The following is a 72,089-nucleotide window of genomic DNA, read 5'->3' as shown; positions in this document are numbered from 1 at the left end:
TAAGTAAATTCTAAGCCAGTTCAAATTCTTCAACTTCAGTTTTTAGCTTAGCCTTTTTTGGTTAGGCATATCTCTATAGTTATTTTGTTTTTGATCATGCTCTTCTATACACACGTGAAACTGCCAAGAGGCTCAGAGAACAATTTAGAATCATGCAAATCCCTTAACACTATTAAATCCTACTTGATCCATGAAGAATAATTAGCAAGGTCTGGGGAACTTGTGTGGGACTTTACCTATTTACAGTTAGGTCCATCTATGTGTGAACAGCCAGATTAGTTTTAGTCAAGTTCAGATAACCCTTTTGAGGAAGGCTAATAGAACTATGTAATTTTCTAGTTCAAGAGGATGGACAGAACCACATTCACCTCCTCTCCATTCTAAATTCCCATTGAAAGGAAAATGCATATGAAACAAATAAATCCTTGACAGACTTTTAAATAACCCTTTAAAAAATGAGAAGAAAGGGAGTGGCATTAACAAACCAGAAAGTTCAATGACGTCCTTGGAAGACTGCCGCAGTCTGGCTGCAGCAAAATAGCAAAATGGGGGGGGGGGGTGACGAACAACTTGTGTACTTTGATACAGCAGGAGTGGGAGCCGTTTATTGTAGGACAGGAGCGGTATTTATACATTCCACACAGCTTATCTAATTAACACAAACTAGATACAGCAGTCAACCAATAAGAAATCTCTACACTTAATGGCTCGCTGGCCTTACTTCACAAACCACTCCCTCTGGCATTTTGCCAGGCGCCATCCAGATTTGTTTACAGACTCTAATATTCCCCTGGCAAAATGCCAGGCGCCATCCTGACTTGTTTACAGACTCTAACAGAAGACAAGATGCAGATAGGTCTATATTGTTAGATAAACTTTTGTAAAGTAAAGCACAACTCAAAACATAGAAAAACCATGTAGTAGAGGTGGGAACAATTTTCCTTAAAAGGTCCCTGAGTCTCCAACCAGATACAGGCAGAAGTGGCAACAAGGGTCTATAACTGAAAATCCATCCTTAGAATTCTGTCCAAAATAACCCCTTTTCTCCCTCCATTTATAGAGTATTTTGTTTATTTGGCCGTTGTGGTGCCCAACCCTGTTCAAGTACTAGAAATAAAAATCCAGTTTTCATAGAGTTTGCTTTTGACGTCAATCCTGAAGGCAGCCCTTCCACTTGGGATAGTGGCCTTTTGGGTAAAATGGTCCATTTAATCTCAAAGGATGCCCGTACCACCTATCTATACTAATAAATATAGTTCTTTCTGCACAAAAATTAGTGATTGACCAAAGATTACTAAACACTAAAGAGAAACTAAGTATAGAGAGAAAATATGAATAAATATTAAAGCTAAAGAAATAATGTAAGAGATAATGTAAAAGAGAACATCGGAAATGTCTAATCAGTATTCAAATTCAAAAATGTATTGTCTTTGTAATATAAAAAGAGGTTTCTATGTGTTATTAGAAAAAATGAATTTTTATGCATTAAAACTCATAAAATAATGATACACAACATAAGTTCAGAAAGCCCTATATCTCTCTGTATGTGTATATTATATATATGTATATGTATATTATTATAATATTTATTTATATTAGAAGGAAACAATAAAAACAATGAAGGAATCAAAATAATAAAAGAAATAACAAAAGAAAATAGATGAACATTTCTTTCAACTGGAAAAAAATTATTAACCCAATAATTGGCAAACCCCACCAAATATCAAGTGGAAAAACTATGCCCTAAATATAACTTGATAAAATTTAGAACATCAAGCAAGAAGAGAAAAATCACAAAAACTTTTAGAAAGGAAAAAAAAAGCATTATCTAAAAAGAAGTCAGCATCAGATTAACATCAGTTTTTTAATCAACATGTAAAAAAAGTATAAAGAAAAGTTAAACAAAGAATTCTATATTAAGTGCAATTTTAGCTAAATCTTAAGAGAAAATAAAGGCATTAGCCATGAAAGTCATTTCTTGTGACTATTTCTTGTCTCTTTGCTAAGGAAAATATTAGGAGTATATATTCCAGTAATATGAAAAATAATCCAAGAAAGAGGAAGAAAAGGAATCCAACAACAGTTTAGGCTGAGACAGAGCTATAATGAAAGGAGTCTTAAAATGAGCAGTAATCCAGGAAAGCAATGAATACAAATGAGAAGGAAATTAGAAACTTTATGAAAAAAGATTGATTTATGTTGATTGGAGGATGGGAATATACATGAGAATACAGAAGTAAAACAAATTCATGGTGATATGTGAAGCAAAGTAAAATATGATATTATTTTGATCAATTGTTTATATATATGATATAGATATATAATTACCAGTAATAAAGTAAGTAGAGAAAATTTACTAGTATCTGTCTATTCACCATTTTTTGAGCACCTACTATGTGTGTGCTCTGGATCTATAATAATGAATCAGAAAGACCCATGGCCTTATCATGAGAGAGATTACTCTCTGCCCACATAGATAGACATTAAACAAATAGTTACACATAAATTGCTCAATTGTATTAAGTGTTGCAATGGGTAAGTGAGAATAGGTGACAGAACTGAAGTCTAGGCAATCAGGTTCCTTTGGGAGAAAAAGCAAGTTTAATTAAGTTAAACTTCTTGGTACTAAGGTTATAGCCACTGGACACTGGGGAATACCCAGTAAGAGACAGTTGTTCAAGGCAACTAATCCAGCTCCCACTAAGCAAAGTTCTGCCCCTTATTCTTTATAACTCAAGTCATAAATAAAAGCATTTATAGATTTTCATGGTTTTGAGTTTTCTGAACTTGAGAAATTTCCCCCCAGAAATGAATCAAGTCACTTAAATTTTAAAAAATTAATAATATATTGAAAGCTGGCAATTTGGCAATCTGCTCTAAGGCTAGGGAAAGATCAATCCACTTTAACATTTGAAAAAAAAAGTATAGTATTTCCAGAACTGTCAAGAACATCAAGTTTTGAAGAAAGTAATTGGATCTCCCGCACTTAAAATCTATTTACTTACCCATTTTCATCAGCATTCACTCACAGAAACCAAGTGTGAGGAGCCAAAAGCAAATTTTTATTCAACCTGTATCCAACCTTGATAAGGATAGGGTATGGGAGAACAGACAGTCCTATAGCATGAGCAGAAGGCTGGCCAGGCAGGGAAACCTAAGAGGAAGAGAAGTTTCAGAGGGCATGTACACAAGGTAATACACTAAATAGGAGCTCGTTTATCGCTTAATGAAAACGTCATTTCTGATCCTCCAAACAGTGGGAACTTCAGGCTAGACAAGCCAGGACCAATGTGGTAAATCTAACAATAGACTGCAGGACTCCAGAATGGGCTACCTCAACTCCAGAGAGCCTGAACTCTTCCTTACATCTACCTGGCTCTTAGCTTCATATAATCTGCACACCTACTCTCTGACTTTCATACCCATTTTTGGTGCTTCCGGTTTGGCAACCTGTGAAACAACCATTTGGTCAAACCAGGAGAGCAGATTGGAACACATTGTCACTGTTTGTTCCTTTGGAGAGTATCATTTAAGGTCGATCCCAAGCTAAAAGATCCATACAAAGCAGATGCACTGAGCAGCTTACACAGAACAAGTTCATTCTTGTGTAACCCAAGTGAAGTCAACCAAGCAAGAAGTTTTCTTTCCCACAAATAAGAAAGTTGTATTTCAGCCTACTATTGTCTTTAAATGACAGATGTAATAACAGATGCATCTAGGTCTTTTAACATTAAAAAAAATGAACAGATACTAAGTTGCTGACTGTCTCTATGTACTTTCCAATCACACAAATTTTTCCAACCCCCTAAAAAAACAAAGACAAGACAATTATTTCAAGGAGAGTTCATTATAGATTGACAGAAAGCAGAATTCTCTCCTCCATGTTTTGAGCTTATTTTTTCTTTGGGGGGCTAGAGGGCACTTTGTTTTTATGAAATCATTTTTGGTCTCCTGTTCATGCTCATAGTTTCTGTTTTGAAAAATACCTGCTATTATACACACACACATACACACACACACACACGGATCCAGGATCATGTTAGAAACCTGTACACGGTATGTACTACATGCCAGGCCACTGTTAAGGTGCTTTACAAGTGTTAACACATGCCATCCTCATAGAGCCCCAGAAGGTTGGTATTCAGAAAGGTTATGCAACCTGTCCAAAATCAGCCAACTAGGTGGCGGGGCCAAGCAATCCACATCCAAGAGCTCTGATGTGTAAAGCCTGCTTGTAAGTAAATGTCATATTTTTGCTTGACTTTCATTCTTGTTTCATCTACGTTTATCTTGAGACTTGTGATCCTCAAGTGCCAGTGATTCCTCTAGCACTTGAACATTCCCTCCCTTTCCCTTGGCTCCCTCTACCTGTGTTTCTGGCCTGCCTGTCAAATAGTTAATGATCTGTATACAAACACTTACATGAACTAGTGGAGCTCAGCCTTTAAAAGAATCCTAGGGGAATTCTTTAAAGACTCTTTTACAATATGAATAATCATGACTTAATTTATTCATCTGTAAGTTTTGGGTTTCATTTAGTAGATTTTCTTCAGGCAGGATCAATTACATTGCATTTTTTTTTTAGCTCATCTCAGATGTGTCAACTTTGCTTTGCCATTTTTTGATCCCAAAGCCCAATTTTTAATGTCCACAACATTCTTTTTTTTTCAACTTTATAAAAGTAAAAGATATGTGGAATGAAAACTCTTTATTAGGGACTATTTCTTATGAAATGGAAATTTTAGCCTCTTTTACTAACTTGGAATGCTTATTTGTTCAGACACAAGACAATGGAAACAAACCTCAAGTGTCCAGAATATTGTTTCTATCCATTTTAATTTTGTTAGGCCAGACTCAGTTTCCATAACAGATCAGATTAAATTTTAGTATCAACTCCCTTCTCACTTTCTTTTCAAGAAAATTTGCTGTTCTATACCCTTAGATTTTTCTAGCAAATATCAGCTTGACCTGACTGCTGCAGTCCCCTCTTTGGCTGACCTACCTGCTCTAACAGATCCACCTAGCAGTTTAGTTTTCTAAGATTAGGAACAAAAACCAGACTGAACCATATTTTTAAGTACTGTGAGGAAAAAATAAAGAGTTCGAATAAGGCCAGACATTCCCTAGTTGTCACCAAGTCATATGATGATGTGAATGTTTAATGTTTTGTCTCAATTGCTGAACCCCACATTTTGATTTTGAGTACTTACTCACTTCAAGTTTGAGGTCCAAATTTAGCTCTTCTGTTGTAATATAATAATTTTCCCAATTAGTAGTCAGCGGTGGAAATGAACATTAATGTGGATATCCTCCCGGTCACTTTCCTCTAAGGTCTCTGAAACACATTTTCCAACCCCTTCCATGTGATCCAGATCATGTTATGGATTTGTTAACTTTGCAATACATTCGATTGAAACATCATAATTCTTTCCATGACAACAGTGTCTGATGTTACAGACACACAACCAGCAAGGTCAAGAGTTGACAGATGGAAGTTGGACCCATGCAATTACTTCTCCCAAACCATTAGAAAGAATGTAACTGAAGAAAGGTGGAACCTAGTCTAAAATACACCCAACAGTGTAAGACACAAAAATAATTGCTTCATATTTAATGAATCTTTGATATGACAACCAATCCAAGAATCTTCGAATTTCTTTTCCCTGGTAAAAGTCAAAACATTTTTGAGGCAGTGGCAGTTTATCTAAATTATTGTTTTTCCTCCATCAGTCCTTAGGCTTAATCTCATTTGCTTTTATGGATATGGTAACCCTTTTGAATAGCTTTTAACCTTTTAAAAGTCTCCTTGACCTGAAGAGCCTAAAAATGTTTAATACAATATTGAATGATAAAAATTGAACAAGCGAGTGCTTTTCTTACTATCAGTCTGCATGCAGCTTCCCAGGTCCTAGAACAGAGTTTCTCTCTGAATTAAAAAAAAAATTAAAATACCTGTATATAGCTTGCTTCTTGCTTCTACCAGAAACCTTCAGCTCTGACCTCTGTTTCATTGGCTCCATTGTTCCTTGTGCCCCCACAATATCTTGGCTTTCTCTTTTCCAAAGAAAGAATGTGTTTTATCCAGCAGCACCTCAGCTTCAAAAAGCTCTTACTTCAAGTGTCCAGTGCATCATTCCCGGTAAATTTAAGAAATCCTCAGCTTAAGATTGTTTCTTTCAATCACATATAATGTAGATAACTTCATGACTAAATGTAAGAAACCAAGCCTTTTGTTTGCCTGCCCCACCCCGCTTCACCATAGTCTGCGGGACATTATCTATTTTGTGTTTAGTAAGATGTAGGACAAGAAGATGATCCATGAATACAACTCACTTTTTTTTTTTAATCTTTTTTAAGGTTTGTAGAATTTAATTACAAAATTAAAAGGAGTAAAAGCCAGAAGGCTTTTACATTCCCACCAGCCTGGGAGAAGGGATAGGGTCCCTCCAGCAGAAAGCAAGCCTGGATGGGTGGGAGGGTATGTGGGAAGAGCTGGGGAAGAGCTGCCTCACTCCCACAGGGCAGGGATCCACACTCCAGCATCCTGAGCCGAGGAAGACCTATTGTTGGGAATGTCAGTCAGCTGACATTTTGCCTCCTGCTCTCTATATCTTAGAGAGGGATCTGCATTTTCTAAGCCAGTTGGCAGCATGCACCACAAACAGCAACGCACTGCAGGCCCGCGGTATAGACTGTCACCCTGTGATAAGTGTGCCAGCTCAGTGGCGCAAAGGTTTTCAGATACCCTCCCTTGGGCTATCATTCCAGTAAGCAGCGCCTCCTCCTCCTGCTCCTCCCCTCTCCCTTGCACACACTGAGCATCAGGCTCTCAAAGCTCACTTCTCAACATAGTTACAATAACCCAGCCCAACCAGTGATGCTTAAAATTGAACCATGGTTCAGGGGAGCGGTAGGCTCTCCCTGCAAGCACCCTAATGTGTTAAACAGCCATGCCAGGTAGCGCTCTCCCTTCTGAGAAGCAGCTACTTAGAGAGACCATCTGTCAATAGAAGTTCGTTTTTTTGCAAGTCCTCTAACCTAGCGTTTGAAGGATAAACAAACTTGTACTTATATAATTTCCTTTAAGGGCAACGTTTCCCTACATGTCAACTCTCGCTGCCTGCTCTGACTGTAGGACTAGAAACGGAACAGAAGGGCAGGTTTTGGAGCCCTGGTAACTGAGCATGCACCTCCAACATGACTGCGTTTGTACAGCTGAGGCTCAACATGTAGGACTCTTTAGGTGGTTGGAATTATTTCATTTGGCACCACCATTGCCTCAAATAATACATATTTTTAGAGAAGCACTGCAAAAGTAAACTCAAACCAATTGGGACATTTATTCTTCAGGTTTAAAATTAATTTCCTGTATTTCTCTGGCTTAAAAAAAAAATTCCTATTGGAACTGCCACCTTACGAGAAGAAAAATCAGAAACTATTTCTTTTACGCCCAGCCCAGTATCAGATGAAATGGAAAAGTGAGGGCTTCCTTAGCGTTAACCCACTGGAACTTTCCAGCTGAGAACTGAGATCTGCAGACTGTTTTAGGTTAAGACCCTGCTTCATTCCATGTTAGGTAATCAGATGTCATTTGGGCAAAATAAATGGGAAGCACTCAAGGAATCAGAAGAGGTGAAAGAGCAGAATCTGGTTTGGATAAAAGTTTAATTCTTCAGTTCCAAGAGGCACAGCCCTTCGAAGATGCTGAGCACAGTCAGACAGGAGTGGCCGAGTAATGAAGATGGATGCATCTTGTTATCAGCAAGCCGTTTACTAGGGCCTGACGTAACCTTAAACATTGCAGATAGCTCAATGGCACTTGCCACTAAACCCCTAATTAATGAATAGCAGGCCCTAAATTAACAATGTGCATTTACAGATGAATTCTGGGCACTCATTAAATGATGTTCAAATACCAGACAGCAACTGTTGGCTTATTCCTGCTGGAGTGCTCCATCCAGTGTGTGTTTAGGAGGAGTTTCCACAGGGGGCTTTCCTGTCTTCCTGGGCTGAAGACTAGTTATGGAGCAGAAATGGACACTGTCCCCCTGGAATAGGGAGCAAAGAGATGCGAGTGAAGTTCTCAGTAGTGACACCTGTGCCTTCAGTGACACTCGATCAGAAACAATCCCATATTTAGCTGGTGCTCCAATTAAGGTTAATTTTTTAAAAGTTCAAATTCCAACCAGCTCTGCCAAGGATAGAATAAGACTTTTCAGAGCACAGCCCCATGCTGCACCTTCATGTGCTGGCTGGAATGTCCTCCGAGGGTGGGGATGAAGGGCTCAGACAATGTGTAGATTTGTCTGGAAAAATCTTGATTCATAAACAAGGGTTCCTGGTGAGGGAGCTGGGGTCTGGCTGCAGTAGGGCTCCTTCTGACTGTCCTCTCCACTGAATCCAATGACCAGAGCCAACCAAAAATGTGTTCCACCGCCAACAGTAGCCCAGTTAATTGTCGAGCACATTCTATTGGGGGGTTTCCTCTTGATTTCGAGGAATAAAATGGGAAGCTGAGGACTTGTAATGTAACAAGGTGTAGCCGATGTGTGGGAAGGTGTATATGTGGCTATTAAATAAGATTATTGCCTTCAACTCTCACTGAAGTAAAATAAAGTCAGAAGCCAAGTATGAGTAAGACATTGGAAACTAAATTAAGTGGAAAGAAGAATTTTAAACTTCTGTGAGAGGTGGCCATAAGAGAGGTTCTTGCAGCACTAAGGTGAGAAGTAGAAGTGGATTTCAGGGAAGCTGGTGTTCGGAAACATCTCCCTCTGGGTTGTTTCTGCTCTGGCTAAAAGCCCAGGGTAAGCCTTTCTGTTGTGGGAAGAAAGCATCTGAGGCTTTGACCAGTCACTCTCTGGAAGCATCCATGCTAAAGAAAGCACAGCTGCCTGCCTGCCAAGGGCACAGGGCAGAGGCTGGGTACCACCCAGGAGAATTCCCCCTATGGCAGTGCCAAGACCCATGTATGGTCAAAAGCAAAGGCATTGCCTTGTTTCTATGGACCTTTTCCACATTAGGCTTTTCCAACTTGTGTATGTATAAATTCAGGGGAAGGATACTTCCTTAGCTCCACAGAGGCAATATGAGGGCAAACTAGATTGCCAAAGCAGAAATAATAATAATAATAATAATAATAACTCCTGAGGCTGGGGTTGTGGCTCAGTGGTAGAGCGCTTGCCTACCAGGTGTGAGGCCTGTGTTCAATTCTCAGCACCGAATATAAATAAATGAATAAAATATAGATCCATCAACAACTGAAAATATTTATAATTTAAAAAAAAAAAACCTCTCAATTTTAAAATACCCAGGGTACTTGTGCTGGGGTGGGGGTGGGGGTTGGGATGGGGGGAGGGTGTTATGCTCTTGATGTCTATCACCCAAATATCCCTGAGGAATTATTTGGGAGGAATTGAACAGAGTGGGGGAAAACAGGTGTTTCCCTTTTCCCAAGGGCATTTCTCATTTATCATATATCTAGTCAAAAGTTTCTTTTTGAGCAGACTTTATCACATACCGATAGACAGAGGCTGTGTGGAAAAAAAAAAAAAAAGCACCCTGAGCAATCATTTTAAGAGCTGCCCTCATTCCACATTGTGTGACTGAATACAAATCCTTTATTCTTCCCAGTTTGAAGATGAGATGGGGATTTAACCTCTGCTTGCCATCATTATCAGTTCACTGAGTCTCTGAGTATAAACCACAAAGCTCCCGAAAATGTAAGTTACTGGATGTTTGCCCTTGCCCCATCCCCCCCCACATCCAAAGCAATCCAAATACAGAGCTTACTGGGAGGGGAGAAGATCAATAGAAATGAGTTTCTTATTACAGCATTCCCCTGGAGTTCTCAGAACTCCATCCGTGGTTTCTCTAGTCCCAGTGGTCATACAATTAGAGAGGGGGAAAAAAAAAAAAAGGTGGACTTCAGACAATGAAAGAGAATGAGCAAAGGACAGACGCAAATCACAGTATCTTTTTCTGCCTGCATTATAAGCTGCGTAACCCAGCTCATCATAGCATACGTATGGGCTGCATTTCCTCAGGTTTCAAAAGCCTGATGCTTCAGTCAGAAATGTGTGTCATAAGAAAGCAACAAAAGAGCTGTCCCTTCTGTAAAACCCTCACTGGCAAAAATCTCAAGAATCCCTGGCCCTTAGCTCTCTGATTCAAGGGGTCCCTGGGGGATGGCTCACATGTGTCCCGAATCACTGCAAGTGTCCTCTGCTCCCACCTCGTGGCATTTTCTCTACTTTCTCTGTCATTCCTGACTCCCAGAATGACTCTCCAGATGTTAAAATTGACATCAATCCTCTAGTCAGATATTTTCACCCTGACATTGTCTCTTTTAAGAGTCTGACCTTGGCCTAGAGAAGCTTTCTTGGACCTACATAAAAGAAACCCATTCTTTCTCCATCTAACATATTATTTAGGAAGTTAAAGGCCAGACATTTATTCTTGGAGGGTCTTCTCTTTGGGGGGAAAAGTCTTCTTCCCCAACCTAATAGCTATGAATTCTCCCCTCTGTCCAAAGAGTGGGACCAGCTCATTCCACCAGCCCAGATAGACATATCAGGTCCACCCAAGTTGACTGACCCAGGACCCTCACTCGGAGAAGTCAAATAGACATGATAAGGTACAATAATTTTTGCCAGCAGTGTCACTACTATGTATAGGATTATATACTGATTATATAATCAAGTTAGCCTTATTCTAACACCAGTGCTTATATTGGACTATCTCTTGTATTAACTTAATCCTCTCTACCATAGTAAACATGCATAAGTGGATCAGATACAATAGAAGTTTATTTCTCCTATTTAAAAAAAGGAATAAAGGAAAAAAAAGAAAAAGCCAACTCCACACGGATGCTCTCTAAGTAACAATCTGAGGTTCCTCCATCTTGTAGTACACTATCTTCAACATTCCTTAGCCTCTTTAACTTGCATTAACATACTACTTACAAAGCACTGGTAAAAACCAGCTGCATGAACCCCTAGATATAAGGAGTAGGGAGCTAAAATATAGTCCATGGATAGGAAATCATTCCCCTGCAACTCTACACTCTGGAAGAGGCAGCCCAAGTGTTGACGTGAGCCAGGCTTCTTTGACACAGCACTTGACTGATGTGTATCTTAACAAAAGAACTATAGTAGTGTATATTCAATTTCAACTTGCCCTTATTTTGAACTCTTTATGTTTCAGATATAATATCCCATTTAGTTCTTTCCATGAACCTAAAATGAGGCAGGTCAGGTATTATCACTCTACCTTACACAAAGAGAAAGTTAGGCATCTTAAGAAACGTGTTGAAGGATAAACATGACTTAATAGGATGTCATCAGTAGTAATAGCAGAGTAAGGACCTCGAAAAATATGCTCTTTCATAAAAGCAAAAAGAACACTGGCAGAAAGTGTCAAAATCAAAATGTTCATAACTTTGGAAATGAAGCAAGTGGAGTGCAACAAACCAAGTAGTGTTTATTTAAGCAAAAAATAGCTAAATATTCATAAGAAAAGCAAGTTTTCCGATATCACAGTTTGCACTCAGTAGCCTTGAAACCAAACAGCTCCACAATGACTTTGAAATCCAGAATCTTAACAATCACTGTTGAATTCCTAGAGAATTGAATTGTTTGAGCAGTCTCCAGGTGAAAATGTGTCTTTATTCGACCTGATTCGGAGTTTGGTTATATTATGAGGCTTTTCTCTGAGGGGATGTATCAAAACAATCTATGGCAGTTGTGTAACTTTGCAGTTGCCTGGGGCAACCATAACAGTCAGGACAAATAAGCTAACCAAAAATCTTAAAAGAAAAAGCTGGGGAGTGAAATGTCAAGTAGGGCTTTGAAAATCTCTGGCTCTTTCCTGGAAATCCAGAAAGTCATGTGCATATATACGTATAGGGCTATACACATGCCCATGTGAGACTGGAGAAGGCCCTACACTCTCACCTCTCATTAAACCTGGGCCTCAACAGAAGCAAGAAGTGACTCATTACATACAAGAAGACATTGTTCAGAATAATATCTTACTTCTTATCAGAAACCATGGGTGCCAGAAGGCAGTAGAATGACATATTCAAAGAGCTGACAGACTTATTGAGCAAGAATTCTATATCCAGCAAAACTATCCTTCAAAAAATAAAGAAAAAAATTAAAACGTTCTCAGATGAACAAAAACTGAGTTTGTAGTTAACCAACCTGTCCTGAAAAAGCTACTGAAGGGAATCCTTCCTGATGAAACGAAAGCACACTAGAAAGTAAGTCAATTCATTTGAAGAAATGAGAAGCATTGGTCAAGATAATGATATAAGTACATACAAAAGACGGTGTAAACATATCTTCTGTTTGCAATTGTTTCTTTCTGTCAGATTTAAATGACCACTGTTAAGGCAATTATAACTGCTCATAGGCAAATAATGTATAAATACGTCATTCATTAGACAATAATATGAAAAGGAGGGGAGATAATAGGGTTACATTAGCGCAAATTCTATGCACGTTATTGAAATTAAGTTGGTATTAATATAAACTAAATTGTGACAAATTAAATGTTAACAACAGAGAGACAAAATTCATGAAGCAATTTGATTTTATTCTTTCTTATGTCTGAATAATATCCATTGTATGGATATAAAACATTTTGTTTACTATATAATAGAAAAATCTTGAAAACTTACTAAGTAAAAGATGTCAGACCCCAAAAGCCACATACTGTATGACTCCAATTATATTAAATGTCCTGAATAGGCAACTTCATAGCGATAGGAAGTGGGTAAGTGGTTGCAGTGGTTAAAGAGAAGTAGAAATAGGGAGTAATCGCTAACGGGCTTTCTTTGGGGGAAAATGAAAATATTTTGTAATTGGAAGGTGATGATGGATGCCCAAATCCAGTGAATTGTATTCTTTAAAAGGGCAAATTTTGTGATATGAAAATTTATCCTAGTTTTTAAAATTATAATAAATTTAGCTTTATCCATATTTTATACACACACACACACACACACACACACACACACACATATAGCCCAAACTTAGTTAAGAAGTCTACATGTATGTCTGACTCTGAGCCTCTTTTCCCTGTCATTCTTCTTTTCCATGGAGAATAAATTTAAAAAGAGAAGCATTGAAATAGTTTTAAGATTTTTGCAGTTTATTAGCTATTGTAGAAAATATTTATTTTGATTTCACAATATGTTAGAATTCTTTATTGCTGTGTAACAAATTACTATGAATTTAGAGGTTTTAAATAGCCCAAATTTATTATCTCACAGTCCTCTGGGGTCAGGGATCCAAGCACTGGGTAGTTGGAACCACTATTTAGTTCTGGCCAGGCTGAAACTGAGATGTTGTCCAGAGCTGCAGTTCTCATCTGGGGCTCTGAGTCCTCTTATAAGTTCACTGGCTCTTTGTGGACTCCAGTTTCTTAAGGTTACAGGATCACAGACCCCAGCCCCTACTGGCCACCTGCCGTCCCTAACCTTGTGGCCTTTTGTGTCTTCATGGTTAGCAGGACAGCATCTCTGTTGTTCCTTCTGTTTCTGATTTCTGGATTCTCTATTAAATGTTCCACCTAATTAAGTCAGACTTACTCAGGATAATCTTCCTTTTGATTCATTTAAAGACAACTGGTTAGGGACACTGGTCACATCTGAAAAAATCTATTCACCTTTGTCCTTCATGGAACTGAAACAAGAGAGTTAATGTTATGGCATCTTATTCATAGATGAAGCCCACACTCCAGGAGAGAGGACACTCAGGACAGTAGTCAATGGGGTCATTACAGAATTCCACTATCAGAAGTAAGTGGTCCCTATGTGCCAACCAGGTAAGGGCCTTGCTAAGCCAAGAGCATATACAAGCATGGTCACTGTTTGGATGTCATTTGGGGAAATCTGGTCCGGAACTGCACCATAAGAACCAGCCTCTGCTTAAGCACCAGCCCTCAAAGTATTTTCCAAACCTGGTTGTCCAGCAGAATACTGCACTTGAGAATTCCACCCCTTAATTCAATATAAAAGGTACACTGAATTAACCTTATCTATTCTTAACCCCTACAACACACACACACACACACACACACACACACACACACACCTACACAACTTTATGTTGTTGAAAAGTTCCAAATTGGCAGCAGGTTGAGAACCCTTAGCCCCAGACTTTGCAAACCTCAATTATTTGAGAAGAGACAAAATAGCACTGTGAGTAAATTCTATGCTGGCTTGTAAATAATTAAATTTACATCCATATGTAACTAGTTACCTTGTTTAATTTGATCACTAATTCTTCCTCGCTTTTTATTCATAGGGGAAAAGAACTCCAGCACAGAAAAAGAAATCCATGGTTTAAATCACAGACAACTATGAATTCAAATCTCTACCCCATTTGTAAAATCTCTACAGATTACTTAAAATCTGTCTTTGGTTTCTCATCCATAAAGTGGGCTAATAGGACCTGCCCCACCCACCTCTCAGGCTGTGGTGAGATTAAAGAGGACTGCCAAACTTTTCTAAACACATGTCACTGGAGAAGGCAGTCTCGTTTCAGTGGACTCCCTCATTTTTGGACTGCTGTGGTTCCTTGGGTCTGTCTTGTGAGCATCCTGGGACAGCCAGTCCTCCTGCCCCCATATTTTGGGAAAGAGAGGAAGAAGACTACAAGGAAGCTTTCCATTTTTCCCTGGCTGCCTGCCTTCCCAATGTTCAGCCTCCCCTTTGTAGGATCAGCTTGATAGGAAAAAAAAAAAAAAACAAAACATACATCTGTGCACATTAAAGGTTGTCCGTAGGTGGAGGGGAAAAAAATGTTCCCTAGAAAATTTTAATATCCTATAACACTCCTCCCCCACATTGCATTACACATAGATTGGGCACGCGTGGCCAATTACCGCATGAAATACCACTCCCGCACCACCACGCCACACTTCCCTCTGCACCCACCCAGTTCCTGTGATTAGTAACCCTCAGAGGCAGCTCCCTGCCACTGGCTCACCCAGCCTCTTGCACTCAACACTTCCTTTCTCCCACCTGCAGGGAGAGGTTAGGGAAGGCAGCACATGTGGTCTGACATGAAATGGAAAGACAAATACGAAATTCTGCATGAAGACAGTACCAAATTCACCTTTGAGCAGTAGTTTGCTCAAACTTGCAAATAATTAGACCTGTTTTATCTAGTTGAAATGATTGTTTGGAGCATACAGTGAGATAATAGATGTCAAGTGCAGTTTGGAGTCTTTTAAGCACTATATAATGATATGGTTTAAGGGCAAGATCTGAAAAGGGGCTAACTGAAATTAGGAGAGGATAATTCTCATTCTCCCAAAGTGTCTCCTACATACTAGCTGTCATTTTATCATAAATTGGTTCAGAATTGGGGCTTTTAATAAAACAGGAGCCAAACCTGGAGTACAGAGGGGAGCTGCCTATTTGTCTCAAAAGGGTAACCCAGAGCCAGAGCACAATATAGGAAGGGAAGCCCCAGGAGCTAGAAACTTGGCTTGTTTGGTGGACTGCTGTATCCCTGGCACTTTAGAGCACTGCCTAACACATACTAAGCACTCCATAAATATTTGTTGAATAAATGCATGAGTAAATGTTTACCGGCTCAAGTTCAAAAAACTGTAAAATTTTATTTGACAGAGTTAAATGGCAGTCATTTTCATCTCCAGAAGGAGAGCAAGCAGGGCTCACTCAAGGCAAATCTCGGAGTCTGTGGTATGCTCACTCTGCATGCCCTTCTCTTACCCTCTCAGGGTGGCTCTCTGCAGCCTCTCCGCCTCTCTAGAGTTCTCTTGTTTTCTCATTCTGGCACATTCTGTACTGTCCTGTGATTGTTCTACTTGGAATCTACCCCAGGCCTTCTTATTCATGATCCCAAATTGCTTTAACTCTCCAGCTTTTCCCATTCACAAACTTCCCATCAACACATCCTGCCCTGAGAGGTCAGAGTACAAGTTGAGAAATAGTACCCATACCTCAAATAGTGAGTTTGGGTGTTTTTGCATTTTTGTATCCTGTTTCTCCAGTGTCTGCTCTGCCAGGACCCCGACTTCCTCCCCCAAACAACCATAGTATACTCATCACAGACACATGTGGCTTATTGGCCACTAATCTGTTATCTTATTGGAGGATGTTATATCAAGTCAGAATTCTCCAGAGACCAGGAAATTTATCATAAGATACTGGCTCACATGAGCCAATGATGTAGTTCCAGTTTGAAACTGAGCAGGTGTGAGACTCCAGAAGAGCCAATGTTTCAGTTCAGTCTTCTGGAAAAAAAAAAATGTTCCAACTCCAACAGTCAGACAGAAGGGGTTCCCACTTACTCGTGGGGAGGTCAGCCTTCCCCTTCTGGTCAGATCTTTAATTGACTGGATGGAGGCTGTCTTGGCCCATTTTGTGCTGCTATAACAGAATACCTAAAACTAGACAATTTATAAAGAACAGAGACTTATTCCCTATCATTCTGGAGCTTGGGAAGTCCGAGATAGAAAGCTGCTTCTGTTTGAGGTCCTCCTTGCTGCATCAGAACATGGTAGATGGCATCGAATGGAAAAGAGAAGAAGAAGGAACTGAACTCAATTTTATAACAAACCCACTCCCTTGATAATGACACTTATCCATTCCCACAGGACCTAATCACTTCTTCAAAGACTCGTCTGTCTCTCAACACGGTTGCATCAGGGATTAAGTTCCCAGCCTAGGAACCTTGGGACACACATTCAAACCATAGCAAAGCCACCCACATTAGGAAAGAGAAACTGCTTTACCCAGACTGCCAATTTAAATGTTAATTTCATCCAAAAATATTCTCACAGAAACACCCAAAATAATGTTTGACCAAATATCTGAAACCCCCAGCCCAGTCAAGTTGATGCATAAAGTTGACTATCACGGATATCCACCTACCAACCCGAATATAAGCTCCTCTGAAGTCTTCTACTTCCCTTTTAGAAGTAGAAGGATCTGGAATTGAAGGATCCTCCCTCTACCACCACTAAAAAAAAAAAAAAAACCTTAACAAAAGTGAAGGTCAGTGCTCCCAACCTCAACCTTATCCCACTTTCTAAGCCTGAAGCCCCTCAACTCTATAAGAGAGAGCTGCCTCTGCCACATCTTCTCTCTTCTTCTCTGCTCAATCCCCATCCAGTCCTACAAGTGCTGACATCCGCTGTGCCTATAATACAAGCATCCTGTTAGGTAAATTACCGTGGAAGTCTAATGACAAGATGACCATTATGTGTGTTGTTAAATGTATATCAAATAAACATCATTATAATTTTTACTTAATACTAAGACATGGGACAAATAACCAAGGACTAGAGTTTGAACACTAGCATTACCACTTATCAGAAATATGAAAATGGACAAAACCCTAAAATTCGTTGAGCCCTAGTTTTCTGCTCCTTCCCCTTATCTACCTCACAGTATTGTTGTGATAAATGAAATAAGGTCTGATCTTGGAATGGAAGTATGGTAAGGTGCTTTTGTAAAATGTTTTATACTTTGCATTGTTTTTTAGTCTTCACAATTTGTTATCTATATAAGCTACCCCTTATTACTTAAAGATTAAAATTTTAAAATGTCTCTGAAAGACAGGAGCCTCAAACACACTCTGCTGTAGATTCCCAGGAATCAAAAAGAAAAAAATGAGGAAAAGAAACTTAGGATGTGGCAAAAATCAAAGAGCAAGAGTGACCGTAGAATAGCTGCAGCTCACAGGAGCCTTATTGTCCTTGGAGGAGGCGTTTCGTTTGCCGTAGCAGGACAGAGATACTGTACTTTAAGAAAGGCCTTCATTTATCATAAAAATGATACTGGGTATCATGCAGACCAGCTGTGAGGCTCTCCAAGGGTGAAAGAGACAGGACAAATTGTATCCAAGTACCGAGGGAGAGAGGGTCACAACTCTTCCAGTGCAGCTGCGTAGCCCATTGGGCAGTGACAACAAAACCACCCCAACTCAAATGCCAGCAATGCAAAGGTGGGTGGTGTCAGAAGGCACATACAGGGAAAATTCATATCTCTGCTTTATAATGGATGTTCTCTTGTACTCAAAAAGCTTCAGTGAATTATGAAAGACATTTATCAGACATTAGAAAAATTCCAATGTTGGAAAAAATTTACCATCATTTATCAGAGGCTTGAAGCTACAATGTATTTTTCATTATGTGATATGGAAACACATGTGCAATGAGTGGGTGGGTGTCTGGTTCAACACCAAAACCACATTGTCCCACTGGTAATTGGATTCAGCCGAATACAGGCTGGTGCACCCTGGGTCACAGAGCATCTTAAAGCCAGAAATAAAAAATTATTCCAAATGGTACTTCAACCCAACAATGACAACTGAAACCCCCTCACCATGTAACGTAACCTTTGTTATCTCGTGTTGAGAAAAATAGGCTTGAACATAATCCAGTCAAATGCACCCAGTGTTCGATGTTAGACCCAATCGACTCTGTCTTTTTACCTTTTTCTCCATCAAAAGTCAACAAGACTTTTCACTCTTAATCACTCTGCTTCTCCTTGGCCTGGTAAGTCCTTAATTGTACTTAATTGATCTCAATTTGTACCTCTGAATTGGCAAATCATGACTTAATTCAGAAATACAGAGGTGCCGTACGTATCCTTGTCTCCTTCGGTCCCTATCAGCAGTCTGGTGCAGAGTGTCAAGAGAACTACTTTTACTTTTCTCTTACATGAGAAAACGCTAAGTCAAAGAATGGCTACCAAGGTTTGTCCACCACTTATTATCAGAACTGATGGGAGGGCCCAGGCTTCAGGGCCCCCCAGTCCAGGGCTCCTCAAATATGGAAAAGAACGTCTTGGCACTTAAGGTTGTGAGACCCTCACAACGGGCTCCTCTGGGACATCTCGTAATTTCCTCTTCAGGAGCTCCTTAAGAACAGCATAAAGGGATATCCAGCTGGAACCATTTACACAAACTGTACAGCCTGGAGGCAGGGGATGGACTTAATGACCCTGGGCTAATCAATTCCTGCTTCCTAACACAAGGAGTGATTGCAAAGTAATGATCCACCAGCCCCAGACAAACATCACAGTTATACATTAAATGAAGTTTCTGATTCCTCATTCCATGATAAATGTATGGTTAATCCTGATTCCTGATCCATCATAAATTGCTCTTCTCTTCAGGGTCACTAAGTGACATTTGACTGTGAGTTGTAGAGGAAGTTGAGCTGGAGAGCCTCAGCTGGAGTGGGCGCAATATTGTAGGTATTGTAAGTGTTCGCATTAATCTGCTGCCATCTGTCTTTATTTTGCTAACCCACTCAATCGGACACCATAAATGTTAACAGACATAAAAATGCTTTTCTTCGACATTAGGCACACATATCTTCTTGCTTCACCTCCTGAATCTCAGACAGATCTCGATTATCACAAGCAATGCCACGATGAACCCCCAGCTCCCCAAAGTGGCTCTGAACAGTGATGCCATATGAGGCGTTGCTCCAAATCCACAACCAGTATTTGGATTCCATTTAAAAGCTTCAGTGCTCCTGTACTTGGCAGCAAATTTCTTCCCCTTCTTACACAGAAAGATCCAGAATTCAGCCTTTAGCTCATCCTCTAAGAATGTGGATTCAAACTGGGCTAGTGAAGGTTAAGACAATCACTCTCTCTTCTCCTAAGCCGATTGTGATAGAGGTAGCTACATTTCTACCCCTGGCCCCACCGTATTACAGATCAAAAAAAAAAAAAAAAAAAAAAAAAAAAAAAACAGAGCAGCCCCTATGTTCTTACTACTATCTGCTTTATGAAAAAGCCATTCATTTGATGACTTGAGTAGAAAGGTTCCATACAAGAGCCTCACCTTATAATTTCTGAGAAATCTGCCATCTCTCTGGGCCACTGCAGACTCCTTTGAAGCCTTTATCACCTTGAGTTTACTTTGGAAATTCCTGAAGGGACTGTGAAAAACCTTAAGAGTTTTGAATAATCTTAGGATTATGCTGAGACCTTTTATCTACTCTGTAGATAGGCTGAGGTGTGCTGCCCAAATCCACCCTCTGGGACCAGGACTCATTCTCTCAGCTGCCAGAAAGGTTGAACCACCCTGGCTCTTAGCTGAGTTCCTCATAAGATGTTCCCCAGAAATCCACCCAATCTAGGATCACATCCCAGTCACAACCGAGGATTGATCCATGTTTGGGTTTAAAGGTCTAGAGCCCAGCCCCAATTCAAGAGAAGTCTGCAAGGGCCATCCCAACTCTGGAGACTTCCAAGGGATCTTGTGGCCAGGGTCACCCTTTGCTGTGACAGCATTGCTGTTTGACTTCTCCCTGTTCCCACTCGAGTTCTCTTCCCTCCCCTTCCCTGCAAAGACAGGACAATTCTCAACACACCCTCGGAGTTCTCTTCCTGAGGAACCCACCTTCCAACATGGTTACTTGAAAGACAAGGAGTTTATGAACCGGAATCAAATGCACATCAGCGTGTTGGCTTATGTTTATTCTTCTTTTCAATATGACTGATAATTCGTAACTTTGGGCCAGAGGGAGCCTACATTCTAGGAAATGGTTTTCACAGGTGACAAAGAAACATTACAGAGCCAGGTAATATAGAATATATAAGCTCTGCTCCTTCAAACGTAATGAATTTTACAGTATGAAACACTGTATCACTCTGAGCCAACTGCCAATTTTGTATTTGTTGAAATGTAGGTTCTTGTGTGAGAGAGGGTTAAAAAAAAAAAAAAGATTGTTAATATGCCACTCACCTTTCTGAGCTTCCTGTCCCCTTTGCAGGTCAGCATTTGGGTTTCACTCTCGAATTCTCCTTTAAATGTCTTTGGGAAACCATATTCTAACTAATGGAGTCAAATCTTATTATTTGTTTATAGTGATAGAAACAAGAAAGAAAGTCAGTCTATCCCATTTGACAAGCTCAAGAGGAGTTTCTTGTCCCTAGCCTACTGGCTGGCACAGCTATTGTATCAGCCACCAGCCCCACTATAAATGGGTGTGAGCTCAGAGGCTGGTGTTCTCATCCCTGTGTTCCTCCCACCTTTCCAGTTCTTCACGTCTCTAGACCTGTACTTCTTGTTCTGGTTTTGCAATGCCTGAGATTGTCTCCATTTGTCTCAAAGGATATTAGGAAAAACAAAAATGATTGAAATAGAAGGGTTTTAACTTATTCACTGGAAAAACATATATTTCCTCCAAGACCTTTGGAAGGAAGGGAAAGTGATATGAAATCAAGATAAGAGTTACACAACTTTCAAGCTCTTATGAGTCATTTTATGAGTCTGGCCCACAATTACTGTCTGTGTCTATCTGGTTCATTCAGGCATCCAGTGGGAAGAGAGAGAGAGACTGCAAGCCAATTCCAGAGCGGTATACTTTTTTAAATCATTAACTGTATCAATGCCCTTTCCTAGATAAAGTGAGAAATACCCAAACAAAATGGTCACTCTTTCACCAAAATACTTACAGAATACTTACTCTTTGGTGGCCATAGTATGTTACTTCAGTTTCATAAATGGTTACTTCTAAGCCTATAATTTTAATATCCATCCATAATGACAAGGTAAAGCACATAATCTGACATAAATGTTGATCCAAAAGGTAGGAGTGTGGTTGTAAGAGAGAGTGGACGGAGGTATGGGGAAGGTAATCATACCATGGTTTGACGTTCTCTATTTTCCAAAGGCTTTTATTGAAGCATTTCTCTCAGTAATGCTGATTTTGCAATTACATAGCAACAAAGCATTTGAAATAACTTTTTTGACACTCTAAGCATAAAAACTTAAACCTAGGTTAGGGGTTTATGGAAAGCAACTTTCTTCAAGTGTTTTCTGCTCAAGTGTTCCATGCTATTGCAAACAACAGGAAAAGTGTATTCCCAGAATCAGGAGAGGCTATGTCTCCACTGGGAAAGAGTTAAACAAAGGGAACAGATTCCATCCAGTCAGGGACTGAACACTGAAGGAGAGTTTCTTCAGATGATGTAATGCTTGAATCCTGATATCCTTTTGAAAAGGGCTTGTGGTTGAAGTTTCTTTAAACCAGACTGAACTGGAATTTCCTCCCATACCAAAAGTCTTCTCTGCCCTCTACATCATTTTCTTAGGTAGGTTTGTTCAAAGAGAGTATATTTTATTATGTTTGACAAAAAAAAGCACTTTTGAAACTTATTTGCATCTGGATCCTTCAGCTGCTATTCTCCATTGGTCTCTGTGAGCCCCTTTATTCCTTACATGGTCATGACATGGGACTAAGTGCTTAATAGAAAATTCTGAAAGACACCATCTCATCCCAGTCACCCTCTGACTCAGCGTCGGCTCTTTTCGTTTATCTCCTTTCCACAGATCCCCTGAGTGGGGAGGCTTGTAATGAATGAAGACAGAGACCAACACTTTTTCCACTCTGTAGCAAGATGGAAAGTTGGTAGGGCCTGCATGGCAGCTATCACTGCACTGTCCCTGTTGACAACCAAATAAGGGGGACAGTTCCAACCACAGCAAGTCTGGTGAACTCAGGAAACCCAGTCAAGGCAACTCAGAAACTTTGTTCATTCTCTTGAGAGCCTTTGCTGCTCTTGGTCACTGACGGAGGGACTTACACATGGAAAGACAAGGGTGGCATGCTCTGGCCTTTGTTTTAGGCATGCTTTTAACTTAAATCCTGGAGCTATCAAGAATTATATTCAAGAAATGGCAGGAAAGTTGGTGAAGAGCCTCAGGCATGGCCCAAATCAGTACATCTTCCAAATGGGCTAAGAAATACCATTCTTTATGCAAACTGCTTCTAGATTTAGAATAAATTGTTTCTTCTGAAAGAATTAATTTCACCCCATGAAATCAAACCTTAAAATCTTATGGTTAACAATAAAATTTTCCAAATCTTCTGTTTAGAATATACTGAAAAATAGCTATTAGTTTTCAAAAGTAAATGTATGTCCAACATCATGGCACCAAATGAACTAATATTTGTGAATGTTCTTTGGAAACATACAACTGTAAAAACAGACATGGTTATTTTTAAGTCCACCAGCTCTTATTCACCATGTGGTTCACCTTTAGGGCAGGTGGCCTCTGAGAGAATAGAACCTCAATTACTTTGCCCTCTATTTTATCTCTGCCCATTAGCATCTGGAACACTATAATGGCTTGATAAAAATTTGCTAAAATGAATTGAAATTTGAACTCACAGATGTTTATTAAGCACCTAGTATATAAGGCCCAGTCCTGATAGATGACAGCAAAAAAAAAAAAAAAAAGTGCAGAGGTAGTTTCTGCCTCCTCGAAGAGAGGACTCAGTGTAACTAACCCCAGTACCCTGTCAATCCAGATTTCAAGGGAAATGATTACAATCCCAATGCCCTCTGAGTCAGGCAGGCAATGTTAACAAGTGCAAGGAGGCTACTGTTTTAAGATTATAGGGTGTCATGAAGATAGAGGGACACTGCAGAGTGCAATCCTTGCTTAAAATTATAGTTATTTAATTTCAAATATTTTGTAATTACTGTAATAATTACTGTAATAATAAGGAATGAGGTTTTTGGTACATGTTACAACATGGATGGACTTTGAAAAAATTATGCTAAGTGAAAGTAAGCCAGATAGAAAGAACCAATACTTTCATTACTATTATCATTTTTTTTTTTTGGTACCAAGAATTGAACACAGGGGCACTTACATACTACTGTGCCGCGTCCTCAGCCCCTTTTTATATTGTATTTTGAGATAAGGTCTTGCTGAGTTGCTTAGGGCCTTGCTAAGTTGCTAAGGCCAGCTGTGAACTTGTGATCCTCCTGCCTCAGCTTCCTGAGCTGCTGGGATTACAAGCACGCACCACCATGCCCGGCAGAAAAGAACAAATACTTATGATTCCACTTATAGAAAATATCTAGAATAGGCAAATTCATATAATCAGAAAATATATTAGAGGTTATTATTGGGGAATTATTGCTTAATGATTACAGTGTTTCTCTCTTGGAGTGATGAAAAGGTTTTAGAAAGAGTGATGTTGGTTGCACAACACTAAGAATGTAACTAATGCCATTTGGTTGTACACTTACAAGTGGATGAAATGGTAAATTTTATGTCATATAATAATATACAGCAAATTATTTACCATGATAATATTTTTAGCCTGGCACAGTGGCACACACCTGTAATTCCAGCTACTTGGGAAGTTGAGGCAGGAGGATTGCAAGTTCAAGGCCAGTCTCAGCAATTTAGAGAGGCCCTGAGAAACTTAGTGAAACCTTGTCTTAAAATAAAAATAAAAAGGGCTGGGGGTGTGGCTCAGTGGTTAAGCACCCCTAGATTTAATTCCCAATACCAATAATAATAATGGTTTTTTTTTTTTATTTTTAGAAGATTCAACCCAATCTGGCTGGCCACTTGAGGTGTTGAATCCTGGCTTGACACTCTATTCAATAATTCTCTGGCAAATAAAGGAAGACATAGCTTTTCCCACCCCCATGATATTCTAGAGTTTAGTGGAAATGACACAATATTTTAATTCACAGAGCAATGAGCTTCACCATCAGTAATATGGGGAAAAGAATAGGACCTACGTCCTAGGATTATAGTGAAGAATATATAAGATAATTTTTGTAAAGCTCTTTTTATAATGACTGCCATATTATTATTTTATTTAAAATTATTAACATTAGATAGACTAATAAGAATATTATTATGATTATTATTTTAAAAAACTAGAAAAATAATGATTTGCATTTTTGTTGCTAACCTAGTGATTTGTGCACTTACCTGAGGATGGTTGTCGTCTTAGAAAGTACAGGCCCACCAAGGTAGAGTTTATAATGATGTTTTTGACATCAAAACCAGTCTAATGCCATTACCATCTTGCTGAAAATCCTTTCATGATTCCCTGTGGGTTTAGTAAGTCCCAAGTCCTGCAACAAAGGTTTAGCTCTTCAACAATGTGATGGACACTGTGCCCTCCCCATCATCCATTCTGTGCATCCCAGCACTGATGAGTGTTTTGCAATCTCTGTGCTTCCAGGAAAGCTGACTCCTCCTTGGCTTTCCAGAGAGATCATCTGGCCCAGGCCAAGCTAAGCAGGTCATTCCTGCCTCCGCAACACAGTGCATGATATATGACCAGAAATATGACTACCACTCCTCCAATCAGGATGAATCTCAAGCCTCCTATCTAGTTTCTTTCTTTTCTAGGTGGTATGGAAGGTAGGTATAAGGGCCAGAGCTACTACCCGTTCCTTCAAACTTAGGAGACACGAGTCAATGAGTGGGGCAGAATAGGGCCCAGAAAACCAGAGAGGAATAAAGAGCTCTGGTTGAAGTAGTCACTACAGCTGTCCTACCCCTGGATTTTTCTGTTTATTGAGCCAATAAATTATCTTTATTATTGTAACCAAAAGATCTTAGCTGGTTAAAAAAAAAAAAAAAAAAAAAAAGTTAAGTCTCTTCTTGCTGTACTGTCCTCCACCCTGCATTCCAAACTAATCTGCTTTCTGTTTAGAACACCAATGAGCTCCACTGATTGCACGGTTCTCACCAAGCACTCTCCCTCCCTGGACTGTTTTTTGTGGAGCATTTTCCTCCTACCTTTACACTCCTCCGTTGGCCCTGGTTAATTCCCATCCCTAATGGTTCAGCCCAAACATCATTTTTCCAAGAAAGCCTTCATGGATCCGTCAATCTGGGTCAAGTTCTCTTCTTATGGGCACCATAACATTTAATCCTTCTCCATAGATTTGCCACCATGATAATTAGATAACTGTCTAATCAGTTGACTGACATCTGTCTCTCACACTTGTCTACATTGTTCACAGCAGCTCCATTCCCAGTACCTCACACAGATATTATTCATAAACTAAATAGTTAATAAATAAATATTTCCTTGAATAAATATTCCTTTAATTCCCGAGGCTAATTGTAAAAGCTTTGGTGGAGACCCAGGCAAGACCAAAAATCCCTTATAAGCAAACCAGTAGGTGATAAAGGAGGGGTTAAGATAAGAACGAGCTGCTGCTCTCTAGCTGTGGGTGAACCACATGCAACAAATACTGGCTAGGGACCCACTCTGCGCCAAACAGGGACTGAGGTGCAGAAGGCATCAGCCCTGCCCACCAGGGGCTCTTTACTGGACCTTAATTAGCAGGGCCTAGAGAATACTGCTGCTGTGTAGGATTCCAAGTCACATCTTTTACTCATTGCTTTGGTGCTTAGTTCAAGCAGGGTCAAACCTACATTTAGCCTTTGAAAAAAAATCTAACTTTGCCTGTGTCCTAAATAGCAGAAAAAGCATAGCTCTCAAGCCCTCCTTTCTTGCAGTTTCCTTTGACTCTGCCTTTAATCTCTAATGCTTGGAGACAAAGAGTATTGGTTGCCTTCAAGCCAATCCTCTTCAGGTATATGAAAGCATTTTGTAAAACCAACCCTCTGTTCACATTCAAGTTATACTACATCATCACCCAGCAGCAAGAGATGGCAAAGGCCTAAGAATAAGTAAGGATTCTGGGCGGGAAGTCAGGATGATCCAGAAGCCAGAATCAATTTTCGTTCTGAACCACACAGAACAGGATAGCTGAGTGTCTGCCAGCAGAGCCAGACATTGAATTGTTGAGGCCCCCATTCAAACCCAGGCTTTCCCACTTCCTAGCTTGATATGACCTTGTATGTGCTACTATGCTCCCTGAGCCTCAGTTTTCTCATCTACTTGCTTCTTAGGAGGAAATGAGATAAAATATATAAAACACTTTGCACAGATCTGACGCACAGAAACTGCTGGATACATTTTAGCTTATTATTTTTGAATCATTTGGGAGAAAAGAAGAGATTAGTGCCAGGGCTTCTTTCCCCAGCTTTTGTTTTGAGCTCAGGCTGCTTCATCCAGTGATGACCTGTATTGACTCCATGAGCAGATGCTTCCTTGGAGACTTTCACTGTATTTTCCCCCTGGGCCCACTTTACCCTGAAACAGTAGCACGGACGACGGGGAGACAGTTTAATGCCATTGCTTTACCTCCTGATAACAGCGTTGTTGACATGTCAGCCCTCCATGTCAAAATATTATGACAACCATAATAAGCAAAATAAAATTTAAAACATTTATTGATTTTAAGTGTTATCATTTCCCTCTATGATCAGTGACATACGATGTCAAAGGTGATATATTTGAAGTTTATTTTAAGCAAGATAATTAATGAATTGGGTTTAGGAGTTGAGTATTTAACATATTTTATGATGCACTTTGGTGAAAAAGCCCCTTAGGTAGTGACATATCAGCAGAAGCATACAATCCCAGTGACATCCTTCCTACCAGGGCTCCATGCCCACACACACACACATGAGATGAGAGAAGAGATGGATGCTGTTGAAATTGCTCACACCATCCTGATAGAAATCAATAACCAATCCGGCATTCATTAAAAAAAAAAAAAAAAAAAAACTTAGGAGAAGCCAGGCGTGGTGGCACATGCCTGTTATCCTAGCAGCTGGGGAGGCTGAGGCAGGAGGAGGACAAGTTCAAAGCCAGCCATAGCAACTTAGCAAAACCCTAGGCAATTTAGTGAGATCCTGTTTCAAACATAAAAAGGGCCAGGGATTTGGCTCAGTAGTAAAGCACCTCTGAGTCTAATCTCCAGTACCAAAAAAAAAAAAAAAAAAAAAAACCAAAAACTTAGAATTCGACTAAAGGAAATCTGATCTTCATTTTATCCCAGCTCCTCTACCATGACCTGTCTTCTATCAGCTGATGGCTCCCTAGCAGGGATGGAGACGGGGCTGGGGTTGAAGGCAGGTTCAGCCAAGCCACCCTATCGGCTCCATCAGCAGTGAAATAATGTTCCCTTGAGCACAGGACTTATTGGTGACAAAATCCAGGTGCTGAAGTTGAAAGTTCGATGCCATTCCACAGCAGAGAGTGCCCATTGGCATGACAGCAAGGCAGAAAAAGGAGAAAGGAAATGGGGAACAGAGACGTCAATGACAATTAGAGATTTTTCTGACAGAGCCTATGCTAAACGAGTTATAGAGGCAATTACCCTAAAAAATTTGAAGTGGCCATTTGCTCAGTAACCTAGACCGACCTGCCACCCAAGCAGAGATTGCCATAAGCAGGGAATTTATGGTGGTAGAAGGCCGGTTTAGCATAAATTACCTCAGGGAACAGATTTAAACCACTTACGTTTTTAAAAATTATGCAACAACAACAACAACAACAAGATGAGTTTATGCAAACTCGATACCAATTGCAGAACGGGGCCCTCTAAGTCTTTATCTGCAAAGACGAGGCCTTCCTCCTCGCCTGTGTGTTTTCTCCGGCTGGATGAAGATTCACAGCATTAATACATAATAACTGTATCTCACTCCATTACAGGTAGTTCAAGGCCGCTCGGCATAAACGATATGCATGGCTTTGTGTCTTCATCTTTAAAACCACCAAATATGTTGGTCGCAGACATATGTTAGCTTTAATGCATCCCCTGCCATAAAAGTGCTGCTTAAGACTAATGAGCAAACGAATGTTTGTTTAAACCTCTTTGTGAAAATCAAACAAGCTTTCAACAGCTATTCGTGTATTTATCGTCAGATGTGAATCATCACTTAGGTGCTGTGCCCTCAACTATTACCAGCTAATGCTCATAGTTCGGTGGCACTAATTCACTCACTAGAGTTTTTGTTCTGGGTTTTTCTTCTCCCCCCATCCCCCGCCCAACTTCTTCCTGTCAGTAGAAAAGCTCTTTGTGAAAAGTCCCATGTTGTCCCTGGCAGAGCTGACAACACTTGTGCCCATCCTAGCCAGGATACTGTGTTTAGAAGGGTCATGGCCTCAGTAAGTCGGCCAGCACTGTATTTCACCCAGCACCTGTCTGCCTTGGGTCCCGCACTGAGACCCTCCTGAGCAAAGCAGCACAAGCCCAGCACTCGCCCTGCCTCTGCCCCCACCCCTCCTCACAAAGTAGCTGTTTTTTCAGACTAGCAGCACCTGAAAATCTCCCACAAGATTTACCCATTATATTAAATAACAGGTTTTAGAAGCTGGGAACTGTTATTCTAGTGTTGCTGGGTGTCATTAAGGTTGCACGTCTATGCTTGTTTAATTTTTCTTCTGCCATTAAGCAAACTAAATGCTTGGAGGTTTTTTTTTTCTGTCTCAGTGGGGTCCACCCAGAATAGAAAAGAGAATAAGTGTTCCAGGGTTGTGTAACTGGGTTTTTTTGTTGCTTTCATTATGAGGAAGGAATTAAAAATCCCTCCTAGTCAGTACTTAAAATATCAAAGTCATTGTTTAATGCCTTTGAGTCACTGTACAACTAATTCAATTGCACAGTGTAGCGCCGTTTCACGGTGTGTGAAACACAGATAGTACATAGAAGTGATTGCAAAGTTGAATAAACACCAAATTAGTTTTAAAAGTCTGCAACTTCCCGGTGGAGTCTTTCAAACTGAAAGACTATTGTCTGACAAAGTCAATGGTGGCCAAGAGGTTGCACTACCTTCTGCTTATGTCAAGAGTGTTCCCTGACACTGTGGAATCTGAAGGAGATTCTGTTCCCCCGGGAGGCATGGGCACAACTCAACATGAACTTGCCCGCCTGTCACCCAGGAGACATCGTACCACAACATGGCCCAGTGTGGGCAAGCGAGGGAGAAGCCAGGCTGGTGACAAGGAAGGCTGTCCAAATAAGACACCCCAGGATGATTTTTTAAAGTTTGATACAGATAAAATGTTATGATTTGGGAATTAGAAAGTCAAAGTCGGGCCCTCAGCTCTATTGCTTTCTGCTCATGAGCCCATTTTTAATTCATTTAATATTTCTGAGCCTCAATCTCCTTTTCTAAGCCTACCAGTCAATAACAGGCACTGACTAATTCCCATGTATATTTCAGGCACCGTTCAGTCCTGAAATCCTAGGGACACAATATCCAATAGGAAAAGTTGCCCATATCCTCAGTGATATTTAATATCCTATTCTAAACAATCACAGAAATCCAGGAAAAACAATTAAAATGTGCCAGGCACTGCACTATGGACCAGAGGAAAAACTGAACACAAGCTACAGTCATTCACTCATTCACCCAACTAATATACTTGAGGACCTACTATGTACCAAAAATGTAACACATCAAAAATTACATCTTGACTTCATAAAACTTTCATTCTGATGGAGGAAATGTGCAATAAGCCAATAATGGCTTAGTCTCCCACCTTCTTCAAATCCTTGCTCAAATGTCCCTTTCTCAACAAGAGTACATGACTTCAACTGCCCCCCCCCACACACACACTCCCCTTCATCCTGCTGAGAAGCTCAAGGTATGTGTCAACTTGGCTGGACTGCAAGGTGCCCACATATTTTACCCAACATTACTCTGGTGTGTCTGTGGGGGGATTTTTAGTTATGATTAACATTAAATCAGCAGATTGAGTAAGGGTTGCCCTCCTGAGGGCATGACCATCATCCAATCAACTGAAGACCTAAGTAGAAGAGAAAGGTTGACTTGCTATGAGTAGAAGAGAACTCCTTCTGCTCCACCCACCACCTGAGCTGAGACAGCAGCCCTTTCCTGCCTTAGGACTCAAGCTGAAACACTGGCTCCTCTTGGGCCTGGAGCCTGCTGCCTCTGGCACTGTAACCACACCATCAACTCTCCTAGTTCTGAAGCCTTTGAAATTGAACTAGAAATACATCACTGATTCTTCTGGATTTCCTGCTCACCAACTGCAGATCTTGGGACTTCTAAGCCTCCATAATCATGTGAGTCAATTCCTTTTTATTTATATCCTGTTCATTCTGTTTATCTGCAGCAATCTGAGCAGGCACACCCGCTCTGTGTCTTTCCTCCATCACACTTACCCCTCTCCAACACATTAAATAGTTAATCAAGTCTGTGGTTTATTATTTATTTCCTCCACTGGAAAGTAAGTTTCACACATACACACAAACAACAACAACGAAAAAACTTGTTCAGTTCTAGATCTAAAGCCTCGCATCTAAAAAGCCCTCAATAAATGTTGGAAGAATAAACAAAAAAAAATGTAATACACCAAGTGGAAGTAAGTACTATGAAGAAAAATAGAACTAAGTCATGAAGACTCTAGAGGAGAACAAGGGCACCTCTTACATGGAGGGTGGTCAGGCCCCATGGTACAGTGACCATTGTTACTGGAATAGCCATACTATTTGTCTTCCAAACCAGGACATCTGCTTTTAATTAAACTTTTTATTCTGAAAGGCTTGTAGCTTCACGTGGAGTTATAAGAAATAATACAGGAAGATCCCATTTACTCTCTACATGTTCCCCAAACAGTGACATCTTACCAAAAAAAAAAAAAAGTACAGTATCATCAATCACCACCAAGATATAATATTTATATAATTCATAATCTTATTTCTCAATTTAGCTTGTACTCATTTGTGTGATTAGTTTTGTGCAATTATTCACATGTGTAGATTCCTACATGAAGCACCCTGGTCAGGATAATGATAGTTCCCTGACTACAAGGATTCCTTGTGTTTCTTTTGTAAAACCACCTCCACCTCTATGCCCCTCACCTTCACCCTTCCCAACCCTGGAAAACCAGTAATCTGTTCTCTGCCTATATTTTTTGCCAACTTGGACACTTCAGAGAGAAAAGGGGGACACTATTAATAACCATGGCAGCACAACGGACAAATGAGGACTGTCCTTAGCAAAACATGACATGTGGCCTTCTGTTCGTTATAGAACAATAACAACAACAACGTCTAACCGTCTAACCGTTGTGGGATGTTTACAGCCTGCAAGGCACTGCACTGATCCTGGTCCCATTATCACTCTTAAAAGCTGAAAACAAACCTACAAGGACAATACTGTTATTACTCAGATTTTGCAGATAAAGAAACAGAAGCAGAGACATTAAGATGCTTGCTCAGGGTCCCAGAGCATAAAGCTTTCAGAGCCAGGAATCATAACCAGGTCTATCTGGCTCCAAAATTTGCCTTTTTAACTCCTGAATATTAAACAAATAATTACAACAACTAATTTATTAAATAATTACAAGTGAGCAAAGTGTTTTGAAGGAGAAGTAGAAAACTCTACTGGAGCATAAAATGGGAATTGGAAAAATATCTACCTCACACAGAATTGTCGTAAGGATTAAAAAATATTAGTTGGAGTGCTTTGTATACCAAAAAAGCCTTTAAAATTTTCAGCATTGTCAACCTATATACCAGGAGAAATGGCCTTATGTGGACATTCATCATCTTATATTTCCAAAATTTAAGAGCAATCTTCTTAAAAGTGCAGTAGCTTCCCATATATTCTTTGGAATACTGACATAGAACACTGGCTTTTAAATTTTTAAAAATATAGTTTCCAACTGCAGCCCAAAGGAAGCACTCTGTCTGCAAAACCATAAACTGTATAGCAAGTCCACCCCAGAGGCTGGAGGATCCATCACTGAGGGAAAGAGTCTTGAAGATCCACAATCAAGTGGGATGTCCTAAAAGGAGGGTAAAAAGGACCACTGGATGGAGTAGAATGGATCACAAACAATTATGTCAAATTTCATCACAAGTTTCTCAAAAGGAGGAACATTTAGGATCATTTACCTTACCACACATTTAAAAATAAATATTACCTTTAAGTGAATCCTAGATATCTTAATATGGCAGTGAGAAATTAACACAGCCCAGAGTACAGCTCTCGGGCGGGCTAAGTTAGGACATTAAACACAGGATCTCATGATAGAGCTGCCTTTAGCTGTCTAGGTCTAGACTTCTAGATTTACTGAGATCTTCTCCTGTGCTGATCTGACGGTCAGAATGTTGGTGATCATCAGACCATACTTCAGCTGCCCTCAGTAAGGGTGGCAAGAAAAAGGGTGGAGGTGGTGTAAGGGGCCAGTGAACTCAGCATTGAAACAAACATCAGACTTGGGCCAAAAGACTGAGTTTGAGTCCCAGCTCTACGAACACAGCTAGGTGGTCTCAGTATCGTTTCTTTATCTATAAAATAGGAATAAAATTATGTTTTATCAAAATTGTATGAGAAATGAATGAAATAAATTGTTGTCTGTATTAATTTTTTCTAAACCCAGTAAAAGTAAAAAAAAAATCTAAACCTTATAAAAATAAATTGAAAAAATAAAGTTTTTTTTTTTTTTTATTTGAGAAATTGACAAACAGGACACCCCTATCAGGAGAGCTAGAAGACAGAGAAGAGGGTGAAGGATAGAAGGCTGAAACACCCATAGGACTCTGTCTAGGAAGGCCATGCATAGGAGTCTCAGGCCAATAGCAGGTTTTTAGGAGCATCCCAGGACTCTGCCTGGAAGACTATACCCTTAGAAGTCTCTGTGCCCAATTTTTCTCCTCAGCAGGATTTTACCCTATATTACTATACCCATCTCCAGACCAGCTCAGATTGTTTTTTCTGCTTTCACACCAGAAGAAGATAGGCCGTGGGGAAAAGGTGGGTCAATCTCATTGACCAAGCCTCGGCAGACCTCACCTTCCCAGATGGACCTTCATTCATTCTTAATAAATCACACTGACTAAAATGGGGCTTCCTTTCACGCATAGTCGAACTCTCACCCTGCCATTTTTGTCTTCAAGGCTCTTTTCACTCCCTGATGTGATTTTGCATGTTGATTTGTTTCTTCATTACTGCAATGTACGTGCACAGGGCAGAAAGGCCTGATATGTTTTGATCATCGACATATTGCCAATGCCTAGGTATGTGTGGTGCATACCTGGTGCCCAATAAGTATGCTTTAATAAGTGAATGAATGAATTCCATTCCCATCTTTATTCTACTAACATTCCCTCATCTTAGCTGCCATGGGCAACTCTAAAAATTCTGCAATTCTGCGCTCTATTTAAAGCCTTTCTCTATCATTTGAATTTTTTTCCTTATTTTGGGTTTCCCCAAAAGTAGAGCCAGAGACAAGGGCTTCCGTGCCAGTAGTTTATCGGGAATGTGATCCAGGCGTGGAGAGAATGAGACAGGGAAGGGAGAAGAACCAACCAAGAGTGCCCTAGCTAAGTTGCGTTTGTGGACCGGGGGCACTCCGTTCTGTCTGGATTTCCTGAGGGACACATGGTATACCTCCCATAATGCGGAGAACAGGGTATCAATCCATATGCACTGAGTAGTTTGAAAAAAAATAGATTAGTCCTTGACTCTGAGAAAGCTTTACTCTGAATGAAAATGAAAACAAGAAATGCTTATGACCTATTTACTGTACCAAAGGGAATTAAATTTTATGGAGTGCCTAACATGAGCTGGGAACTGTGCTAGATTTTTTTTTTCTTATTTCATTATGACAACAATAGCTGCCAGATTTTGGAGTCCTACCATTTAAGTAGGTTCTTCATAAACATAATCTCACCAATTGTTACAGCTCAGTAAGAAGAGTTTTTGTCCCCACTTAAGAAAAAAAAAATGAGACTCAGGGAGAAGAAATAATTTGCCCTAGGTCACACCACTAATACATACCAAGTCCTCTGACTCCATCTTTGTTCTGCAGAGAAACAGCTATATGAAAAATTCAGGGCTGTATACATTTGAGTGAATTACTACCTGACACAGACAAGAAAAGCTATAAGAACTCAAAGAAGAGAATGCACGGCTTCAGAACTGTAGCTAATAATATTGTATTGTACTGGGAGTTTCCTAAGAGGGTAGATTTTAGGAACTCTTACTAAAGTCAGAGAGGGGACAGTGAATATTTTCATTTTCAGAACTATGATAATCACTTCACTATGTATGTATTTATCAAAGAAATCACCTTCAAAGAAGGGAATGATTTTCACGGACTAGATGTAGTTTTAACAAGATTTCATTAATAAGATGGATCTTAAGTTTTTAAAAAGTTGTAAAAGTAAAAAGAAGAGAGTGGAGGAAAGAAGAGAAAGGACTCCTAGCCAAGAGAAGAGCTGAATGAAAGGGATGCACATGGGCAACGGGCTTCACTGAGCCTGAATCCTTTCCCTTCCATGAACTCACCCAATATTCTCTTCCATGAGTAGGTAGTGTGCCATGGAATCACAAACATGAAAGATACAGATTTAGAACATGATCTGGGCTAAACAAAAAAGAAAAAAAGAATTTAAAAAATTTATCCAGATAGTTGTGATAATTCTGAGACCCAAGAACATTAGAAACCCTAAATTTTTTCAGTGTATTTGAAAAGATATACATTCACTTTGTACAGCCCGACAGCCGTGGAATGCTAATAGCATTTAATTTCCTTGACTTCTAACCCTCCTAACCTGCTGTGCTGCTGGGACGACTGTGTAAATCAAAATATGCTGCATTGTATGGGGAATGTGTGTTATCAACTCATTTCAAACTGCCTGGTAATTTTTAAAAACACTGTTCACAAAATAGCCTGTATGCCATTTTTGTTTTTAGAAGCCTTTCTTCTGAACCATGACACAACTGGTTAACATAAGCATCAAACACAACACACAATAAAGAAGAAAGCAGAAAAAAAGAATTCAGAAATGGATGAGGGAGGCCAAAATATCCCCAACATCCCTCCCACCCCAACTGTTCTAAATGTTCTTCCATTTTCAACAAGAAAAAAAAATTGGAATATTGCCTTGGGTCTACTAAATCATTAGCAAATTAAGAACCTGTTTTTAATAACATTTAACTTGTAAATAATGCATTAATTGACTAGCCTGAATGTTAGCTTGAGCATTTGAAACTCTGCTACTAAATTTGTAATGAAAGAAATGTGCTGTAACAGTAGGCTATATGGTGAATAGAACAGATTAAATATGACAGTTGATATTTGTGAAAATGGGGTTATAATTAGAGGACACCTGCAGCTGTTTTCCAACCAAAACAACAGAAATTAAACTTGCATAAAGTGTGTGCGTGTGTCACATTTGCTATTGGTGCGTTTCTTTTGTTCTCCTTGAGTCTCCTGTTGGTTTTCTTCCCCTTTTTGTCAGGTCATATGTCTAAAGAAGCAACAAGTGACCATTTGCTGGATACGCTTTATTGGATCTCTAAGTGATACATCCTGGGGAGTAAAAAAAAAGACAAGTCTTTTTTTTTTCCCCTATGAGTTAGGAGTTACTAAAAACATGACTGATGACCCAGCATATTTCTAACTGCTCAGAATTAGAGGAAGTCATGTGAGAAGGAAGCAGTAGGCACCTTACCTGCCTTACCCCCAACTACCTAGTACAGTTTCTGAGATGGAAACATGAAGAACGTGGCACCCCGCCAGCTATACATTGTTAAAAATGTATACAGCCATGGATCAGGTGGACAAGTTGCTGGAAGTGGGGATTAAACCAAAGAGAAAATAAATATTTGCAATGACTAATAATTAACAAAGTTCTATAAATGCACTAATTTATTCTTTCTTCCATTCAACAAATGTACATAGTATCTTAACAGTGCCTGTACTAGCTGACCCCTGGAGTAGATAGCTGAATAAGACAGAATCCTGTGTCCTAAAGGGGCTTGTATCTATAAACAAAAAGTTTGGGAGAATGTATCTATAAACCAAAAGAAAGAGACCATGCAAGTCAAGTAAAGAGATGAAATATCTAGAAGCAAATCTTGGCCCATCCTATCAAATGCAGCAGAGGGGTTAAATAAGATAAAGGCAGAACAGCTTCCTTTGAATTTGCCAATCAAAGGTTATTAGTGACCTTAGCAAGAACAGTTTTCCTGGGGTGTTGGGGACGGAAACCAGATTACAGTGTGCTACATGTTGAACAAGAGAATGTGGGAAAAGGTAGTGTCAATTTCTCTTTTCAGAAATCGAACCATGAAAAGTGAGGGAGGGAGATAAAAAGTGAGAGTTGGGGAAGAGAGAGGGAGAGAGAGAGGAGAGAGATTGAGAGAAAAAGAGCAAGCTGGGTTTCCAAAGACCTGAGTAAGTTGCACATGCCAAGTAGCGGTCACGGCCATTGCACAAAGAGAATCTTGGCACATTAACATACATGTGTGCATCTCAGTTACACATTTTTTTTTCCTATCAGAAGTTGAAATTCTCTTCCAATATTCCAAAATATTAAATTCTCATTTAATATGCTAATTACCCTTCATGTTACAAAGAATTGTGTTAAAGCTTGGATACACATTCAACTCTATTCCATATTATCGAGTTGTAGTTGACTTGGTCAATAATTTACATTTTTCTGCATGAGAATTTTCACAATTTACTACCTTATTCTAATTAGGTTAGCTTGCACTATATGAAATCACCGTTTTTGTGGGTCAAAAACACATGAATATTGGCAATTTCATGTGGTTCAAACTATAGTAAATAGAGAACAGGGGAAATCCTAGCATTTCAATATAAGGTTGAATGAAACATAAAGAAAGAAGAAAGAAACAAACAAGATAGCTGGGACAAAGAGTATTGAGTGAGTAAAAAAATAGTAATCTTTTTGTCTGGGTTAGGTATGTGTTCCCAAGGGAAATAATTTTTGAGCATGTAGCTCGATAGTAATAATAACACTTTTAGGGGAGTACGGATGGCTCAGGGGATCAATTGGGATTTAGGGAGTGGGGTTTTTACCGGCAATCTGTCCAATTTAGTCAGACTAACTTGCAATTTTACACAGTTAAACATCTTACAGACCTGAGACTAACAGACCAAAGAAAAACACTCTTACAACTGGGTGTCTGGGTAACTCTTGGCAAATTGTTTATCCCCATTGTAATGTGATGACTCCATCTTTCAGAGGAAGGTGTGGATTATCTGCTCATTCCCAATCCCACGTGAGAAGTTCAGAATTCTAAGTCAGAATTCAGAGAGAAAGAGAGAGTTACAGAAGGAAAGTAATTTTTCCAAACTGCATGCACTAAAAATAAATCAAAGGTAGTCTCAGGGGATAGCTACCTGGACCTCTTCGTGGACATTAAATTCACTGTGGTGGGAGGCTGAGATGGACTGGGAAAAAAAAAAAATTCTCGAAGAAAGAAAAACACCCTAATGAGGGCACCAGTGGTGAGTTGATGGGGACTGGGCTACCACTGGGAACGCATTACCTGAGAGTTTTCTCCAGAGCAGGGTCATTGGACAAATCTATGAGGAGAAGCTCCCACGGCTATACACAATTTGGACACTGACTAAGTTCTTGGAATGTCCTTTGTCACCTGTCATAATCACACATTCATAAACAGGAAAACTGACTAAAATAAAACTTAAGAATAAATGGCAGCAGACCCTGACTCCTTTGTGTTAACAGAGGAAACATGAAACCATCTAAACCCCCACGTCAGGCATCCACATCAGCCATTCACTGCTGGTCTTGTTTCTCCTCTCTGTGAGACCACAGCTCTGTGAGATCACTTGCAACAACCCTTTGCTTCACACAGGCCTTCAGACCAGGTACAAAGCGTGGTGGATCATAGACTGAAGACTCAGTTATACAGCATCTTGAAGACACATCCCAGCTTCTTGTCAAGCTATAAAAAAATGCTCCTGCAAGACTAGAAATAGATAGGGAACACTCTGCCTTATCTGAATTTTAGCCTTACTGAGATGCAAGCAAAGTTCTTTCCCCCCTGATATTTATTATTTTTATATAACTTTAAAATTGGTCTTGAGTATGCAGACAGGCCTAGATGAGGCTATCTCACCCAGCTTATACAATGTGTTTTGTAAAATTTGACATGGTTGCTTTTACTATTATGATATCTATAAAATATGTGATAAAATACATGACCTGCCTCCATCAAAGCAAGGCATTTTCTAAATTCTAAAGTTAAATGACCACAGAACCAGACATAAAATTAGGCCAGGAAATTCATACCACATATCTAATCACCTTGAGGTTACCCGTGAGGACTAAATGTCAATCATGGTTGGGAAGAGGTAATTTGCCCCATTGTGTTGCTTCAGCATGATTTTTTTTTTCCTACTACGCCTGGAAAGGGTTGAGGCTAATTGTATGATTGTTCAAAGTATTGGTTTTCCTTCCAGAAAAAAAGCTTGTACTTTCTCATCCTATTGACATCAGACTCAGCCATGGTTTGACCAATGATATGTGAGCAAACATAACAGCTGGCGTTTCCATGAGCTCCACCATGTGGTTCGCCTCCACTCACTTCCTTCTGCCCAGAGAATAACAGGACCTACGTATGGACTATACCTTCAGCCTCAATTCCAGAAGGAAGGCGAGTGGAATGGAGCTGCAAATGACCTCCAGCCAACATGTGACAGGAGAGGGAATGACTCCTGATGTTCAGTCACTGAGAACTGGGGGGCTGTTACCAGAGAATAACAGAAAAAAAACTGACCAGTACAAAAATGATACAAACTCATCAGGTACAGGCAGTGTATCTGCTCCCTGAAACACAGTCATGATCAATCTGATGGCATCTCAGCAGAGAAAGGGACCAGGAAAGATGGGAATGAAGAAGGTAGTGGGGGAAAGAAATCCCAGGGAGATATTGATGGCATTCTAGGAGGGGTGTTCTATCAGCTGCAAATCAGAACACTTATTCACTTCCGGGCTTTTTTTCTTCACCTCTATCTGGTGCAAGGATTATCTCATCTAAGAACCAGTTTGAAAAGAATCAGCCATAGTAACTTCAGGAAGCCAAAGAGTTTTATATTATGTGCTGTCCAGACCCTCCTGCAATTGTAATATACTTCTCTAGTCCATTATCTCTCCTATTTCCCTAAAAAACTGTTTCATGCCTACTCTTCCCTTCTCAGACTTCCCAACACCTCTGTTGGACATGTCCTGGGCTTATAGCTTTGATTCTCAGTTCACTGAGAAAAATAACATTATTCAAACTGTATTCAGCCCCCAGCATCACGTCTCACCTCCTACCCACATCTGTGCCAATTTGCTCAACCTTTTCTCCTAGCCATGTACCTAGTCAAGTGCAAACCTTCCACTTGCTGCCAGATCCTAGCCCACTCACCTACTGAAGGGCATTGCTCCTGCATTTTCTGTTGTCTCTTCTGCCTCATTTTTTTTCTCTATTTGATCACCCTCATAAACTTAAGCATATTTTCTCATATATCTTTAAAACCTCTCTTTATTCCATTGACTCTCTAGCTATTCTTCTTTCTTATAGTATCCTTATAATAAAACGCTTGAAAGGAGTGTCTATGCCCTCTGTCTCCAGTCTGTCTCCTCCCAGTCTTCCCCCATTTCACTCCAGTTGAGTTTCACCTGCACTTTGCCGCAGGAGTTGATCTTAGCCATCAAAGACCCCCACTTTGCTAACCAGTGCTTATTTCTGAGTCCTCATTTTACCTGATCAATCAGAAACTTTGGACACAACAACTCTTTTCTCTTTGAAACATTTTTTCCCACTGGGCTTCTAGAGTCTCTGCTTGTTTGGTTTGATCCTAATTCCCTGCTCTCTCTTCTTTGTTTCCCTTGATGTTTCTTCCTATCTCTGTGTTTGAATTCCAGGCTCAGTCCCTGGACCTTGTCTCTTTTCAATCTACTCTTACTCTATTTGAAAGCTCATTTAGTGTTATGGCTCTGATAAATTTATATTTGCAGCCTAACACTCTCCCCTGAAATCCACACGCATGAATCCATGACCCATGATACACCATGGATTGGACACCTAACAGGTATCTCATGGTTGACATATCTAAACTAACCACCTACTAGCCCCACCAACAGCGGCGCCAAAATTGCTCCTCTTACAGTTCTTGCCATCTCAGCAATTGACAACTCTTAGTTCAATTCAAAACCCCTTGAAGTTTCTCTGACTCCTCTTTTCTCATGCCCCCTAACCTAACCATTTAGAAAATCTATTGACGCCACCTTCAAAATATATCCAGAATTCCATTATTTCTCATTGCTGCTCCTGCTACTATTCTAGTCTGAGCCGCCATCATCTTTTGCCTGGATTAATGCAGTAGCATCCAAAAACTGTTCTTTCTTTTTCTCTCCTTGGCCCCTTTTAGTCTATTTTCTACATCGCAATCAAGTAATTTTATTGAAATATGCCATATGGCTCTGTCTTCTGAACATCTCCCAAAGTCTTTTCCCTGACTCCCTCCCATCACCCTCCTCTTTGTTGACTCCACTCCAGCTACACGGGCTTCCTTCTTATTCTGTGACCATATCAGGCATGCTACCATCTAACCACCTTTGTACTTGCTGTTCCCTCTGCTGGACTGCTTTTCTGTGAGCTCTCATTTTCTCTATGAAATAGGTAGCAGAGTCCCCATGGCTCATTGGCTTGCTTTCTTCAGATCGTCACTCAAGTGAACTCTCCCCCAAGGCCAGCCTGGTCGTCATTGCAACCCAGTCAGCATGTTCTATCTACCTCCCCCACTTTGTTCTGCTAAGCATGGGTCATTAGCTAACATACCACATGTGTTACTTACGTAGGTTATTCATCACCTGCATTCCTCAACCTAGAAAGCAAGCTCCATGAGGGAGAGAGCTTTTGTTAACAACCACATCCTCAATACCTCAAAGAAGGCCTGACACCGAAGGCTCAACAAATATTTGTTGAAAGAAGAAATCAAACTTTTTGAAAATTACCTTCTTGATGCCTGGGCTCAATATTATTTTTTCTATTGATTTTCCTCCTTGTCTGCTGATTGGTTTTTTTCAGTCTTCATAGTCACTCTACCAATGATTATGTTCTGGGTCAAAATTCCATACAATTGTGGTTTTTCAGTCATTTGCTAATCCTCTCTTCTAATCTACAACAGTCCTTCCTTAATGGTTTGATTTGTTTATTGTACTCAGGGTTCCATCACCCTTACTTGGAATCATAAGATAATATTAAAGTTGATACAGGCTTTAGAGCTCATCTAGTTTCACCTCTCATAGGATACCCAAGGAAACACTGGTCTAGAGAAGGAAGGAATCCTTTCAAGGTTACACACCTCATCCCCAGTTTCCGGCTCACTTGCCCTCCTACTGTAACAACCACTCCTTCTCCCTCTGGCTTCTGTCAGCAAAATTAGCTTCTGGGGGAAAAAAAAAAAAAAACTAGCTTCTGTTCATTTCTCTTCTTGTATTTTTATCTCCCCTTAGTTATGCCATTTTGATATTTCCATAGATCTGCTTTTATCTCATTTTGCAAGAATATTTGTATAAAATTTAAAGGGCCAATTTCCATATAATTTAAACAAAACCCCTCCAGATTCCCCTAAATCTAATTTTCATTAGATACTTTTAAGGTATATTATGTATAAATATGCAAAGGGGGTTGTGATTTAAACTCCAGAACAAAAATGTTTCAGAACATGATGAAGATATAAACAATGACCCCTACCTCAAAAGGATGCTACAAAAATTTAGTGAGAAAATGTACATTTACTTGCACAAGAAAGACAGAGGAAATACATGCGAGGTCATGGGTTTATGGGTTTGAAAGGTAAGGGCTGTGGGTATACCAGAGTTCCTAATGGCCTTGTTGATCTTACACAATTCTGAGACCCAATTTTCTTTCTCAATATAAAAATGTGGTGAATTTGTAATGGTCCAATTAGTTATGGTAATTTATTATTCTACTTCCTAGAGCACTTTAGAGTGTAATTTTTGAATACTAATTTTTTTTTTTTTTACAGAGAGGCATAATATCCCCCTGAGCCAGTGAATGCCAACAGTTATCATCATCTCCATTTTGTCTGTGATGTAAACTGAAATTCAAAGGTCATTTGCCTCAGCTCAAACACAGCTGGGCAATAGGAAATATGGAAACAGAACTTTGAATATCTAACTCTGAATTAGTCCATTGTGTCAGACAGCTCTGCAAGTATTAGTGAATAACTTAGAATGAAAAATTCGATATTATTTTATACCCATGAACAGATATGATTTGTATCCCATGTTCTAGAATCTGGGTGGACTCCCCTGTGACTATTTGGCCCATGGAATAGAGCAGAAGTGAAGCTGAACAACTAGATTCAAGGTCTAGGACTTAAGAACTTGGCCATTTCCAATCCTACATCTTGGAGCACTCTCTCTGAGAACCTTGGATCACTATGTAAGTCCTACTGTATTAAAATCACCCTACTAGGGAGTCCAAATGTAGACACTCCAGTCAATGGTCCCAGCTGGGCCCACCTTTCAGCCAAGCCTACCAGGGTGGTAGTGAGTGAAGCCATCCTGACCCTATTCACAAGCCTGTCCACCAGTTGAAGACCACTACGTGACTTCAATCAATTGGTCACAGAGCAGAAGAATCACCCAGCTGAACCATATCTTATTCCCAAGTAACAAAATTTTGAAATAATACAAAGGTACTTATTGTTGGCCTAGTTATAGGGTGATTTCTTCTGCAGCATTAGATACTAGGAATATAATTTGATAGATGGAAGTGAAATGCTCTTATAACAAAAGTCTAAAACCACTGATTTTGGAACCAGACAGTGAACAGAAGCTGGAAAGACCTTGAGGTACTGTTCATTAAAGAAGAAGAACCTGAAGGAGATATTTGATGACTACTTATAAGATAATTCAATATTCACTATTGGAGGATGGAGAAAAAGTGACCCTGATTATGAAATGCCGGAAATTTTGCCAATATTTCTGCCTGCAGTAATCTAGATCATAGAAAATATACCTGATGAAGTGACAGATTTGGAAAGATTTCAGTTTCAGTATAGAAAGCCCAACGTGCCAAATTTGGGGTATATATTTATATTACCGATAAAGGCTAGCTTAAAATGAACTGTTTATTTTAGTTAAATATTATTTCTATTATTTTACTATATTACTGCATAGTTCCTAAGAAGAAGGGCTGATCTGATTAAGCAATGTCAGCTGTGGTGAGCAACATTTCAAAAGGGTTATGTGTTTTCCAGTCTCTCCCCTTTTTAATAAGAATGCCTATTGTGTTTATCATTCTTCTGTTTCAACATTGGATGTTGCAGAAGGGATGCCAAATAACATATTCCTTAGTTCACAAGTTGTGAAGGACCATACTCAAAGAAACACACCTGAAGAGTCACATTCATATCTGGACTTGAATTGAATGACAAGATCCTAGATCTTGAGCCTAATCCTGTGCTGCCTGGGTCCTGTTGCTATGAATCTGTGAGTTCTTCAGAGAGGATGAATGTGTTCTCACAGGGGGAAGGGACAGTAACACATTAGAAATGAAAACAAATTCTTATACCCCTTCCATTGAGGAATAGGCTATGTATCCCTTTCCTTCAAATCTGTGTGGGCTCCATGATTTGCTATACTTAATAAAATAGGGCAGAAGTGATACTGGGATCACAGGACCTATGCCTTAATAGTTGACAATTTCCATTAAGTTTTCATGGAACACTGTCTCTAGGGAGCCCTGAGTCTCCAACTACTCTAATACCATGTTGGAGAAGCTATGTGTAGATGTTTTAATTGAAAGTCCCAACCTTCCAGCCATCCCTACCATGGCATTAAGTTTATGAATGAAGCTATCTTGGGACCTCAAAGATCAGCTCTGGAGCTGACAGATGAGTATTACCAAGTGATCTCAGGTGACTCCACATGAAACAGAAGAAATTACCCAGCTCAAACATATTAAGATAATAACAAAAAATAGTAATATATGCTAACATGATATTTTGAACTATTAAGTTTTGGGGTAATTTATTATATAGCAAGAGAGAGCCAGAACACTAACTATATATATTTATATGAGTAAATGGAGGTAGGCATATTTTTCACAATGGATTATACTTTCTACAGAGGTGATAAATTGACTTTTTGTAAAGAAAATTATATTTCAAATGTGCTAAAGATGCTTTCTGTTTTTCTTATCCATAAGGCATGCAGATAACAGTCACTACCGCACTTAGTTCATAGCAATGTTAAGAGGAGCAAATGAGATAATGTATATGAAAGGCATCTGCAAAGCCTTTCCTGCTATGCAAATGTAAGACACTATTATTACTTTTAAAGAGTATTCAAGAGTGAAACTTCTCTCTGCATATCCAACAATCGCCCAGGTTTTATCAATTTTATATGTTCATTTCATTACATAACTGATTCTTTTATATACCCAGATATTTATAGGCATATAAAATTGCTGTCCTAAAAATGTAAATTATATTCAGTACTGAATTAAAGCAACGTTTGTTAATAAATTGCAATGATGCTTTTCAGCACAATATTGACTTGTAGCAGATATGTTTTTATTCAGATAAATAAGGCACATATTTATCTGGTATTAGTTAATCCAATCAAGCATGCAACTCTTCAGGGAGGTGGGAGGATGTAAGAAATGGCTAGCTTGAGATAGAAACTCTACCCCTGGGCAGTTTCTGCCTCATCTTAGTACTTGAAGAAGAACCCAGTGTGCATAAAAGAGACAGATTGAGGGGTGTTAAAATACTTTCTTCTGTGACAAAGAACAGTTTTATAAAGGCCCGGAAGTAGAACTGTACATTGCTTCTATTAGGAAAGCTGAGACTGTGGAAAACTTATCAGGCTTTGGGTTATTGGACTAAAAGCTAGTAAATAAGGTTTCATCTTTTTAATGAAAGTTCTTCCCTCTCAGAAAATAAAAATACAGAAAGAAAATCTTTAAAAGGTCCTTTCTTATATTTACCCTCAAAAAGGAAGCTAAATCATGCAAACACACAAGCACATGTGCAGACATACATATAACACACAGGCACGATATCCCCTTGGTATCACTAGCAGCATTTCACACTCTAAAGCACCTGTCTTCACACTCTAAAACCTTCTGTATGACTGGAGCATGCGCAGTGAATGGCCCAGTACCACAGCTGTGAGGTCACAGTGCTCTTCTCTGTGTCTGCTTCCACTATCAATGCCTCCTTGGAACTGGAATCCCATCTGCAGAGAACTCAGAATCCAAAAAAAAAAAAAAAACTGATCCCCTTTCTCTGTAAGCACTTTTGCCAAGCACATCTCATGTGGGTGGTAAGATGTGGTTCAACGTATGGTGCTTCTGAGATTTTCAGGGCCTAAGATCTGCTAGAGGGAAGACCAAACTCTGAGGAGAGGAAATTGTAGGTGTGACTAATGCAAATACCTTTCTGAAATAGCACCTTAGACTCAAGGAAAGTGCTAAAACCAAAACAAAAGAGTAAACCAAAACCCTTAAAACTTCTACAACCTGGCTAAGACAAGACCCTGCATTCACTGACTAGGGTGTAAAAAGGAAAGAAACACTTAGAACATCATCTTCAATTTACAAAAGAGGAAACCAAGAAATAGAGAAATTTAAGGAGCTCACCCAAGGTCACACAGCTACATTCATTGCGAGGCAAGGCTCATCTCTTCCCTTAGGCTTGAATCCTGAGTCTGACTCCTGAACGACATGCCACTGAATTATACCAGCTTCTGGTGAGGAGAAGGAAATCATGATAGCTGACATTTATTGAAAAAATAAAAGAGTGAAACCTATCTTTTAAAGCAGATAGAACTCCAGTTTCAGCTTCTTAATACTTTCATAATCCCAGGCAGGTCATAGACATCTATGAGTCTCAACTTCTCAACTTTAAGATGGGAATAATTGTAGCACTCACTCAGAGGGTTAGAATGACTTTTAATAACCCGTCAAGTGACTGCCATTTTAAAGGCCCTCAAAAATGAGAAATTAATTAACTACTACTGGTTAATATCATTAATTAATAGTTGTTAATAGTATTGGGCACCATTAACCTTACAATAACCATGAAAAGAAGATATTATACTTATTTTATTGATACAAAAACTGAAGACTGGGATTATCTGGAATCACATAGTTGAGTCAAGATTTGACCCTGGGCCCATATGATTCCAAATCCTGTGCTGTTCCACACTTCTTCCACCTCCCTCAGTACATGTTAGAGTCTGTAAACAAGTCAGGATGGCGCCTGGCATTTTGCCAGGGGGAGTGGTTTGTGAGGTGGCGCCAGCGAGCCATTAAGTGTGGAGATTCCTTATTGGTTGACTGCTGTATCTAGTTTATGTTAATTAAGATAAGTGTTGTGGAATGTATAAATACCCCTCAGGTCCTACAATAAAGGGCTCCCACTCCTGCTGTATCAAAGTAAACAAGTTGCTCGTCACCCCCTTGTTATTTTGCTGCAGCTGGACTGCCACAAGTACACCAGCTTATGTGCATATCAACCAAGGCCACTGATAACTTTTTGACTAATTTGTTAACACTTGTCAGATGCACTGTTGAATTGACCCATTGCTTTTCAAATTCTATCTTATGCTTTAATGCTCAGGAGAAGAAAATATATAACGTGTATTTAAGCTATTTCTCTTGGGGAAAATACTGAACTTACAAATGGTAGTACTTTGTGAAAATATCAAAGATAACTCAATTTAGAGGAAATGAATCTAGACTAAGAATCGGGATCCTGGGTTTTTGTTTTCCTTTGTTTTTCACAATTCTGCACTGCGGAGCTGAGTGCACTTAGTGGTGTGCCTCTGCATCCTCCTCGTGAAGTAAGACAGAAGCTCCAGGGCTCTTTCTCATTCTAAGATGCTACTGTGTAGTTCCTCACATACATGTGCACGCACACATGGCAACCACTGGCTCTTCTCACTATGGATCCAGCTGCATTGTTGCTGCTTAAAGAGCTGTTTGAAAACTCAGATTCTGGAACCCTTGAGATCCAGATTGAGCTGATGAGGCTGGAGATAGAGGATCTGTTTTGTGAACACTCCCAGCTTTCTCAGGTGGGAATCACGACTTCAGACCATTTGGCAGAGTCTGCATAACTCCCATGCTCAGAGACCACAGATGACCGAAACCCATGTCTAAGCCTCTGTAATAGAGCAGATTCACTGGTGAGGTAGAGCAATAATGCATCAATTTTGACTTTCTTGACCATCCATTATCACATGGTATGTGATGTCATATGGCATGTGATGAGGAAATATATTTTAAAATGATTTTCCTGTAGAAAAAGGCAAGCTGCCATCATGGGATCAATTTTAAAACTGAATTAAAAGTCTAGAAAGCAATAAGATTTACCCATCTAATAGGGGCATCACATTCAAGCTGAAAATCACCTACAGTTGATAAAATATATATATATGGTCAATAAGGCCTCATGATGTGATCAACACACGAGCATCCCACCTGTTCCCCAAAACCCAGGCTTACTGAGTGGAAGCATGACCTGATTTCCAAGCAGTCAATGAAGTTGAACATGAGTGAGTAAATGATTTGGAGATATTCCAGAGACAAAAACAGTAATACCCAATACAAAGAAATGAATTGTCACTATTTACCATTGTCAAACCCAAATGAAGTCATATTAGAAAGGATACCACCCATCAGAAAGGAGTAGGTCATGTTTTAAAGTGTAAATATTACCCAGGCCATCATGGTAAACAAATATTTACCCAGAGACCAATGAAGCTGTGTACAAAGGGTTAAAGGTTATGTAGGCACGTGGACCCAACAAAGCAGCAAGTAAAGGCACATATGTTGTTTGCCAATTTAGAGAGAGTTCGTGTAACATCCTAAGAAATTCTTTGTCCAGTGATAGCTTCAAAATGGGCCAAATAACACTGTCTACATAATGTATGACAATTATGTGATTACAATATGTAGCCACATTAAACACCTCAGCAGAAAGAGGCATTTGAAGAAAGGGGTGAAATGGATAACAACAACATAATCCTTAAAAACACAGAGAAACCCTCCAACATAAGCATTGGAAATTCCAAGACCTAGGCACATCTGCTTTTTAGATTTTCTAATCTCAATACTTTTGCAATTAGTTATTTGTTCTGTACATACAACACACACACACACACACACACACACACACACACACAAACTTTAGTGATAAATTGGGTCCTGCATAGATACCCACCTGAACAGCCCAGAGAGTCATATGAAAACTTAGGGAGCAAAGGGAGTACCCATGTTCCTGGGCGCTGCTACAGGCTGATTCTCCTCTACCTCCCTCTGGGTAACTAGTTACGAAGCCTACTAAGCTGAGTTTGGAAACCCCTAACTTGAAGAAAAGCTGGCCTATTTCCTTATGGCAGAGATTTTCTAAGCTATTGTCTTATCCCAAAATAAATTTTGTTACTGGACTAAAAAAATAATTGACCAGCATCTTTATGTCAATTGGGAAACATTAAAGTATGATGCTGTTTGGTTGTAATTATCCCCTTTATTTTTTATTTATTTGGTGGCTGTGTATTCACTCCTAAAACCAGCCTGTTCTGCATGTTAAATATCAACCTAAGTCCAAAATATTTCACCAGATGGCTTCTTATTAAAACTCAATAAAAGGGAACAGAAGGAAAATCCAGAGCACAGGAGCAGCCAAATAACCCAAAGAGGCTCACCCAGAGTCCCCCTCTAAGACTTAGAATCACATCAGAATGTCTCTCACCAACTCCAGCCCCTTCTGAGTTGAAAGAGGCAGGCAGAGAAAGCCTGTAGTTTTTGTTTGGTTTCTGTTGAAGTCTTAGCTATACATTATCCCCTTTTCCAACTCAAAGACTCCCATCCTCCTCCATCACTCTTTTCCCTAAGCTTCAGAGCCCTCTTCCCTTATCCAACCCCAAACAACTTCTCTGCAGCCCCAAACAACTTCAAGCTTGCTCACTGTCACAACTGTGGTTAGTAAAATGTATAGCAAAGTAACTAGTTTGGGGGCAAAGAAACCTGTGTTCTAGGCCTACTAGTTCTGCCACCAACTGGTTTGGGGTCCTAGAGCAAATCTTTTAAACTTTCTGAGGCTTCCACGACGTTATTACCATAATAAAGCATTTGGACTGAATGATACTGAGTATCTAAAATTCTACAGCAACATTTTCTATAACTTCAGCAACATTGGCTTGCTCCTGAAATTAAGCAAAGGTCTCAGAGTTGGTGCATACCTGAAAACAGAATTATTTTTCCATGAACAAAGATGATAAGAAAATGGATGTTTCAGGCTAACTTCATCATCTTGTGAGGCAAAGGGTCAAGAGATTATTTCATTCTTGCCATTATTAGAGGAATATAGGATTACATATGTTAATCAAAATTTTGGACAAACACTCAATCGTAAGTGGAAAAAGAGCAGAGAAATCCAGTCCATACACCAGAAGAAAGAAAAGCAAAGAAGCAGAGAGAGCATGGGACAATGTAAAAACATAAATGCAGAACTGTTGGCTGTGAAATTAAATAAAAATACATTAACTTCTTTTATTAAAATATCAAGATTCTCACTTTGGGTTAAGAAACAAAAATCAGATCTATTGGGGTTTTTTTAAATTGAACATATAAATTATAAGTAAAAATTGACAACTAAATAAATTAAAAGGTTAATAGCACAAAGAGTAGGCAAAACACACTAGACAAAATAAGACATGAAAATTTAGAGTGCTTAAAAAGTTTAGAATTCATAATAAAAATATAATAAGTGGGAACCTAGTAACTAATATCCAACTGTATAAAGCACACAGTTCTTCAATATGCTGGAAGAATTAAAAATATCTACAATTCAGCTCTTCAAACAGTGCTTTCATTCCTTCATAAATCAAGTATGCCTGACAATAAAGCAGATATCACAAATAATTTTAGATAATATAATGCTTATAATTTAAAATTTGTACACTTCCATGAGTACATATACTTTTCAAACATCTCTAGAGTAATGTTAGAAGTTGATCTTGTTTGTATTAGCTCAAAAATAAAATTTTGACAAAATTCCAAAGAGGAAAAGTAGTCCACATTCTGTAATTATGATGAAATAAACTAGAAAATAGTAACAGGAGTCTAAAAAAAAGGACACTGTTCATTTGAAAATTAGAAAACATATACAACAAGTAATTACCAGGTCAAAGTAAGATAAAAATTATTATTATAAATTGTTTAAAAAATAATAATTACTAGATCATTGCACTTCAAATCTTAGAGAACTAGAACTAGAACTATTCAGTGGGGGAAAAAAAGCAGATTTATATGCTTGTCTTATCAATGTAGTAGTAACACAAATAAAAAATAAGCTTAATTCAATCTAAGATGTTAGAATATAAAAATACTTGTTCAAAGCAGAAAAAAATAAAAACCAAAAATCATAAAAGCATTTATCCTGGAATATCCAAGCAAGTCCAGAAAACAAATTTACAGGTAGAGTATTTAAAATAACAAATATATGAAATAAGAAATTATATTTATAACTATAGACATGATAGACACTCTAAAAATTATAAGACAATAACATACACCACTACATTTTTAAAATTCACTGATTTTCTGAAAAAATACACACGGCTAAAATTAACTCAATAAGTAGACAGCCTGAATAGATCATAGTCGATAGAGGAAAAAAATGAAAAAAGAACAAACTCTAGCAAAGTTTCAAAGCCAAAATTATTTTATCAGTGTCTGTAAGTTTCTAAGGAATATTTTACACATCATGTTTACTGTTTCAGGACAGAAGAAGAAAGTTTACAAATACTTTTCAGTGTTAACGTAACTTTAATAACCTAAAAATTGACTGTATTAATTAGCAATAAGAATGGTAAAAGAGTCTAACAAGTTAGTCTGTCAGCTTGATGTGACAGAAGAAATGAAATTTGGGGGTCAGAGACAAGGGATTTTATTGCTCATGGTAACAGAAGCAGCAGGAGCATCAGCATGTATATCAGGACCTCTAATCTTCTCACCCATTCTCAGGGATGCAAGTGGACACCAGCAAATGCTGTAGGCTGCATTACAAGGGAGGAACCTGAGCTTAGGAAACTCAAATTTTTAAAAATAAGCAATTAGACATCTGCCCATTGCTCTAGAAGGCGACATTGTATTTATTACACTGAACTGTAAACATGCCTGGTATTTGCTCCAGGGGAAGACATTCTATCCTCAAGGACATAAGCTGATCTGTCCTATGATCAAGAGAAAGAGACCATCTGTGTCCTTGAACAGATACTCCCAAACCAAGAGCAGTATGGCCTGCTCACAAGAAACACAGATATACTTTTAGGCAAGTATTATTCTCAAAATGCAAGGATGGTTCAATGTTTGAAAATATAAATAAGACTATATATATATATATATATATATATATATATATATATATATAATAAAACTCAATGTCTGGTTGCTCAAAAAGAAAATGTTTTATAAATAGAAATATTATTTAAGTATCTAACTATCCACTTTAAATATCTAACCTAAAATAATAAGAATTAAAATGTTTTACAGTGAAACCCTACAGGCATTCCAGAGATATGAAAAATTGTGCTGTATATGTGTAATATGAATTGTAATGCATTCCACTGTCATTTATTTTAAAAATAAATTTAAAAAATCTGAAACAAAATAAAGACATCCATTATAACTGTTATTATTTAGCATTATTCTCTATGTCAATGAAATAAAAATAAAACACATGTAAGAATTGCAAATAATAAAATTCATTATTTTAAGTGACACAGAAAACTCAAGAGGATTAAAGGAAAAAAAATAAAAATGAGTCCAATAGAGAAGCCACAGACAAAATAAATACTTTAAAAATTGCCCATTATGCCAGAAATAACCATTGTTTTTAGTGATGTTAAATTATAATTAGCTATTTATGCAAGAATCTATTCCCAGTAGCCTCTAAAAATATAAAATAATCGAAGCAATCCGAATGAGAAAGAATGCCACAATCATGAAGATAAATTCAGCACCTGAGAACTCAAAATAAAATATTAAAAAATTAAAAATCACATGCTCTTATATGAGAAAAATAACTTCATAAAGATCTTAAATATTTCCAAATTGAGTTGCAAATGTCATTACCTTCTAATTAAATTCCTGAGTAAGATTTTTAGGGCACAGAGTTGATAAAATAATTTTAAAATATATATGGAAGAATACCTCAGGATAATAACAAGATTCTAAAAATAAGAGTAATAAGAAGACACTTATCTTCCTAAATACTAAAATGGACCATAAAGCTACAATGAAAACTTCAACATGCAAGTAGAGTGAAACTACCGTAAGTTACCAGACAGTGCAATGGAGAATCATAGAGGCCAAAAATTACCAATGTATACCTCAGAAATCACTGAAGAAAGATGATATTAAGTCAACTGAATTTTTTTCTTCAAAACAAAATAATGACAGCAATTTATAAACTTAAGAGTGGCTCTATTATATCAAATAATTTCTGGAGGGTAAAAGTTACACTTTTAAAATAAAACCATAGAAATCTCTAGTAAAGTATGGACAAATCCTATTGAATGGTGTTATGATTTACATACAAAGTGTCCCCCCAAAACTTTATGTTAATGCAGGAATTCTCAGAGGTGAAATGATTACATTAATCTACTGATTAATCCACTGATGAATTAATAATTTCAATAGACTAACTGGATGGTAACTGTAGGCAGGTGGGGCATGGCTGGAAGAAGTAGGTAACTGGAGGGCTGCCCTTGGGGGCCATATCTCACTCCTCCTCCTCCTCCTCCTCCTCCTCCTCCTCCTCCTCCTCCTCCTCCTTCTTCTTCTTCTTCTTCTTCTTCTCTCTCTCTCTCTCTCTCTCTCTCTCTCTCTCTCTCTCTCTCTCTCCCTGCTGCTATAAGCTGAGCAGCTTTGCTCCAACACACTTTCCATCCATGATGTTCTGCCTCACCACAGGCTCAGAACAATGGAGCTGGCTGACCACACCGAGACCTCTAAAACTATGAGCCCCAAATAATTTCCCCCCTGTAAGCGTTCTTGTCAGGCATCTCAGTCACAGCAATGAAAAGCAGCCTAACAAGGATAGGTAAGGAGCTTCCAAGCACAAAAGCCAAGATAGAATAAGTCATGAAGGAAAATAAGAATAGATTTTATCACATAAAAATAGAAATCTTTTATACGACCAAAAAGTCCCTATGAGTGGTATTAAAAGACATTCAATAACTACAATAAGATATTACAAAAGAATGACAGACATATTCAATCATGGGAGACAGCATCAGGTAGAGCTTACAAGTTCAAGCTACAATTGATGGGCAAAAACATTTGTGTGTCATTTACATTATGGAATTCGATGAAGGGTGATGGAGGAAATCCCAGTTCCATCACTTGCTAGGAGTTTTTAATCATGCCTCAATTTAGTCATCTATAAAATAGTAATAATAATAACTATTTCACAGCACGGTGGGAGGAGTTATAGGAGAAAATACTGCCTGGCACAGACTAACTACTAAGTAATGTTGACTACAGTAATATTCACTGAGGTACTAGGGTATAATTAATGACACTTTTTCTCTTGACTCACTGTCTCTTACCATCTATATTATGAACAAGTTGACAGACAAATGCAGGAATCAAATGGAGAGTCTGGAAACATAGTCCTGAAACTTGGTTAGAGGAGTAGACCCCCCCTGGGGCTTCAAGCCTACCCTTCTTCCTTCAGAAGTGAACTCCCCCACCACAACTGCAGACCCACCCTCTACAGCGCAAGAACACGCCTGAGGGAGTGAGTCTTGCCACATAGAGAAACTGGCCACATGTTAGTGACCAAGCAGCAACTCCAAGGAGTTAAACCAAACAGCTTTGGGACCTCAGAAGATTGTTGTGGAGAAGGACTGAACTGAAGCCCATTCCCATCTCAGCCACCAGAGGAAGAGTCCCTCTGCCTTAGGAGGGATGTTGGGGAGAGGACCCCGATCTCTGACAAAGGTGAGATTCACCTGAGGGTCTCCTTCCTGGTTAGTGAAGGGAGAGACCTCCCATTCCATGGGAACATAAGGTAAGGGGGCTAGCTTCCCACACTGTCCTATCTTATTATCTGGAAAAAAAAAATTCAATAGGAAGAATATGCCTAAGAATACTTTATAGTAATTCAAAATTATGGTTTTTGGAAGAGTTTTTTCTTGACATCAGAAAACTGTCACAAAATAATGTGGAAAGGTGCGGGAGATAGAGTACCCTTGTATATTCATATTTGCAAAGGAAATTTCTGGAAGAAATATGCTAAAATGTTAAAAATGGATTACTTTTGATAGTGGACTTGGGGTGAATTAAGGGTTTTCTGCTCTGTTTACTGTTTGTTTTAGAAAGTAGTAAGAATTCAAGAATTTGTATTGTCAAAACAAGTAAGAGATACTAGCATAACAAAAGACAAATTAATTATTCTGATAACATGAGACTCCAAGGGCTGTCTATGAAAGGTCAGTTTTTGTGTAGACAACATACCATACAAAACCAAAAGCAGCAAGAATCTGAGACAGGGTTCCAGGGTGCACAGTGAGGAGACATGAAAAGGCAATTTGCCTTTCCTTGGGAAGGTGTGTGTTGTAAAAAGGTGTAGGACGCATTGTGGGGAAGAATGCTTTTCATGAAGTGAAAATACCCATTCTCCCACTTCCTTTTGGGTAGTTTTAATTTCTTACAGTTTACTGCAGTTTTGAAATTTTCTATAATTTTTATCATTTTAATATTCAGAAATAAAAGAGAAAAATATGAGTGGTGACTAGCCTCTTAAGACAGCTGCCATCCCTCAAACTAATAGGACCTTAATTTAAAAGGATTTAAAGTAACAGTTTACTTCTTGGCACTGGGAGTGTAGAAATGGGTCAGGAAGGGAGTATTTTTTCCCTTTGTTTCTATTTGCACATCTGTATATTTTTATAAGCATGCATTAATTTTTAAATTAAAATATAAGCTATTAAAATTTGAATTTTAAAAAATATTTAAAATATAAACCTCTCCATCAAGCAGCTTAAGAAACAAAGCAAAGTGTGTGTGTGTGTGTGTGTGTGTGTGTGTGTGTGTGTGTGTCTCAAAGTTTATGGTTGAGTTTAGGTCTACTACAATCCACCTAGAAGCTAGGCATTTATATCAGAGCTCTATTTCTGTGAGGTTCAAGGGCACCAAAAGGGCATTATAAATATTAATAAAAACTTCAAAAGCTAAACCACATTTTTATGGAGTTAGGAGCATAAACTGAAAGAATTAATTTGGAAGGGAGAAGGTGGCATTTTTCTCTGGTTGTTTTGTTTTGCTTTTGCTGAGTTCCAATTCTGTCACAAAAAGGAAAAGTGTGAAGCTCGTCGTTTTGAAAATAGGTGATGCTTGAGTGTGTGTCGGGCCACCCACAGACAGGCAGAGGGTCAAGCATATTGCTTTCAGCATAGAATTTATGTCTAAATGTCTAGTCCTCCGGCCCACCAGGATCTGGGTCATCCATTAGCTGGCACATGTATGTTTGTGCATGTATGTTTTCTAGAACCTGACCCCAGATAGGAAAAATGTGAAGGTCAAAAACATAACTGCCTAACTAGCCTCTTGAAAATAAACCAAACTGAAGGAGCAGAAAGGATGGGCACTTTCAGAAGGCGGCTGCCAGATAGGGGACCCAAGGGGAAATGATTAGAGGGGACAGCCAGCTCTCCCACCTCAGGGCCGGAATGCCCTGCCGGTATAGGTCCCAGAGCTGTTGCATTAAAGCTTGCTCATCTAAGACCATGTGCTATTTACATACGTCTTTCATCTCAAGAATTTGGAGAACTTTCCAGGCATTTATCTTCACATCATCCCCTGAAAAGCAAGTTGGAGCAAGTGTTATCTTTCTTTTACAGGCTGAGAAACCAAGGCACTGTAAACAGGTCTGAGCCCAGGAAGTAAAGAAGGGAGGGCTGTGTGTTTTGTAGCACAGAGGAAACCAGGCCAGCACACCAGGGTTGAACTTTACCTTCCAATTCCCAAGTAATCCTTTCCATGATTAGACAGAGCATCAGCAGGTACAGTAAGAAAATGGCTAAATGTTTGAAATTAGGGGCTCAAGAAAAGTCCCATTGCAGGGCACACAGACAGGGTTTCCTTGACCAATAGGTGCCTAAAATTCCACCAACAGAGAATGCTTTTTTTTAAGCTAAAGCACTGCAATTTAAAAAAAAAAAAAAAAAAAAAAACTGTATAAAGTATAATGCCCCTAGAGGCATACCATAAATAGCCACTTTCAGACAATAGAATTGCAACATTAATTAATTAACTAAGTTTGTGTCTAATTATATTGTTAGTTGAATCCTGAATCTCGATGGAAATGGGACAGGCAGGACACACATATTGATAGGAGGTAGGAATATAAGGTTATGTCTTAACACCTCAAATCCTTTTTGAAAAGAGGCTGCATATTAATTAATTAATTAACTAGAAAAATAAGGCCACACCATTTCTGATGGAAACAGAGTAATGTAATAATAAAAGAGGCTCCCATTCAAGTCCTACCACCCATCAGCTGCCATATAAGCTAGCCTCTAAACCTACATTTCTCTATTGTTCCTTGAGAACAATCTGTTAGTATCTTGGTTTGCATTCCCCAAGGGCAAATTGTGAGGCAAAGATTGGGAGCATGTTTGGACAGTTATCCCAGGAAGCACCAAGAGGGAATGAGGATGTGGAAAGGGGAAGTGAGGAAAGTGGCTTTGATGAAGCATTATCACTGTTAGGCAACTACTTTCAATCCTTTTGGGGACCCCTCTGGGAGACTGTGGGGATACACCTTGGATTGTACCACCATGGGGAGACAAAGTCTTGGGACTTTTTCAGAAATTCCTATCCCTCAAAGATTGAGGTTCATTCCTGGGCTGGGGACTCCCCATCACTTCTAGTTTAGTCCATGACTCGGCTAAACATCTTTCCATGAGGCGAGGGCATATCTTCAGGCTGAGGGACTCAGCTGTCACACAGCCAGCCTGTGAGGAACCTCCTGGGTTAAGCAAGAAGATGGACCTGGCATCAAAAGTACTCACTACATTCACAGTGCTTTCATACAGCTGTTGAGTTTCTATAGTCACAGAAAATAATATGAGTAAAGTGCTTAGCATAGTATCAGGCATGTAATGAAGAGCCAATAAATGGTCATTGTTGTGATTGTGATTTTGCTACTTAAACATTTTTAAAAATTAAGGTGGAACTAGATTTCCTGTGATGGTGAGGGGCTTAGGGAGCCAGGGGATGTACCCAGCCAGAAGCCCCTGGACAGCTCTGAGAAGCCCTGAGAATTGAAGAAAATAAGACACCTGGCCAAATCTCTCAAGGATTCCTACTCAGCCCATCTTGTTGTTATCCTTTGAATCTGTAAGGGGCAAACCTCATGTCCTTCAGAATTCTGCCTGTGGTTTACCTGCTGAGGAGAATGGGGGGGTCAGCTGGGCCAGATCTCTAAGGACAGCCACAGAGAAGACAAAGAAGGCTGCGTGAGCTACCACCAGACTCCCATGACATGCGCCCAATCCCTGAGTGGAAAATCCCAACCTCTCTAGGACAAGAACCGTCCAACAAAAAGAGAAGCCACAGCAAATTTTTCTGGTTAACCTGGGCTGCATCCATCACAGATTCTCTGAAGTTTTGCCTCAGCTTTAGGCCCAATTCAACCAGCAATGAATCCCCACAAATTAACTCCCAGGGAAAACATGGCTGTTTGAGAAGGGAACTGACACCTTTGCCAGGCAGTGGGGCCTGTCAGCCCCGTGGTAGTCTCCGGCTGAGGTGGAATATAATGGACTCAGGTGAACTCCTGTCAGCAGGCACAGCGGCTCACACTGGCCCAACACATCACAATTCCCTTTGTGCAGCCTTGGGCTTTCACCACCCTGGTATATGGAACACGACTTACAAAAGAAAACGGTTTTGTTTGGCAGGTGGGAAATCACTTCAATTGTGCTATTTTTTCTGTTTACTAAAATAAATATAAAGATGCTTTTATTTTCCACAAAGAATTGTTATCGCTATTTGAATCTATGTTGCTTCAAAAACAAACATCTTACTTTTAGGATCAGAGGCAGAGCATTCTGTTCCTCAGAGAAGTGATATTCTTTAGTGGGCTGGGGGAAAACTTGGAGAATACTGAAAGGAAAGACAACTTCCAGAATAAACAATTAGGAAACATTGTCTTCTGACCTCTAATGACTGATGAGTTTCTATGGTAGGGCAGGCATTTAAAAACTTGAACAAGAAGGCCAAGTCCAGGGTGGTCTATCACCCTTCGAAGCCCCCGTTTGATCTCATGAGACTAGTCTCTGAATTGTCCATCTCTCGCTGCCGGTACTGAGCTCCAACCTCCTTATATGACCATGTCTAGCCTTCCCCAATGAGGAGGAGCTCACTGAGACCTGGACCAGATCTCAAATGAAATGAGTCTCATGCAAAAAATTACTGAATTCACTTGTGGTTTCCTTCCATCACCTCACCATTGGAATATCCACTCCAGCAGGGAACTTTATCTACCATCTGTTTATATCATTGCTTGGCCAAATCTCTCTAGGACTCCTTCTTAGCCCATCTTGTATTTAGACTTCAAATCTTTAAAACTGAGGCTAACTTATATAATAAAAGGCTCTGGGTACATATGCTTTCAGTATTACCTCACTATCTCATTTTTTAAAAAATATCTGTCAACATTATCATTGTCCTCCAAACAAGTGACATATAATGTGTGCTCACACACATCACTTTGTGTCATTCTCAAAACATAACAGGGAGATTCCATTATCCCTATTTTTACAAAGGGGGACTTTGGTGCTCGGGAAGTTGAGATAACTTGACCAAACTATCACACAGCTCCTAAGGACAGCTCTGGAATATCAGCCCCACCAGGCCTCCCAGCCTAGCTCAACCGTCTCCGCCTGCACTGCTATTTTACCCCACCTTATCAGACTGTGGGCTCCTGGGGGACCAGCTAGCATAGCACCACATGCAGATTGGGTACTAATAAAGTCTATAATCATGGCATCATTCATATGTCGTACACCATGCGCCTCTGAAGCCCCTTCCACATGCATTCTCTTATTGAATTTGAATGACAGCAATCATGATAGTGATCAGTCAGGCAAAACTCTGCCTTCTCTGCTTAAAAAAGAAAACTTGAAATTCAGCATTCCCTATCCACAAGAACAACCAATAAATTACATCTGCTTAGCTTTGTTCTTTTCTTCTTCTTCTTCTTCTTCCTCTGCCTTCAGGGTGCACGTTTCTGCCACATATTTTGTCCACCTTTTTTCTTGTTTTGCCTCTATAGAAACTGAGTGTTGTTTTTTTTTTCCTCTAAGAAAAGTTTTCTCCTGATGGGAGTACACACATGTATCAATGGAGGAATAAATGTCCCACGGTTGAAACCTAGTTATAACCTCCTCATCTGCAGAATGTATAACTCAGCAGTAAGAATTTTCTCTTTGCAGAAAACTGGGGCATAATCAAGGCTTTCAATGGAGGGCAGAAAAGGGAAATCACAGAAAATCAATTCCGTATTTTTTAGGTGTGGAATGGAGATAAAGGAAATGTTCTCTCAACTATTTCGTGGGCAGAGAGATATGATAATTTTTTTTCCCTCTTTAAGGCCAAGACTTTTCCTCAGTTCATGGTGTGACCTTGCTGTGCCACTCAGTGGTCTCATCCTGCCCCCCCCCGTCCAGGAGCTATAAGAATGAAACATCACAGTGGAGGAGAGCTTCAGGTGAACACTGAGCCGATCGCCCCCACAACACCCTACTCATTTGCAGCATGATTTCAGCAAGTTCTTAAATAAAATTTCTAATTCGGTGGTTTCCTCATCTGTAAAGTGAGAATGATAAATCTACCCAAAAGATTGTTATGAGGATTAACTAACAATGCAAAATACATAAAGTACCTGATGGAAACTCTTAGCAATCTAGAGCTACTGACAAGTACAGTATCCTTTTTTTAAAGCATTTTGAAATTCTCTTTTGCTCAAAAGATATAAGTATCCTGCAATCTAGTGATGACAAACATGAATATAGGTTGTAAATCATAGTAGTAGATGTAAATAATAAACACTCCATGACACAATAAAAAAGAATCTTTGTGGCTTAGCATGATAGTTTTATTTTTTACTAATGCTATCTATGCCCAGTATACCTAGTCAGAAATATTCATGGTCTAATTGTGTCCCCCAAAATTCATAAGTTGAAACCTAACCACAATGTACTGATATTAAGAGGCGGGGTCTTTAAGAGGTGATCGAGTCACAAAGGCAGAGCCTCATGGATGGGATTAGTGTCCTTGTAAAAGAACTTGAGGGAGTGAGTTCATCCCCTTTCATCTCTATCGCCATGTGAAGACACAGCGCTCCTCCCCTCCAGAAGATGCAATGCCAAGACACCTTCTTGGAAGCAGAGAGCCACCCTCACGAGACACTGAACCTGCCAGTGATTTGATCTTGGAACTTCCAGCTTCCAGAATTATGAGGAATGATTTTCTGTTTTTTACAAGTTATCAGAGCACAAACAGACTAAGACAGACACACTTCTGAGCAACTCAAAGTGGTGACTCAAAAAAGTTTCTCCTGCAAAAGGTTTCTTCCAAATGGTTTGCAACGATTTGGAGAAGGAGAGAGGGGACTGAAGTCCGTGTAAAACATTTTCCGGCCACATTCCCATGTCCAGACCCAAGTTGCTTAACCCCAGCAAAACACAGAGGGCTGTGAAAAGCTGCTTAGCTGCATGCCCAGGAGAGACAAATCAGATCCTAACAACACTGGCAGAAGGAATGGACAGGAGAACCCTTTTACTTAATTTTGAAACAAGTGAGACCAACCCATTATCTGGACCCATGGACCAAAAGAAGAGATCATTTTGGTTACTTCTATTTTAAAAACATTTAAACAGAAAACAAGACTGAGGTGACATGAGGCAAAACTGTGACCAGAATAGAAGTTTGATTTTGATATTCCCATCCCTCCTCTCTCCTCTGCTTCCCCTTTTTAATCAGTGTCTTTCTCTGTCTTCTAGCCTCCCAGACCCCCAGCATAGAGCCCCAAGCAAGCTGGTCCCCAATAGCACTGCTTCATATTTCAGACAATGATGTCCATTAAAAGAGGCCTTATTTCCTCAGAGCCATATTGTCTGATAGATGACAGCTAATTAATCTGATAAAGTAATTCATGCAGCTCAAATAATAGTTATTGTGGGAATTGTGTTACCAGGCCCAAGTAACCTGTATTTTTAATAGGTTCCTTCCAGAGACAATGCCTTAACCTAAATAAATTGCTCTAATGGTAAGAATCGCTCAAATGGAGAGACTCCAGGTCCTCACAGTCGGCTTCAAGAGGACGTATGTGGTAGGAGCAGCTCCAATAGCAACATTGAGCACCTTGACTTACTTCCATTTTGCTGAACATTTGTTTTAATTGGGGCAATGAATTATGTATCCTTAAAACATTTTGGTACTAGTTTCAATCATTTAGTCAGAAAGAGTTCTGAGAAAACACTATGAATTTAGGAAAGAATTTTTTTATAGCTACATAAGATTCCTAATATCATTTACTTTCCTTCCTAAATATGGAAATCCAGTTCATATGAAGAGCAATAAAATGAAATGACTCCATAGGGGTCATGGTAATCATGTTAATTGTGTTCATGAATTAAAATCCCTCATTGACTATTGATTGGGAAGAATCATATTTGGGCCACATCTTCCTGAAGACAGGATGTTGTGGTTTAGCATTTGGGTTTTGTTTCTGGATGTGTGCAAAAGCAAAGTGATATTTCAGTGGGAATGTCAAAAAAGTAACTCAGACCCTTTTGGCATGAACTGTTTTCTTTTGAGTAGGTTCATAAAGGAGCGATTTGGGGATCCTGCATCCTGAGGTTGACGGACAGAGCTGCCTTTCCTGACATCATAGATGGGAAAGACCTGTGTGAACTCCTCCACAATATGAGAGCCACCCTAGAGAAGACTTGTTCCTTTAAGAAATCTAAAACAAAGAGCAGGGAGAAAGCAAGGCCTGCAATTGGAATGGATCTATATAAAAGTATATGAGGATCTTGACTTCTGCTCTCAGATCTACCTCTTTTCCTTCCTTAATATTTAATATTTCCTGTACCCAGCCAGTCACGGTGGCACATGCCCATAATCCCTATGACTTGGAAGGCTGAGGCAGAAGAATAGTGAGTTCAAAGCCAGCTTCAGCAACTTAGCGAAGTCCTAAGCAACTCAGGCTCTGCCTCTAAATAATATACAAAATAGGGCTGAGGATATAGTTCTGTGGTTAAGTACCCCTGAGTTCAATACCCAGTACCAAAATAATAATATATATATATATATATATATATATATATATATATATATATATATTTCCCCTACCCTACTAGAATGTTGAATTTTTCATTTAATCTGTGAGTTAAGGATAACCACCCCATCCCAGAGGTTGAGAAGTTAGATGCAGAGAAATACACACCCTCCTAATATGATACTCAGAAGATCTACTCATCAGACCTAGTCCTCCAGCCCTCTCCCAAGCCAACCTCCTTCTCTAGCATCCCTATTCCACATACTCCCAGCAGACAACCGAGGGGACAATCATTTCCATGATAATATTTGTGAAGAGAACACAGACACAGTGCAGATAAATATGAGCTCAAGTCTGGCCCTGTCCCATTCCAATCACGTGTCTACAAAGTCTCCTGATCTCCTGGCCTTGGTATCCCCTCAAGATGGGGATAACAGGGACTGCACAGAGTAGTTGTGAAGGCCGCACAAGCTCAGCATCTAGAAATCACCAGCACACAGACCACCAATGATTGGCAACTCTACTCTCAATATTGTTGCAAAGTTTATTGGATTCCTTCCAGAATACAGTTCCCAGGTTGAAGGAGCTGGAATACAAGAAATAGGGTTTTTTTTCCTCCATGGGTTTAAAAACCTAGTTGGGAAGATAGACTACATGAAATAGCAAGATAAGAATATATTTTCAGTAATGAATGAATGGAATTTAAAATTAGTACAATCAGAAATATTGAGAAGTGCTAATAAGTAGGAAGCATAAGGGCAGTCTGAAAGACAGTTTGAGACAGAAACCGGAAACACTTCACACATGCTAGGGACCTGGTCTAAAGAGCAACAGCAAGGCTTGCATACAGCCAGAAACTCTAGGTTTAGCCAAATAATCAGCTAAATGGCGGATTTCAGACTCACTTGACAAGACACTCAGCACTTTGAGGGTTGCTTTTTGATGTTCTACAATTTACATTTTGCAAAATTAGCCCAACTTCTTGTAAGTTCTCACAAAGAACATTCTGTGGAAAGATGGCCTAAGAAGCCAAATGACTTCGTTTGATATTTGGAGAACCCCCATCATCCAGGTAAACCTCACTAAGGTAATTCCCCATGTTTGCTCCAGCTTCCTTTTATAGGTATGGGCAAGATGGGTTAAAATCCTCTGTAATGGTCATTTCTATCCTTTTCCTCTGTGGTCTGTGACCTCCTCTCGTCCTTCTACACTGATTTCCAGTGGGAGTGTTGGCCTTCGTGTGTGTGTGCACTTATTGCTGCAGGGTCTATCCTGAGCAAACTGAGAAGCAAGCCATGCTTCTCAGACTTTAACTAGCCTTATGCACCACCAGGGCATCTTGTTCAATGCAGATTGTGGTTCAATAAGTCCAGTGTGAGGCACAGCCTGAGGCTCTTCATTTCTAACAGGCTCCTGGGTGATGATGGAAACCACATGACAGCTGCAGTGACTTGGGTGCAGTGTCCACAGAGACTCATTGAGAATCAGTGCTTTCTAATGACCAGGTGACTCCAAGCTCCGCACAGGTACACTGGCAGGTGCCTAGGCACTCAGGCCACGCTGTATTCCCAAAGGGAGAAATGTCATCACCAGGATAGGGCCCTTAGAGGTTGGTCAGGAGCTCGCAACTAGTTCACCACAGACCGGATGAACTCCTCATCCCAGAGCACTTAGGCATAAAGTCATGGGAGCCGCTGCAAAATCTGCAGAATACCTTTTATGTGGAAGTCAGAGGAGTCTCCCATCCCCCAGACATCTTAAACACAGGGGTGACCCTCTCTATGGAAATGTCTGCTGTGTGACTGAGTAGCTCAGAGCTCAGTGAGGGAAGGCAAAAAGAAGACAGCAGGAGCTCAGAATTCCCTCACCTGCTTGGTTTTAAGTGATGCCTTTGGAAGCAGGAGATCCCTTGCTGTTTGGGAGCATGGGGGAAGATAATCTTGTGGTTTGCCTGTAGCCAGAAGAAAGCTCTGGAAGTGAAATGCCCCCGCGGCTTTCAAGACTCTGAGACAGCAGTGTCTGGTTTTCCCCACTGACATGGTGACACGCTGTGATCCGCCAACTGCCGGTTGCCCACTATTGGCATGGGTCACAGTCACCAAGGGCCTCGAGGTAGGGCTGCTTTGTCCTGGGCCCCCCTCCCATGCCCATAACTCTGAAACTACATGACATCTTAACCTTTATAAGAATTTCTTCAAGACAGCATTTAAAAACACCCAAATCTTTCTTGACCTTTACATTTTAGCAGAGTTTTTTTTTCCCTTAAATTGATGTTACAATAATTTTTTTAAGCTGTGGCATTTTTAAAGCTACTTCAAGAGGAACTTCACTTTCCCTTACCCATCCTATTTGAGACCAATCATTAATCATGAAGGGAAGGCACCAAGACTCAAACTCAGCTTTATTATGTTTTCCTGTTTGTGACATTTTCTTTCTATCAGCCAGCGGGACGTTCCTACCCTTTTCGTTTATTATCTACAGGTTGTAGAATTTGTTTCCCAGGTTCCGGCCCTCTTTCTTCATCTTCACGCCCTCCTCTGCCATGGCCCAACCTCTAAAAGCTCCTTCCAACTGGGTTTGGAGAGAGTGGCTGAAGGATAGAGGCTCTAACTTGACAAAAATGCAAATACATTTTGTCTTGGGCAAAACAGGCCTTTCTGCCTATAAAAGAACAACTCAGCTATCATTTTTAACAATCTTTTTTTTTCATAGAGAAAAGTCCTAAAGAGGGAACATAAGATAATAAACTTATAATTTCATAGTGGTTTGAGTCATAAGTCATAAAAAATTGAGGACCTATAAGCTTTGGGAGCTCCTAGATCTCCTAAGTTCTGCATGGCTACAGTCAGAGAAAGCTGAATAGCAGCTGCACTTGGAGCCAGGAGTTTTCAACCTGGCATTCATGGTCATGAACTTGGCTGGGAAAAAAAGTGCATCTTTATTTTTACTAATGTCTACCTGAAGTTTAGCATTCTATTTAATTATGAATACAGGCAAGAAACTACTGTGGTAGTAGCAGTGCCTTAAGGATGTCACCAACAGAAATCACAAATATTTTTATATTGTGTTGTACTAGTTGCAGATATCTTTTAAAATTGCTTATATTTATCACTATTTGAAAATATAGTAGTTATTAGTCTGGCTGTAAGATCTTGTTATTTAATGCATTAATTAAAAAGCACATATATTACTATATCACACATTTGTATGTTTTGTTAATACTTTGATAATTATATTTCAATGCAATTTTTCCTTTGTAATTATATGTATTTTATGTTGTGCATTTTTAAAAGCATAATTCTGAAATGGGTTTATGGGCCTTACCAGATGCCAAAGGGCTTCAAATGAGTAAGAACCTTCCTATGGAGTTCCCAGTTTGTTGAAATTCCTGAGTGCCCATGTCACTCAATTTTGTAACATTCCTAATGCTTACATGTTTTTGCGTTGACAGAGATGTTTCCGAACACTTTTTTTTTCCTGTTTCACAAATGATACCATAGCCATTCATTCATTTTTATCATTCATTTATTTAAAATATCCTTAATGATCTTTTATTAGTCTATAAGCCAATATTGTGAAACACTATTGAATGAATAAGACATAGTACCTCCTTCAAGATTTGGTCTCTAACAAGAAGTTAATCATCCCTATAAATTCCTTATTAAGTTATAAGCATTCTGTGCTGACATTTCCACCACTACTGAAGTCTATTCCTGAGATTCAAAGAACACTCTAGCTAGCCTTGTGCCAGGTGATGCCAAGGAACAGAAATTTGGCTTCTTTTTATCTTCTTTCAGAAATTATGAGAACACCCATCCAATAGCTATTTATTAAGTGCCAATTGGGTAAGTGGGTGAGGGAGATAAATGGCTTAGATGACTCCCAAATTTTTGATGTTTGTGTCCCTGAGTAGAAAATGTTCCTTTTTAGCAAGAACTGGAATGTGTGTTCAGAGACAGGGCAAATGGGCTGGCAGGGGAAGGAAACTACTGAATTTGGTCTTGGTGAGTTTGAGCTTATATGATTAGAGTTGGATATATTGATCTGAGGCTTGGAGGGAAAGTCTGAGTTCAAAAATCTATGTATCAGAGCCTTCACTTATAGAAAGTTGCTGCAAAAAAAAAAAAAAAGCCCACCAATAATAATTTCTAGGAAGACAGAAGATGAACACTTGCAAAAGGGACTAGTTGGAAAGGACCCTGGAAGGCTTAAATAAAGCAGGACTTCAAGAGCAGATTTTCAAAGTTCATGCCTTTTGAAGGGAAGGCAACTACTTAATGGTCCAGGCACACAATTTAAATGGACAGGTATAGCTGAACCAAGAAAGCTCACTTGAAAAAGACAGTATTCCAAACACATGGCTTCTGAGTGAGGAAGAAAGTGGAAAAACAGGAAAGAAGAAAAGGAGAAGGGGAAGAGGAAGGCAAAAAAAATCCTTTGGCATTTGGATAGTGATGCAGAAAAAAAGAAAAATGTAATTTCCTGCAAGAAAAAAATAGATCAATAAAATAGATCAGAATTCTCTGTCCATCACTATCACAAACAAAGACCTACTAAAACACCTGAATTTTACTAGCTTTATAGAAAAGGTGTCATTTAACAAAAACCATATGAAACATGCCAATTCAACAAAACAAAACAACAGAAGAGTGAAATACTTTTAATAGACAACTACAGAATGAACTTTCACAAAATGAATGGAGGAAAATCCAACCCCTCCCCAAAGAGCATGAAGCAGAGAGAAAATTCAAGTTTACTTTTCAAATTGAATTAAATACATTGTAACCAACATTTGCAGATAGGAGAAACCACCTCAAATTAGAAATTCAATTACTAAGAAGAGAAAAGGGAAAAAAGCAGGGAGAAAAGAAAAAATAGTTGACTGAATTCAAGAAAGAAGTGGGAAGAAAAGACAATATTATCTCAGAAATTAAGAAGTTACAAGTTGCTGAAGGAAAACAGACTCAAATGAAAATTTAATAAGGAACATGAAAAAAAGGCAGAAAAACAACCAAAAGAATTAAAACAACATAAAGGAAGATATAATGTGGGTCAGACAAAAAAAATAGTGGAAATAAGACAGGCAAAGCAAGAAAAATGTTTGTGTTATCTTATTTAAAGGAAAAGAAGAGGAAGAAAAAGGAGAGGAGGAGGAGGGAAGAGGGAGGACAAATGAAATAAACTACTCATTAAAATTACAATCCAAAATTATTCAAAAATAAGAAGAGCTGAATTTATACTTTGAAATGTTTCACTAGATACCTGAGAAAATCAACCTAGAATGATCAAAACTGAAACACCTTAGTACACTAATAGATTTAAAAACAATGATAAAAATCTTTAAGACCTCCAAGTTGAAAAAAAATTTATATTGGCAAACAAATTCAATTGGCATCAGAATTTGAAAAAAAAACAACATACAAAGAAGGTAACACTTTTTTAAAAGTTCAGTGGAAGAAATTATGAGCAAAATAATTTTATAAATATGGTTATAAAGCCAAGCTATCCTTCAAATATCAAATCACAATTTTCAATATAAAGGAACTTTTGGAATTCTAGACCTATAAACCATACTTCAAGACTCTTCTACAGAATGAGCTTCAGCCAATCAAAGGATGACAGGGAAAATGTCAACCAAAGGACAGATAATGAGCATTTAAAATACAAAAACTCATATGTAATGCCAAAATAAAGATGGAATCAGGTGCAAAAGACTAAAATACAGTTGTTCTGTCTTATGATGAAGTACAAATTTTGCAACTAAAAAGTAGGGGTAGAGGGAAAGAAAAGACATATTTGCTCTGCTATATAGGAATAAAGAGAAATTAAAGGATCAGAATCTTCATTTGGGGGAAATGTCAACAAAATAAGTAAACTACTAGCTAATTTTATCAAAAAAAGGAGGGAAGTATAAAGTAAGAAAGAAAAATACTATTGAAACAGAAGAAGATTTTTTTTAATTATGAGTCTGACTTACAGACCTGTATGCAAATAAATCCAAAAATCTAGATGAAATAAATAATTTTCAAAAGAAAATATATCAAACTCATTAGAGTTAGAAATCACAACAATTTCCATATTAAAAATAGAAAAAGTTGGGGCTGGAGATGTGGCTCAAGCGGTAGCGTGCTAGCCTGGTATGCATGCGGCCCGGGTTCGATCCTCAGCACCACATACAAACAAAGATGTTGTGTCTGCCGAAAACTAAAATAAATAAATAAATATTTTTTTAAAAAAATAGAAAAAGTTATTAAGGAACTCCTTCTCAAAAAATAATAATAATTATCAGGTAATAGTCATAGGAGATTATTACCAAAACTGCAAGTATGAACTGGTTCCTCACATTGCACCATAAATTCAAAATGAAAGAAAACTTGTTAGTCCTTTTTATGAAGCAAATATAATATTCATATTGAAACGGACAAAGGCAATACCAAAGATAAAACTACAATGCAACATATTTCATGAATATCAACACAAAATTTTTAAACAAACTATTGGCAAATACAATCCATGGCTTTGGCAGCCGATATAAGCCTACTACAATGCTCTGGCACCCAAAGATTCACATCTATCCTGCAAGCAAAGTATGTTTCTTTCCATCCCCAAATCCACAAAGCTCTCAATCCTTTATAGCATCAACCCAAATCTAATATGTCATCAGCTGAAGAGTCCCAAATTTTATCATTCAAATTACTCAAATCAGATATATAGGAGACTCACCTATCCTGGATCAAAATTTCTCTCTTATCTGTGGATTTGTGGAATTAGAAAATATGTTATCTGCTTCTAAAATACAATGGTGAGACAGGAACAAGATAGTAGTGATAGACATTCTCATTACAAAAGGGTGAAAATAGAAGAAAGAAAGTGGTCATCAGTCCAAAGCAATTTCAAAGTCCAGCAGAGAAAATTCCTTAAAGGTTTAAGGAATAATCCTCTGTTGCTCAAGGACCCACCTTCTGTATACCCTCTGTACTGCTCCTCTGCCTTCTGCCTATGGATCCGGCCTCTGCATCATCCTTTGTCTTGAGAGTTAGCACAGCACATGATTGCAGCTGAGTAATTTTATCAACTTGTTTCTTGACTACAGAATTTTCTTTTTAGTCAAATAGCTTTCTTTTATTTTCTCCTGTTCATGTCCCTTCAGTACAAGTTGACATTATTTCTACTACCACCATATCCTCAAAACCTCATGAATCTTCTTCTTTTTGGCCTTAGACATCTACACCATGAGACAAGAGGGTCTTCCGCAGATCTCTCCTGGATAATATCATCTTTGTTCCCTGATTCTACTGGGATGATTGAGTGGACCCATGATTCACTCACCTAAATCTCTTCAGTCCTAGCAAAATGTTGTTTAGCTAATATTTGACCTTATCTCCTGAGCACATGGAACCTCCTCATCTTAACAACATTTGCAATCTGGTTATGACAAGGATTTCCCGAATCAAATGCTGGCTCCTTTTAGCTTTAACATTTTTCTCCCTCCATTATCTCTTCCCTCTGATATTTTACTAAAATCAGCAAGAAGAAATCGAGCTTCACCTTTAAAATCTTGTTTGGAAATCTCAGCTACATATCCAAGTTCTAGAGGTAAGAATTCTGAAATCAAGATATCCGCAGGGCCACACACTCCTCATTGACTCTGGAGGAGAATTCATTGTTTGCCTCTTCCACCTTCTAGCAACTAACATTCCTTGGCTTGTGGCTACATTACTCCAGGCTCTGCATCCATCTTCATTTTACCTTCACCTTTATGGGTATATCTAATTTCTTCTATCTCTCTCTCATGAGAACACTTGTGATAGGAGTTAAAGCTTACCTGGCTAATCCAGGATAATCTCCTGATTTTGTGATCCTTAATTTAATCATAACTGCAAAACTTTATTATGTGGGTTAATAGTTACAGGTTCCCAGGACTGAAACCCAATGTCATTGGGTGGCCTATTATTCAGCTTACTGTATATAATAATAGCCACATAGTGCAGGGGGAATCACATAACCATCTCAAAAGAAAATCATTGAGAAAGTATTTGATAAAATGCAGTAGTACTCCCATATTTAGGAAATGATGAGTAACTTTTCAACCGGGTAATTTGTCCTAAAATCCTGATCTATTTAATAGAGAAATAGTAGAGATGATTTACATCAAGATCAGGAGCAAAACACAAATGCCCACTATCTCTGCTGCTAGTAGAGATATTAGCCAGTGCAATTAGGCAAGAGAAATCAATCAGAGGCAGAAAACTAACTAAAGAAGAAATAAAACTATGTATATTTGCAGATAATATGATAATGGATTTGGAAAACCTCTAGAAATCCATAATAAAATGAATTCAAATGATGCAAGAACTGACTAAAGGAGCAAGATGTAAAATTAACACAAAAATCAATAGGTTTCATTTAAGTAAACAATAAAAAGGGAATATAATGGTAGAGAAAACTTACATAGCATCAAACTATAGTAAATACTTATAAATAAATGAAACAGCAGCTATGGAACCTATATATGGAAAATTTTAATTCTGAAAAGCATTAATAAAGATTTGAACAAATGTAAAGACATACCCTGTTCTTGGATAAAATCAGAGCATTATAAAATTCAGTTCTCCCTAAGTTATGTTTTAAGTTTAGTGAAATTCCAAACAAATGCCAATAAATCATTTTCTAGAGCTAGATAACTTAATACTAAAGTTCACATTAAAAATGTAAAGATAAGGTAGAAAAACACTAAAAAAGAAAAACTGTGTGTGGTGATTAATCTCATCAGAATTTAAAACTCTCTGTAAAGTCTTGATAATTAAAACAGTGTAGAGCTAAAATATGAACAGAGAAATAAAGAAATAGACAAATCATGGAATGCAAAAGTACAAATAAGACACAAATACAAATAGAAATTTAGTATATGACTAAGATAGCTTCTCAAATCACTGCAGTAATGGTAAACTTATTAATAAATAGTCTAGAAAAACAAGATAGTCATTTGGAAAAAAAGATCAAATAAGATCCATACCTCACATTTGCATTAGAATAAGCTCCAATTGGATTAAGTATCTAAAGATAAAAACTGAAACCATACAGTATAGAAAATAGCATCACTAAGTTATTCTTTTGCATTGGTCAGGAAAAAGCTTTGTAAGTATGATTTACAATCATTTTTGAATGACAAAAAATCATAAACAAAATAAAGAAATGAGAAACTAGAAAAAAGTATGTATAACATATACTAAAGGAAAAGGACTAAT

This window comes from Urocitellus parryii, chromosome 11 (genome assembly GCF_045843805.1).
Source record: "Urocitellus parryii isolate mUroPar1 chromosome 11, mUroPar1.hap1, whole genome shotgun sequence".
Taxonomy (NCBI): domain Eukaryota; kingdom Metazoa; phylum Chordata; class Mammalia; order Rodentia; family Sciuridae; genus Urocitellus; species Urocitellus parryii.
Note: the sequence above shows the minus strand (reverse complement) of the source record.